Source organism: Equus caballus, chromosome 10 (genome assembly GCF_041296265.1).
Source record: "Equus caballus isolate H_3958 breed thoroughbred chromosome 10, TB-T2T, whole genome shotgun sequence".
Lineage (NCBI taxonomy): Eukaryota > Metazoa > Chordata > Mammalia > Perissodactyla > Equidae > Equus > Equus caballus.
The window spans coordinates 24956932-25011176 of record NC_091693.1 but is presented as its reverse complement, the minus strand read 5'-3'; the positions used below and the strand labels follow the sequence as shown (position 1 = coordinate 25011176).

Here is a 54245-nt window from a genome sequence, read left to right as displayed (position 1 = left end):
GAGAGAGAGAGATGGAGAGACACAGATGGAGAAAGGAGAGATGTTGATGAGGAGAGAGAGAGATGGAGAGACAAAGATGGAGACATGAGAGAAGGTGATGGGGAGAGACAGAGATGGAGAAAGGAGAGATGGTGATGAGGAGAGACAGAGATGGTGATGAGGAGAGACGGAGATGAAGAGACAGAGATAGAAAAAGGAGAGAAAGAGATGGAGGAAGGAGAGATGATGAGGAGGAGAGACAGAGATAGAGAGACAGATGGAGAAAAGAGAGAAGGTGATGAGGAGAGACAGAGAGAGCTAGAGAGACACAGATGGAGAAAGGAGAAAAAATTATGGGGAGACACAGAGATGGAGAACAGAGAGATGGTGATGATGAGAGACACAGATGGAGAAAATCAGAGATAGAAATGGAGAGAGACAGAGGTGCAGGAAAAGAGAGTGGGAGAGATAGGGAGCTGGGGGGAAAATAGAGGCAGAGAGATATGGAGAAACAGATGGAAGTGAGATGAACAGAGAAAACAGAATGAGAGATGGGGAGAAACCTAGAGGAATGGAGGGGATGACAGAGAGATACAAAACTTTGGAGAGATGGAGAGATGGGGGATAAAAGTGGATAGAAACAGACAGGGACAGAGAGAGGGAAAGGTGTGAAGGGAGGCCAATGGGGAGGTGGGTGGACAGAGGAGGGAGGGTCAGAGAGCAGGAGGAAAGTGGCAGAGACGGCAAGGGACAAGGGGAGAGGAAAAATAGAGAGACAGGTGGAGGGAGAGGGGGGAAAACAGCTGGGGATATAGATGTAGAAAGAGAGAGCTACAGAGAGAGGACAAAGAGAGGGAAAGAGGTGCAAACAGCAAAAGAATGGGGGGTACACACAGGTGGAGGGCTAGATGCTGGGGGAGATGGGGACAGATTGGAGGGTGGAGAAAGAGGGAGAGAGTCAGAGAGAGGGAATGAGTTTTGGGAGTTGCAGACCTAACACATCTCTGTTTCCCCAGGCCCCCTTTCCCCACTGGCATCAGGGCCCCCATATCCACCCACAACCCAGGGTGCGTGTTTTCAGATCACCTTGGTTCCATACTTCCATTTAGCGTCCTTGATGCTCCTACAGAGAAACTTCTAGAATCTTCTGAGGTCCCGGTGTATTCTTTTTAGACCTCTATGTATTCTCTGTGCCCACCATAGGGTCCTCTACATCTTCATCTGGGCCCCAATATAATCGTACATCCCCCTGTAGCACGTCCACGGATCTGTGCTCAGCCCATGGGCAATCCACAAGCCTCCATCAGATTTCCACGTAAGCCAGGAATCTCCTATATCAAGTACCCAAAGGTGTTAAGTACCCATGTCATCCCCAAGTCCTCTATAGAACCTACCCATGAGCCTTTAGTCTCCTAGTCAACCACCTTCATTGCATTAACCTTTATTGAGTGCCATCTGAGCCGGACACTCTCCCAGGTGGTGAGGGTCCAGCAGTGAACCAAATCAACGAAGATCCTGCCCTGGGGAGCTCCCGTTGCTGTGGATGAGGCAGGTGATACACAAAAACAAGCAAAGTAGGTGGTATATTAGACAGTCGTGATGAGGGCTGCAGAGGAGAATAAAGCGGGGAAGGGGGGCAGGAAGTGTTTGTCGAGCGGGGCATGATTTAGATATGGTGCCAAGAGAGACCTCCCTTGTGAGAGGACATTGAAGGAAAATGAGAGTTAGAGCCCTGTGATAAAGTACTGGGAGCCTTCCAGGCAAAGGAACAGCAGGTGCAAAGGCCCTATGGAAGGAGTGCACCAGGCATGTTGTGGGAACATGGAAGGGATCGATGTGGCTGGAGGAGAGCAAATGAGGGGAAGTGAGAGGAACCGAGGTGAGGATGCAGATCCCATAGGGCCTTAGAAGCAGGTGATCATATGTCCTGGTTTATGCCTGGTATTCTGTACTTATTAATAGAGTCTATTTTCACTCTCAAGTGTCCTGCAATGGATGGAAAATTATATGATCGTTCTACTGATAGGTCATTGTAAAGGCTACAGCTTTTATAGGGCACCTGGGAGTTTTCATCTAGGCCACCCTCATATGATACATATATTTATATATACAATGTTATGTATAATTACATGTTATATGTACTTATATGGTATTATGTAAACACCATATATGTAAATTATAGATAAATAGACTTGGACATAGGTGTACATAAGTGTGGTAGCCTGAATAACGGGTCAGAGAAGGAGCTGGGATGACGATGGAAGCAGAAGCCCAAGTGATGCAGCCACAATCCAAAGAATGCGGGTGGCCTCTAGAGCCTGGAAAAGGCAAGGAAATAGATTCTCCCCAGAGCTTCCCAAAGGAGTGCAGATGCCTTGATTTTAACCCACTGAGACCCATTTTGGATGTCTGACCTCCAGAACAGCAAGATAATAAATCTGTTTTGTTTTCAGCCACCAAGATTTTGGTAATTTGTTAACAGTAGTCACAGGAAACATACAGTAGGGTACCCAGGGGCCCAGACCCCTGTCTAATAGCGATGCTTGTCAGTGCTACAAACACCACACACTCACACCCATGGCTTATACCTTCGGTCTTCCCACCTCTGGCTGAAATATCACTCCACACACCCCAGGCCTAGCAGTGTGCTCAATATATTTGTGACTGTGAGCCTCACCTGAAGGTGAGTATGACCTTTTCTTGGAGGGGAGGGCACCTTATGGAAGACCAGAAATAGGGTTTCTTTAAGTCCAGCCCAAAGGAAACACCTCCACAGACCAGACACGTTCCCAGACCTGAGCCCCAACCTGATGCACAGAGGCTGCGAGCCTCCCAGAGCAGCTCCCCGAGCATTTTGCTTCTGAGCTTTGGGCTTCAAGAATCCCCTCCTCCGCACTTGGCAGGACCCAGGGAAGATTCCAGGAGGAACAGGCTGGGTGATAAGAGGGGTCCGCACAGGAGCTGCAGCGCGCAGGGTGGGCAACCCCCTTTGACGAATGCGGACCCTGAGGCCAAGAAGGGCGTGGGGTGGGCTAAAGGCTGCCTAGGTCAGATATTACGGGTGGGAGCCCAGGGCTCCAGGAACAGATGGAGTGCAGGCCCAGGTGGAGCGGAAAAGCCCTGAGGGTGAGGTACCCCCTCCAACCTGCATCATCGAGGTGGGGCGGGGCCGGCGGTCCAGGCACGGGGGCGGGGCTTAGGGAAGGGGCGGAGCTTAGCGGGAGAGGCCGAAAGGCCTAGACGGGGGCGGAGCCTGAGGCGGCGGGGAGGGGCAGCGTTTAGAACGGGGCGGGGCACATGGGTGTGGGTGGGGTCCAGCGGAGGCGGAGCCAGACCTGGGGGCGGGGCCTACGCCCAGGGCAGGGGTGGAGCTTGCAATGACGATGAGGAGGCGAGGCTTACCGAGGGGCGGGGACCCGGGCCGGGGGCGGGACTTCGACTGAGCGTGAGGCGGGGGGAGTGGCCTCCGTGAGGGGCGGGGCCAAGCGCAGCACAGGGCCAGGTGGGAAGGACTTAAGGGCCGGGCAAGCTGCCTCGGCCCAAAGTTGGGTGGGTGCACCGAGAACTTCCGGGCGAGAGTTGCGTACTTCCGGTCAAGATGGCGGCGCCCACCAGAGTCAGGTGCGGGCGACTCTGTCTTTAGTAGCGGCCGCGACTCGAGGCCCGGGAGGTGAGTTCCGCCCTGCTCTGGTTCCCCTCTTCGGACAGGAGGGAGGAGATTTGTTGCTAAGACGGCCAAAGGGAGGGCTTGTTCCTATAGAGGCAGGGCAGTACGGTTGCTAAGAGACGGGAACGCATGCAGTGGAGATGGGGCAGGGAGTTGCCAGGTTGCTAGGGAGAGTGGGTGGGGCCTGTTGCTAGGGAGGAAGGAAGGGTTTGTGATTTTGGGGAAGGGTCCACTTGGTATGCAGGAAGGAAAGGGGGCTGTAGTTCAGGGGGGTGTGGGCAGAGTGATTCAGGGTCATGGGGGGGCACCGAGCTCCCCTAAAATGCCACCTTCTCAGCAGACCCCCAGGAGTCAACCCATCACGACGCCAGAGCTGCCTCAGCGGTGACCACCCCTACCCCCAACACATTCTTCTCTCCTTCACAAACAGCCCATGGCGAACCAAGGCTCGGGGGGTAGCCGCCTCCCCCTGGCGCTGCCCCCAGCCTCCCAGGGTTGCTCGTCAGGGGGCGGCGGTTCCTCGGCGGGGAGCTCGGGCAACCCCCCGCCTCCGCGCAACCTCCAAGGCCTGCTGCAGATGGCCATCACGGCGGGCTCTGAGGAGCCAGACCCTCCTCCAGAACCCATGAGTGAGGAGGTAAAGGATGGGGAAGCTGGGGTGAGGGGTGTGGGGACAGATGTGTCTTGGGAAGCCTGGCTTGGAGAGCTAGAAGCTGGGGTTTTCCTGGGTGGGGGGCAGGAGTCCAGGTGTGAAAGCATAGTAGGCTATATTTGTGCCATATGAGGTTATTGTAGACTGAAGGTCAGATCTCAAAAGTGTCTGTGGGGCCCAGCCCTGGTGGCCTAGTGGTTAAGCTCGGTGAACTCCGCTTCAGCAGCTGGGTTTGGTTCCACAGTGCGGACCTACATTGCTCTGTTAGCAGCCATGCTGTGCTGGTGGCCCAAATACCAGAAAATAGACGAAGATTGGCATGATGTTAGCTCAGGGCGAATCTTCCTCAGGAAAAAAAAAAAAAGTGTGGAGGCAGATCCCTGGGTCCCAGCACTGTGCTGGGAGGCAGAGTGGCCTCATGGTAAAAAGAAAAAGCCAGGGCTCCCAGAGCCAGACCGACCTAGATTTAACATTATTCAGCTGTGTGACCTTGGGCATATCACTTAATCTCTCTGAGCCTCAAATTCTTCATTTGTAAGTTGATGATGATCATAAGAACAACAGTAGTACTTAGTGTAGTTCTGAGGTTCCGGTTTAAGTAAGGCTCCACACAGTGCCCAGCAGGTGGGCCGTGCTCCTGAAGGCAGCAGGGTGTTCTCATGAAGAACACAGGCTCTGTGGACAGACTGCTTAGGTTTGACTTCAGGCTTTGTGGATTGCTGACTGTGTGATCTTGGGCAAGTCACAACCTTTCTGTGCCTCAATTTTCTCATCTGTGAAGTGACAGAACAATAATACCCCATAGGGTTGTTTTGGAGATTAATATCAGTATTTGTTATGCAGTCACACATTGCTTAATGATAGGGATACGTTCTGAGAGATGCACGGTTAGGTGATTTCATTGGTGTGCGAACATCGTGGAGTGCACTTACACAAACCTAGATGGTACAGCCTACTACACGCCCAGGCTCTGCGGTACCAGTCTTACGGTACCACCGTTATACATGCGGTCTGTCGTTGACCGAAGTGTCGTTATGTGGCGCGTGACTGTTTATGATGGTTAGGTGGCCATGGCGATTACAGTAGACAAAACATTGTGCTAATCCAGTTACATCCATGATGTCACTGAACCTTTAGGACAAGGAGATAGGAGCCAGGCACAGAAAGGTTACGCATCCTGCCCCAATTTATCCAGGAGTGTGACTACATAGCCCTCATGTGAGCACTTAACACAGGGCCTGGCCGAAAAAAATTCCAGTGGCCGGTTCTCAGCGTTCATCTTATTTGACCTACTAGCGGCATTTGGTTGCTCCCCCCTCCTTGATCTCTTTCTTCATTTGGCTTCTAGAACAACACTGCCTCCTGGTTTTCATCCCACTCGCTCGCCCTTCCTCCCCTTGTCCTCTGTTGGTTCTTCCTGGTTCCCTGGCCTCTCAGCGATGGAGCACACCAGGACTCTGCCCTTGTCTGTGCTCACTGCCTGGGTGACCTCATGTCGTGTTGAGGCTTTACTGTGATGCCTCTCAGATTTATACCTCTAGGTGACTTGTTCTCTCCTGGGGGCGGTTTCGTCTCCCAGGGGACATTTGAATGTGTGGAGACATTCTTGGTTGTCACAAATGGGGGGGCTGCTATTGGTATCTAGTGGGTGAGGCCAGGGATGCTGCTCAACATCCCGCAGTGCACAGGGTGAGCCCCCCACTGAACTATCCAGCTCACAGTTTCAATAGAGCCGCGACTGAGAAATCCAGGTCTAGGCTGGACCACCTCCGAGTTTCGGGCAGCCTACTCAATATTTTTTCTTGGGTGTATAATGGACTTAACACGTTCAAAAATGAGCTCTACTCTCTGCTCCTCCCCCTCCACAGCTGCTGCTCCTGCCTTCTTCCCCATCTCCTCCTAGTTGCTCAGGACAAGAACCTAGGAGTCCCTGATGCCTCTTTCTCTCACACCCCGTAGCCAGTCTCTCTGTAGATCTAGTGTTTAGAAAAGAGTCTATCAGTAGAAAAGATGCTGAATAGATATGTTGATTGAAGGAACAGTCAGCTCTCAAATGTGGGCTGTTACTATGAACAGCTATTATTCATGAATTAATTATTGATAGAGGTTTGCTTATTCCCCCTGCCTCCCGCCCCACCTCATCCCCCAGAGGCGCCAGTGGCTGCAGGAGGCCATGTCAGCCGCCTTCCGGGGCCAGCGGGAGGAGGTGGAGCAGATGAAGAACTGCCTCCGAGTGCTGTCCCAGCCCACCCCCACCTCGGCCAGCGAGGCTGAACTGGCCGCCGACCAGCAGGAGCGCGAGGGGGCCCTGGAGCTGCTGGCTGACCTGTGTGAAAACATGGACAACGCAGCAGGTATCCCAGGCCCGCCCCAGCCTGCCCCGCAGCTGCCAGGGCCCTGCCGCTTCTGCTGCCTGTCTCCCTTCTGTCTCCTGCCTCCTCCTCTGCCCAGTGTCCTACTGCAGCTCAGCCCTTATCCTTTGTCTCGGGGACCACACCGCTGGCCTCCTCCCCAGGCTTCAGCCCCTACCTCTCCAGTCTGGCTCTGACTCGGGCCCCAAATGGGACTGCCCTCTCCCTCCCTGCTTGGTGCCCTTGCCATCAGGAGCAATGATGGCACCTGCTCTCACCCCACACAGCCAGCCTGGCAGCAGCTCCAGTCCACTACCTCCTTGATAACTGGCCACTTCACCCTCGTCCCCTGGGAGTCCACTGTCACTCTGTAGAATATGAGAGAGGAGGTGGTTCTGGGCGGGGTCGTCAGAGAAGGCAACATTTCATCAGAGATCTGAGGCATTCCAGGCAGAGGGAACGGCCAGTGCAAAGGCCCTGAGGCCGGAATGTGCCTGGCATGTGCAGGAACAGGAGTGAGGCCAGCACAGCAGAGCGGAGTGAGGGGTAAGGGGTAGGAAGTGATGCTAGGTGTGCAGGGCTTGCCGGCCGAGGTAGGCACTGTGAGTTTTATTCCAAATGCTGTGGAGCCGATAGAGGGATGAGAGGCCACTTCCATTTGGAGGGGCATGGTGTAGTCGTTGAGGGCTGGATTTGTCTATTCTGGACATTTCACATAAATGGAATCAAAATATGTGACTTTTTGTGACTGGCTTCCTTCGCTGAATGTGACCTTTGCAAGGTTCTCCCATATTGTAGCCTGTATGGGAACTTCATTCCTCTCTGTGGCTGACTAATACTCCACTGTGTGGCTAGACCATGTGCTGTGTGTCCATTCATTAGTTGCTGGGCATTTGGGTCCTTTCCCCCTGTGGTTATTGTGCATAATGCTGCTGTGAACCTTGGTGGACAAATATCTGTTCGAGTTCCTGCTTCCCACGCTTTGGGACATCTCTGTGGAGTGGTCGTGGGGTGACTCTGTGTTCAACTTTCCGAGGAACCACCGAGCTCTTCAGTGCTGCTTTGTTTACAAAACAGGCGATGGGCCGTAGTTTGATGAGCTCTGGACTTGTGTGTGGTTCTCCCCCAAGGGATGTTCTGATTGTCCCAAAGAATGGGAGTCATACTGGCATTTAGTGGGCTGGAGTCTGGGACACTAACCCCCCAAATGCTGACATTGTTGAGATGCACTGGCCTTGGAGGGACCCCCAGTTGGGTGCTTGGATAGAGCCAGCACTTGGAGGCAGGCCCCTTGGGAGCCGGTCTGCCCCCCGACCTCACCTGGTGTATTAGTCCATTTGGGCTGCCATGTCATTACCCCACAGACTGGGAGGCTGAAACAACAGAAGTCTATTCTCCCACAGTCCTAGAGGCTGGAAGTCTGAGGGCAAGGTGTCGGTAGAGGTGGTTTCTTCTGAGGCCTCCCTCCTTGGCTTGTAGGTAGGAGTCTTCTCCCTGTGTCTTCACGTGGTCGTCCCTCTGCGTGTCTGTGTCCTAATTTACACTTCTTGTGAGGACACCAGTCATACTGGATTAGGGCCCATCCCATGACATCATTTCACCCAATCACCTCTTTAAAGGCCCTCTTTCCAAGGCACTGGGGGTCAGGGCTTCAACATATGAATTTTGGCAGGGGACACAACTCAGCCAAAACATTCCACCTCTCTCCTCCCCTCTTTCTGGCACAGACTTCTGCCAGCTCTCAGGCATGCACCTGCTGGTGGGCCGATACCTGGAGGCGGGGCCCGCGGGGCTGCGGTGGCGGGCAGCGCAGCTCATCGGCACGTGCAGCCAGAACGTGGCGGCCATCCAGGAGCAGGTGCTGGGCCTCGGCGCCCTGCGCAAGCTGCTGCGGCTGCTCGACCGGGACTCCTGCGACTCAGTGCGCGTCAAAGCCCTCTTCGCCATCTCCTGTGAGTATCCCACAGGCTGCTGGGGAGGAACACAGGTCCCCAAGGGCCAGAGGCCAGCTGACGGAGGGAGGCTCTGCTGGGATCTGCTTGGGGGCAGAAGGAGAGGGGCTTCATTGGTTCATTTATTCCCAATACCTGTCGGGACTCTGTGCTGAGTGCTGAGAACAGAGCAGTGAGCTTGCCAACCCCCTGCTAGTCAGAGAGCCAGATCCTACCTAGGCAGGAATGCAGCTCAGCTTAAGTGCTTTATGCCCAGCAGGGTTCTCAGACTTGGCATGTTGACATTTTGGGCCAGATCGTTCCTTGTCATGGGGGGGCCTCTCTGTGGGGCTGCTTGAGTGTCCTCACAACATGGCGGCTGGCTTCCCCCAGAGCGAGCGATCCAGGATGCCAGGTTGGAGCTCCAGGAACTGCAATGCCTTTTTTTTTTTTTCAATGGAGGTAAAATTCACATGACCATTTGAAAGTGTACATTTCAGTGGCATCTGTCCATTTTGTCTGGGGGTGACTGCAGGGCATGCCATTGTGTGGAAGCTACCATTTGGCAAGGTCTTAGAACAGCCAGCCCTGGTGCTCTGAGCCATTTGCAGGGCACGGTGTCCTGATCCTGCTGCTGCCCGGCACAGTGACATGACTGCACTCCCTGCTCCACCCCTGAGGGCACAGAGACCTGCAGAGGTTCACCCTTCAGCCACCACTCCTGTGTGGCTCTGTCTCCACAGAGCAAGGATTTTGGAAAGATGCAGACCTAGAGAGGGTCAGACGGAGGAGTGTGTGTGAGAGCTGCAGAGGGGGACGGGGTCGAAGGAGGGAGTCCTGGGGAGATCCACGCCCCGCACCCCCATTTGCTTAGCCTTCTTCAGGGAGACGCCTGGGCCGTGGTGACGAGGCGTTTCCCCGCGATGGCAGGACCCGACGTACATTTAAAGGGAACAAAGCGATGGAAGGCGGGAGGCTGGTTAGGACATTATGGTGATAACCTTGTAAGAGATAAAGGTTGAGGGGGAGAAAAGCAGCGGTTCTGAAATGGGGACGATTGTCCCTGTAGGAGACATCGGGCAACGTCTGAAGACATGTTTGGTTGTCACAACTGGGGATGGGGGGACTACTGGCATCCAGGGGGCGCAGGCCAGGGCTGCTGCTCAACATCCTGTGTGCACAGGGCGGCCCCCACAGCACAGAATGATCCAGCGCCAAATGTCAGCTGTGCCTGGTGGAGAGAACTTAGGGTAAATGGAAGCGGTTGCTCCTGGATACATTGTGAAGGTGGAGTGAACGGATGTGGAGACTCATTGTGTCTTCTCTCTGTTGGCCTGTTCTTTTTTTTTGAATTAAATCACATTTTAGGGCTGGCCAGGTGGTGTAGTGGTTAAGTTCACTTCTTGTGCTTTAGTGGCCAAGGGTTTGCAGGTTCAGATCCCAGGCACAGACCTACACACCACTTATCAGGCCATGCCGCGGTGGTGTCCCATATATAAAACAGAGGAAGACTGGCACAGATGTTAGCTCAGGGCTAATCTTCCTCAAGAGGAAAAAAGAGGAAGATTACTACCAGATGTAGTTCACGGTGAATCTTCCTCACACACACACAAATTTTTTTAAAAAAATTAAATAACATTTTATTTAACCCCATATATCCAAATATTATCATTTCAACCTATCATTAATATGGAATATTAATGAGATATTTTTCACCTTTTTTTCATGCTACGTCTTCAAAACCTGGTGTGCATCCTATATTTAAAGCACATCTCAACTCAGCTGCTGCATTTGTAGCGGTCAGTGTAAAGGGTAGTTCTGATGAGGGGACAAAGTTACGTTTAGTGGGAAAATATTTTAACACTGCTTCAGTTTTTTACGTTAAGTTTAAATGAATTAAACTCAAGTGAGATTAATGACTCAGGTCCTCAGTTGCACTTGCCACGTATCAGGCACTTAGCAGATGCAGGTTTCTGGTGCCTCCCATCTGCCCTGGCCTAGAGCCTGCACAAGAGCTGGCACCTCCTTGAAGCTGTGCCCTGCAGGCCGGTTCTTACTCTGCTCGGAGGCTTTCCAGGATTCCTGTTGCCCTCAAGATGTAGCCTGGCTCTTTGGGCCTCAGTTTCCTCATCTGTAAAATGGGATTTCTAGAGCACCCACCTCATAGGGTGGTTGCGAGGACTAAACAGAGATAATGCTTCCATCAATGGATGAATGGATAAACAAAATGTGGCATATCCATACAATAGGAGAGTATTCAGCTATAAAAAGGAATGAGATACTGATTCATGCTGTAACACGGATGAACCTTGAAGACATTATGCTGAGTGAAAGAAACCAGTCACAAAAGACCACACAGTGTATGATTCCATGTATATGAGATGTCCAGAATAGGCAAATCCATGGATATAGAAAGCAGATTAGTGGTTGCCAGAGGGGAGGGACTGCTAATGGGTATGGAGCTTCTTTTGGGAGTGATGAAAATCTTCTAGTTAGGTAGTGGTGATGGCCAGACAACCTTGTGAATATACTAAAAACCACTGAGTTGTATACTTTAAAGGGGTGAATTGTAGGGGCAGTGAATTATAACTCAATGAAAAATACTTAAAAAAAGACAATGCTTGTGAAGTGTGGGCCCATGGAAATCAATGGTGATGATGATGATGATGGTAATGTTGGCAATGGTGGTGTTGATGGTGATGGTGGTAATGATAATGGTGGTGGTGATAGTGATCATGGTGGTCGTGATGGTGCTGGTGGTAGTGTGACTGTTACCGTGAGGCCCACCCTCTCCCTCTTCCCAGGCCTGGTTCGGGAGCAGGAGGCTGGGCTGTTGCAGTTCCTCCGCCTGGACGGCTTCTCTGTGTTGATGCGGGCCATGCAGCAGCAGGTGCAAAAGCTCAAGGTCAAATCGGCGTTCCTGCTGCAGAACCTGCTGGTGGGCCACCCTGAGCACAAAGGTGGGGCAGCCAGGGCAGAGGGCGCAGGTTGCGGGGAGGTTCCAAGGGAAGGCAGGAGGGAGAGGGGAGGGAGGGTGCACCGAGGAGGGGTGGGACTGCCCCTCTGACCCCCGAGGCCCTTCCCCCAGGAACCCTGTGCTCCATGGGGATGGTCCAGCAGCTGGTGGCCCTCGTCCGGACAGAACACAGCCCCTTCCACGAGCATGTGCTTGGAGCCCTGTGCAGGTGCGCTGGGGCCTGAGAGAATAGGCCTTCCCCGTGGGGAATGAAGGGTTTAGGGTCAGAGAGGAGGAGAAACCACGGTGCTGGCCCTCCCTGAGCCTCAGTTTCCTCACCTGTAGGGGGCTGACACAGCAGCCTGGGGTGGAGGGGGAGAGTCTTTCTTACACGTCGCCCCCCCACCAACACATACACAGTACAAGCAGATTAGCGTCTAAAAAAATGACAGAATGGAGCAGTGGAGCGAGTAGGTAGCAGCTCTCGTGTGGAGTTGGCTGCAGGCCAGGCACTGTGCTTAAGTGCCCTGTTTTGTACAAGTCTCATTTGAGTCCCTGGGGTGGAGTGAGGACAGTAGTGAGGTCTATGTTGCAGATGGGGAAACTGAGGCCCAGTGTGGGGGAGCAACTTGCCCAGACTCCCGCGGGAGCAGTGAGGGGTGGGCCTGTGCAGAGGGAGGTCCCAAGGACGGCTCTCCTGTCCCCGCAGCCTGGTGACAGACTTCCCCCAGGGCGTGCGGGAGTGCCGGGAGCCCGAGCTGGGCCTGGAGGAGCTCCTCCGCCACCGCTGCCAGCTGCTGCAGCAGCACGAGGAGTACCAGGTACAGGCGGGCAGGGGGCCTGGCTGAGGGGACCCGACCCTGGGGTCAGTGGGAGGGACTGGCACCATCCCTGCCATCGGGGCCTCTGTGGTCTATTCGTCCATGCTTTCGTTTACGTTATCTTTTCATTCTTGCATTTCTCTAGTCATCCTTTCAGCAAACAGTTACTGCCCCAACCTTGTGCCTCGTGCTGTGTTGGGCACAGCAGGGAGAAGGAGGAGCTCGGAGTTCTTAAAATGCTAACAAATTAATTACTGTCCACATTATTTAATATTATCATTTACATCATATCATTAAAATACTTAAATATTTATCAGATTGATAGATAATAAGTAAAATAGCAACCAATTAAATATTTAAATAGCTAAGTAACAAATACATGATAAATAACTTGTTAGATATTTAATTAGATAATAAGTAACAAGTGATAAATAACTCACTAGATAGTTAGATAAGTAACAAATAAATGATAACGACTCATTAGGTATTAGATAGATATTAATAAATAAGTGATAAATAACTCAGATATTTAATTAGATAAGTAACAAGTGATAAAGAACTAATTAAATATTCAAATAATTATTTAATTATTAAATGATCACGATTTACTTAACTGATAAGTAAGTGATTTACTCACTCGTTGAAGTACCGCCCAGTTGGAGCTTCAGCAAAACTGAGCACAAGGAACATGCTGTGCTCCCTGGATGTCCATCCTACGGCATCCATCCCTCTGTGCACACTGTCAAGCATTTACAGAGGGCTGCTGGGCACTGGGAGTGAGGAGCAGGGGTGACCGGGAGAGGCATGGTGGCCACCCCCAGGTGCTCACCCCCTGACCTTGTCACAGGACCCCATGGAGATATGTGCCTGCAGGCTGTGGGGCAGGGGAGCCCTGGACCTGGCCTGGGGTTTCAGCTGGGGAGCATGTCAGTGGTTGCTTGATGCATTTGTGCATTCGTCCCCTGAGCCTCTGGTGTGCCAGACCCTCGCACCAGACCCGTGAGGACTGACCTGGTAAGGGAGGCCTCATGTGAACTGACCAACACGCCTGTTTTTTTTTTTTTCAAATAAATTTTAACAGCTTTATTGAGGTATAGTTGACATATAATAAACTGCACATATTGGAAGTGTGCAGTATGAAAGTTTTGATATAGGTATACCCCTGTGGAAACCTTCATTCTTCCATCCCTCCATTTCTTAGGGGTGGGCGCCCGACCTGGACACTGGGGATTTGGTGAGAAGCAAAGGGATACAGCCTTGGTTCTCATGGGGCTCACATGGTGACAGATAGACAACGTAGACAAACACACACAAATATATATTTACAAATACATACATATCTAGTGTGCATATATATGCATGCATAATATATGTAATATGTGTGCATATATATATAAAGTTTAACATACACTGTCATATATGTAATATGACATCAGGGAGTCAGAACTCCTATGAAGAAAAAGTAAACCGGTGAGGGGATAGCGAATGCTGGGCAGTGATGTTTTAGGTAGGGTGCTGTATCGGTTTCCTGGGGCTGCTGTGACAGATTACTACAGACTGGGTGGCTTTACACAGAAATTTCTTCGCTCTGTTCCGGGGACTAGAAGTCTAAAGTTAAGGTGTCCGCGGGGCCATGCTCCCTCTGACGGCTCTAGGGGAGAATGCCGCCTTGCCTCTGCCAGTTTCTACTACTTGCTGGCAGTCCTTGGTGCTCCTTGGCTTGTAGATGCATCACTCCAGTCTCTGCCTCCATTGTCACATGGTTTTCTCTCCCGTGTGTGTGTGTGTGTCTTAGAAATCTTTCCAGATACGTAAATAGAGGTCTTTAATTCCAGTGTAATTCAGTAATACCATTGCATAGTATTCTGTAAGGTGACTATATCATGATGTAGCCAGTCCTCTTTTTAGGGATTTTTGTGGGCACTGGGTAAATTAAATTCCACCGATGCTTTTTGAATAGGTCCCATAGTCACGTGCTTCAAAATTCAAGATGCACATGAGGGTAAACAGTGAAGTCTCCTTCCTACCCGTCCCTAGCCACCCAATACCTCTCTCTGTTCCTCCTGTGGCCTTCCTGAGATAGTCTGTGCACATAGAAGCAAATGTGCATATAAATTCTTTTCCTCATCTTCTCTCCATTTTGTGCCAAATCAGCCTATCATGATCTCTGTTCTGCTCCTTGCCTCATTCACCACAGCTCTGGGAGGAGTGCGCTGCGTGTCGGAGCCCCTGGCTCTTTCCTCTTTCCTTTTGTAGCTGCACGGTAGGGATCGTCTCTTTCATGTAACTGCCCTTCTTGATCAGCATGTAGGTTGCTTCTACTCTCTCCCTACGACCAACTTTACTAAAAGAGTAACCTTTTACGTATGTTACTTATAGTGTACATCTATAGAACAATTTCTAGAAAGGGAAACGCTGGGTTACGGGAAGGTAAAGCAGAGGTTACAGGGTTAAGGGCCCTATCCTTAGCTATGGCCAAGTTGCTCTCCACAGAGGTTGAACCAGTTGACACTCCAGTCACGAGGGTGCCCACCTTCCCATATCCTGGCCAGGACAGGGTGCCTCAAGCCATTTGACCTGTTTTCAAGCTGACTGGTGAAAAGAATCCAGTCCAGTTTACATTTGCATTTCTTCCGTGAGCGAAGTTGGGGATCTCTTTCCTTTCTTGTGAACTACTCCTTCATGTCCTTTGCCTGCTTATCTATTGGGTGGTGGTTTTTGCTGTTGATTTATTAAAGCTCTGGAAGTATTAAATGTATCAGCCCTTTGTCATGAGTCGCAGATATTTTTCACCTCAAATTGTTGTTTTCCTCTCACTTTTGTTTCTGGCATCTTTTTGCCATACAGATAGCTTTTACGTTTGTGTGGTCCACCGATCAGTGCTTCTTTCTTGGCTTCTGGGCTTTGTATCTGTGGAAGGGCTTTTAAGTAGAGATTAGTAGGGGTCGGTCACATCTGGGAGTTAGAGCCCAGGGGGACGGATGTGAGGACAGAGCAGTGGAGTGAGATAGGAGGCTGGGAGCCCCTGGGTTCTAGTGCAGTAGTCCAGATGCAGTGAGAAGAGAAACGGTGAGTCATGGATCTGAGCAGAAGTCAGAGAACCTTGGGAGGCTTCTAGGGGGAGGAGGCAGCCAGGAGGGAAGAGCAGCCATCTCTGGGTGCAGAGCGTGCTGGAGGCAGAGGCCGGCCTCGGCACTCAGGGCTCCCGCTCTTGCCTCCCGATCCAGGAGGAGCTGGAGTTCTGCGAAAAGCTGCTACAGACCTGTTTCTCCAGCCCGTCGGACGACAGCATGGATCGGTGAAACCTGGTGGCTTCTCGCCCCCTTTCTGTGGGAACCCCAGGCCTCCTGCCTCCCGCCCACCCACGAGGCCTTCTCCCAAGGGAGAGCAGGACCGTGTTGGTGCCAAGCTGGGGCGTGCCAGCCCGTCTCTGCTCGGCTTCCTGGGGGGGCGCTGAGAAAGGCGCCGGCTCCTCGGACCCCACCTCTCACGCTCTCTCACTCCGCTTCCCCTTCTCATGTCCACACTGCTCTTCCAATAAAAGTGTCTCTCCTCCTCCACCTCCTTCACTGCCAACTTTGTCACCTCCCCTGGAGGGTGCCTTGGGAAGAGAAGAGGGGCCCGATCTTAGGGGACCTGGGGAGCCATGGAGGGGATGGCAGCTGGAGGAAGCTAGGAATAAAAGTGTTGCTCTCTGAAATCCAGGGCCATTGTCTCCTTTTGTCTTCCCGGCCTCTCGTGAGAGGGAATGCGGAGGACACTCGTCCTTCTTTTTGGCCATCCATCGTCTCTGGTTTCTCCTCCGTGTGAGGAATCCCCACGTGAGACGGCCAACAGTCCCGAGGCGGAAGCCATGTTCTGTCCCAGCATTCCTTGCACCGCTGCACCACGTGACTTCAGCTCCACCAATCAGAACGCCCTGCGTAGCCAGCCCGGGAGCTAGTGATGGAGAAGGCGAGGGGAGGAGGCAAGGGGTAGGGGGGAAGGGTCTGGTGGTCTGGTGGCACTGCCCGCCCCGGTGATGGAGGCTGCGCCGGGTGCCCAAGTCAGGCCTGTGGTGGTGTGGGCTTTGTTCCCGACTGCCAAGCACCAAGCTTTCTCTCTAGCCTTCTCACAGATGGGGGTGGGGGCAGGGGGGCGGGGACAGGGTGGACTGCCTCACCTCCTTTAATTCCTTTTCAGTTCAGCTAAAGGAGGTTTTGTCGTTTACAACCAAGATCCCTGACGGGTGCCATTTTTCAGACGAGGAAGCTGAGCCCCAGATGGTTAATCCGTGGGCAGTTTCACACAGCCAGGATTCAGACCTGGGCTAGTTACAAAGCTGTGTTCCTCCTCCTGGTACCCTGGGTTCCTAGCTCCATTTGAGGCCAGACTAATTACTCTCGTGCGGGATTTACTTGAACTCTTGGGATTTTGGAAGGACGGGTTATTTTCATCCCTCTTCCAAAATTCAGAATTAATCGAAAGGTAGTGACAGAATCCAAGAATTGGAGATCAAATATCACCTTTATTACCGTTGGAGCCAATCAGAGAAAGTGGCTTTAGCCTTGCTGCTACTTCACCCGGGCATTTGACGCACTTGCCCATCCGGTGGCAGATAGCACTGGGCAAGCACAGGCCTGCCCTTGGGTGCGGGAGCAGGCCAGACACTGGGCAGGCTGGCTCCAAGAGGAGGGAGAGCTGGAGGGCTGAGCCACGATGCCCATCCAATCCGGTAAATCATTCCTTGGCCCCTGGAAGGGGTAGAGAGGCCAGGAGAGAGACACTAAGCAATGGAAGTTCCTCCATATGGGAACGTGAACAGTGGGGAATGAGTGTTCCCACCATATACTTTAAGAGGCCATTCAATTCTAATACAAATAACAGCATTTTCTATCTGTGAGTTCTGAGGGTGGACACCCTTAAAACCCTCACTGCTTCCCAGGTTCTTGCAGACTGACTTTGTCAGCTTCTCAGATTCCATTTGGTGGTTGAATACGACCACTCCCCCATCCCTCAGTTCTTGAGTATAGGTGGTAAAACAGTATGGCAACTGCAATCATATTGGAAAAAAGGAAGCCAAATGCTGGGTTAAAGACAAAAAATGTATAAGAAAAGGTAATTCAAGGGACAGAAGGAAATACCTCACAATTGCTTCAAGCTGTATGGCAACAGGAGCCTGGGTCCATTTTAAAACAAGACCTCAGAGAGGAAAAGGTAAGGTTGACAAATCTAAGGAAACAAATTGAGGACTGTGGAAAATCAGATGGTTCAGCAAATATTCGTTCTCTCCCATTCTAGCTTCATGAAAGAAGTGCACTTTCCACCCCATGGTGGGTGGAGTGTAGGTGCCTGCCCAGTGATTTGGGGCTTGAGCATGTGACTTGCTTCTATCAGGGGTGGTGGCAGATGAGATGCAACCTGACGAAATGTGCTAACACAGTTGGGTTTGATCTCTTGTGTTTCTGCCTTCCCTATGAGGTGGTGCCCTGGGTAGCCCATTGGTGCCAGAGTATAAAAGACATCAAGAGTGGAACCAGCCTTGCCAACCTTCACACCTGCAGTTCCAAACTGTGAACACGATACATGCCACTGAGGTTGTGGTTATCACACAGCAGCAGCTAACTGAGACAAGGACCAAAAAACGTCACATGCAGCAAATGCACTGGAAATAGCGAGGACCAGAAGAGACACAGCTGAAAAATCAAATTACACCTGCGGTAATCGGTGAGTGCAGGTGGAAATGACAAAGATTAAAGCAATTAGAGAGAAGCTAACATATATGAAGGACAAATGCATAATTGGCATCCTTGACATAGAGGCAAAACCACTAGAACCAGAAAATGTTCTCAAACACATGACTCAATAAAATGTCCTTGAAATGAAAAAGGTAAACCTGTGGTTTAAAAAAGAAAAGAATGTAAAAGTTGAGTCCTTACACGCATTTACTCAACTTATCCTCACAGGGGGCCTGTAACATGGTGAAAGTTGGGGAAACTGAGGCTCAGAAAAAGATGAGACCTTTTCAATAGTGATACAAGGTTTAGGAGGACCCTTGCAGTCGATGTTGTTAGAGGATAGTATGTTAGCGGATACTGGCAACAGTAAAGACACGGCCTGGGCAAAAGCCTAGAGGTGGGACTGAAGTCAGCCAGAGGCACACACTAGCCGCCGAGAAAGAACGCGGCGGGAGAGAAGCCCCTGGCCTTGGTTGGAGAGAAGACCCGGAGTGGATTCCCCAGGAGCTCGACCCTGGAGCCAAAGCAGGAATATGACTGGAAGAGACAGAAGAGCGCATGGATTTCCAAAAGGAGCGAGTGGGAAGAGAAATCCTGGAACAGGATTTTCTCTGGACTTTGGAACGGACTCGCAGAGAAACGCTACCGGGTGTGCAGCGGCGCCTGCGCATTGGGTTGTCCGGGTTTATTCGGGGAGAGACAGTTGGCGCAAACCGGCGCAAGCGCATCTGCGGCGGAGGTGTTCTGGCTGGGCGGGGTCGGGAGAGGCAGAGCCCATCGCGCACGCGCACTGCAGGATCCAGGCGCGCCGCCTCCGCGGACTTGCGCACCGAGACAGCGGCGGGAGGGCGGGGCCTCCTGCGTGCCCCTGCGCTAGGGGGATTGTGGGATAGTGGCGGACGGAGCCGGGCGTCGGAGGCCCTAAAGAGGACTGCAAAGCCCGGAGACCGCGCCGGTTTGGGGAAGGGGAGGTGGAGGAAGTGGGCCTCAGCTTCCGTCGGCCGCTGCTCAGCCCTGCGGCCTGTTCGGACTGAGAAGGAGGACATCTTCCCTGACCGGCGTTTGCTTTCCCGCGGGGCGCTGGGCTGGGCTGCGGTACCGGGGCGACTTCCCCGCTGAGGGCCTGCGTGGGCCTCACCACCCCACTAGCCTCTCCGGCCCCTGGTCGCGGCTGGCGTCCACCTCGCCGGCGGGCCGCGGACCCACCCTTGTCCCGACCGGCACCGACCCCCGAATCCTGGAACTCGGCACGCGAGGCCCCCCCGGAGCCCCGAGGGCGCGTGCGCGAGCCCCGGCCCGGCCGCCTGCGCGAGCTTCCGCCGCAGCCCCCCGCCCCCACATACCGGGCCCCGGAGCAGGGGCCGGAGCCGCCGGCGGCGGGGCGGGGGGGGCGCCCCGATGAGCCCGGAGTGCGAGGAGCCGCCGCCCCGCCGTGCAGGTGAGCGGGCCGCCGGGACTCTCCCGCAGTCCAGGCACCCCGAGTTCTCCTGCCCGTCCTGCGCCCCGCCCAGGTGCCCTGAATCTTCTCCGCCTTTCTCCTTTGGACCCTTCCCTCCTTCCTGGGGCCTCCCCTCCCGTCTCTTCCTCCTCCGCCCACAAACGTCTGCCCCCGGCCCCCCAAGTCTCTTAGTGTCTCCCTTCAGCCCCCCAAGTCTCCTAGTCTCCGCCCCTCAGCCCCCCAAGTCTCTTAGTGTCTCCCTTCAGCTCCCCAAGTCTCCTGGTCTCTTCGCCTCAGCCCCCCAAGTCTCCTTGTCTCTGCCCCTTGGCCCTCCGAGTCTCTTAGTCTCTGCCCTCAGCCCGTCAAGTCTCCTAGTCTCTGCCCTCCGCCCTCCAAGTCGCCTTGTCTCTGCCCCTCGGCCCCTCAAATCTCTTAGTCTCTACCCCTCTTTGTCTCAAGTCTCTGCCTCTAGGCCTCCATCCCCCAAGGCCACCTTCCCCAGTCTTCTCCCTTTGACTCCCCCACCTCCTCTTTCCTCCCTGGGACTCAGCCTCACTCATTCTTCCTCTGGCCACTCCCTCTCAGACACCCTCTTTTCCTCCTCAGCCCGTTCCCCTTGGACACCCCTTTCCCCCTCCTTCCCTGTCGCCTGCTGTCTGGACCCGGTCTTCTTGGGGACTCTCACCCTTGGTCGGGGCCACTGGAGAGGGGGCCTTCCCCTTCCCCCGACCGTGGCTCCCCCTCCCCGAGTCTCTGTTGCCTTGTGAGGGGGGAGCCAGCCCTCTGGAACAGCCACCTCTCAGTCCCACTCCTGTGAGATGAGCCTGCTGAGGGGAGGGCAGGGAGCCTGCTGCTGGGTATGCGCGAGGGGGGACTCGCCCCAGCCCTGCCCTGGGGAGACAGAGGGACAGTCACAATTACTGGTGTTATGATAGAGGTAACTCAGGGCGCTGCAGGAGGCCATAGCGGAGGGACTGGTGAGACTGGCTCAGCGGGTGGCTTTTTCTGTCTAGGAATGATGAGTAGGAGTTGACAGATGGAGAGTGGGAAGAAGGGCCTTCCGGGTGGAAGGAACAGCATGTGCAAATACGTGAAGGTGGGAACCCAGAAGTCTGTGCGCTGGCGTGCAGATGTGTTGGAAGGGAGTGGGGTGCTGTGCCTTGGTGGAGCTGCTTGTCCAGGCCCTTGGATGTCACCTTCTTTTGCACACCTGTACGTGTGTGCTGAGGATGCAGATGTTACCGTTAACACCAGCCTGAAAGGCAGGATGTTTCTGGAAAGGAAGATGTGTTGTCAGGTGTGGGACGGGGTTCAGAATTGTAAAGAAACTTCAGTGGGGTGTAAAGTGGCGCTGACATCAGTGCTCTGTTCAGAGGGTGGTTCTGGGGGTCCCGAGTGCTGTTTCCAGAAGCCTGTCGCGGAATGCAGGGCACAGGAAGTGCTCCAGGATCGGTACTTTTAGGATGATTATTTGGTTTGGGATTCTCTCCTGTAGTGGGTTCTCAACTGGGGGCGATTGTGTTTCCCAGGGCTCATGTGGCAATGGCGGGAGACATCTTTAGTTGTCACAGCTGGGAGGTGCTAGTGGCACATGGGGGACAGGGGCCGGGGATCCTGCCTAACATCCTACAGTGCGCAGAGGATCCCCGATCCCCGCCCGCAAATGTCAGTAGTACCGCCTGGAGAAGCCCTGCTCTCTGGCTTGGGTGTTAGGTGTAGTTTGGCTTATCTGCTCTCTTGCTACCTGTGAGTGGCTGTGCCTTCTGAGTCATTGTGTGTTTTGATTTACTTTTGTGTTTTTGTTGGGTTGTCTACTGTGTCTTTCCATTAGAGGAGAACTTGCTCATCCACCCCAAAAACTTTTTTTCAGGATCTATGGCCAAGTGACCTTAGCAGGTCACCTTCTCTTTCTGGACTTCAGTTTTCATTAATTCAACAAGTATCTCTAGCTGCGGGCCTGGCGTTATGCCAAGTCCTGGGAAATTGGCATCTTCAGTGGGGAGACAGGTGACTGAACAGGCAAATCCTGTCACAGAGTCCTCAGGTGCTGTCATAGGGTGACCGCGGAAGCCGTGGAAGCGTGCAGCAGGGCCCTAACGCAGTCAGGGGAGGCTGCCTGGAGGAAGTGGTGTCTGCACTGAAGCCTGAAGGACCCAGGAGGAGCTAGTCAGGCCCAGAGAGCTGGAGGGAAGGCAGAGGGAGCAGCTGAGCCAGGGCAGAGGCGAGGGTGCAGATGAGCAGTCAGGTGTGGCAGGAGTGTGAGCGCCATGCGGGTTGCAGCCAGAGATGAGGTGAGAGAGGCCTGGGAGCCTCAGAGAGGAGGAGAGGCCTTCCTGGCTCACGGTGCTCTCAGGCAGGCTCAGCAGCGGGGGCGGGGACGCGCCCTCCTTTCTGGCCCAACCACGGTTTTCCCAGCGAACACCGGCTGTACAGTAGCTGTGAGGTGTCTCGCGGGTGAGGAGACCGAGGCTCATGGGGTTAGGTTCCTGGTCGAAGGCCACAGAGTTAAGTTTGGGGAGGCAAGACTGGAACCCAGGCCCTTCCGACTTTGGATCCCCCTGTAACACTTGATCTGCCCCTCTCTGTTTTCCAAGGGCTATTTCAAAATCTATCTGTTGTTCTTTTCCTTTTTTCCTTCGAACCGGTGATGGATCCAGGAGAGGGTCCTGTGAGCTTTCGGGCCCCTCCTCAGTCCTTGGCCAGATATCCCCAGTCTCTTCTGTTTCCTAATTACTCCATCCCCTGGGGTTGGACCAGAGCTGCTACCTCCCCTGGGACAGTGTGATCTGGGGTCAGAGGGGGCTGTGCCTGGGGTATCCCCTAACCGGGGGCCCCCTCAGGCTTTCCCGAGCCATGGGAAAGTCCCAGCTCGTTGTCCTGTGTGGCCTTGGCTGGGTCCCTCTCCCTCTTCAGCCTCAGTGGCCTCTTCTCCTGACTGAGTTTCCCACTGCCTACCTTGCTTGGTTCTGCTTCTGTCACATAAACTGGGTCCTGCTCAGGTTATGGGGTTGAGTCGCCGTTACTGTTATCTGGTCCTTGGAATTGGAAGTCCCCCACCCCCTTTCCAGATTTGGCCAAGAGCTGACACTGGGTTGGCGAAAGTTAGAGACAGGGGGCCTTGCCGTTCCTCTGACCCACCAGGTCCTGCAAAGGGCTGGGGGCTGGCCTGCTGGTAGTGGGTTTTCTCCCCTCCTAGGGCTCACCTAGCCCGTGTCCCATTAGAGCTGCCTGTGGGCCTGTGATGGCTGAGGGTAGCAAGGGTCAGCAGGCCTGAGATGGCCTCTCTCAATGTCAGAGCCTCTTTTGAGCCTCAGGGCAGCTCAGGTGGCCGCCTCGGAGGCCCTCCCAGAGGCCTCTGCGCCCTTGACCTCTGCTTCCGGGTGCTCTGGGGCCAGGGTAGGCGAGGAAGGGGTGGCAGATAAAGGATTGGCCCACAGGCTCCCTAGCAGGCAGAGCTGTCTTTGGACAGACGGTGGCAGCAGCAGTAGCAACAGTGACAGTGGTGGTGGCCTGTGGGAGCTGCAGGGAGCCCAGACAGGGGCAGGGGCTGCCACGCTCCTGAGAGGGGCAGCTGATGTTCGAGGCCTGAGAACAACACAGCAAAGCAAGAAACCCGAAGCGATGGTGCAGAGCCGGTGGAGGGAGAGGTAGTTTTCGTTTTTAATGGCTTCCTTTCTCATTTACAGTTTCCCCTTCTTCCGTTTGCAGCCAGAGTCATGGTTTTCAAACCGTTGCTAAAAACCAGTGGTAGTCACTTCCGTTTTCTTGAAGTTTGCTAAAAGTTGCAAAGGGTGGGGGCAGTGGGGTGCGTGGTGCCTGCCAGAGTATTTGAATGACTTGACTCACTCCGGCAAGCAAACGGGGAGTCTTCTGTTTTTAGTGCTGTCCCCCCTGGGGTAGGGGCTGTTCCGTCCCTCCTGCTACAAGTGTCGAGGCTTCTGCGTGGCCTCAGGGACAGACAGGAAGGGCCAACACTTGCCAAGCCCCTGATGTGTCAGGACGACCTGCCTTAACGCGCTCCTTCTCACAACATAGCCCTTCCCAACGGACTGCACCCCCATTTCACAGATGAGGACGCTGGGCTCTGGGACGCCAAGTGCCAGGCCCAGATCACCCTGTTAGAGAGCGAAAATGAAAGCCACCTCTCCTGTCCAATTCCCGGGGCTTCCAGCAAGTTCCGTTAAGTGGGAGGATGGGGTTGATCATCAGGACTCGAGGCTGGAGTGAATTGAGAGTTTGTGGTGGGGGAAAGATTTTTTTCTCTCTTTTTCTCTTTTTGTCTTTTCTTTTCTCCAGTTTTCCTGTATCTGCATCTTCTTCTGTGTGGAGCTTGAGCTCTGACATTTGTAGGGTACCGACCAGCACTGGATTGCATCTGATCATTGCAGCCTCCTCTGATTTTTGGAGGACTGACTTGAGGTTCTCAGTGTTTAAGGGGCTGCCTGGGTTCTGAGACCCCTGGAGTCCACACCACGTGCTTCCCAGCACCCTCCTGTCTTGTTGTGGTGGCCCCCTCTGCTCCCCAGTTCTTTGGAAAGCTAGCTTTGGGAGGGAAGTCCAATCTGCTGTCTGAAGCAGGTGGGGAGGTTGTAGCAGGGGTAGGGGGGTGGGGGCCTTAGCCTGCATCCTCTAACCAGGTGCTTTGGAAGTGGGTGAGTGACCTCAGCTTTGAGAATTTCCGCCTCTAGTTGGGAGAACAGGGCAGGCAGAGTCCTGGTTCTGCCTCCTGCTGCCCGAGGCTCTGCTCCTGCTGGCCCCCTCTCCACTTCTATCAAATGGGAGTAATAACAGTGCTCACCTCCTTGTCTTGATGCGGAAACACGGTGCAGATGACACGGGTACACGGGGATGCTGGCTGGGCCAGTCCCTGCTGTGTCCCTTGCTGTGGACGGTCTACTGAGTTCAGGACGATGATAATGGGGGTGGGAGGGGACCTGTGCGTGCTCCCCAGGGCAGAGCCTTCACGTGCTTTGGCTGTGGGCCAGCTGGCGTCTCGTGAGCTCCGGTGACTTGGATGTAAGGCAGGGCCTGGGCCTGGCCCCTTCATGGCAGCTGTGGCGGCTTTGGTTTTGTTTGTTTTTGTTGAGGTATATTCATATGCCTCACAATTCATCCATCTAAAGCGCACAACTCAGTGGTTTCTGATAGATTCACAGAATTGTGCAACCGTCACCACAGTGGATTTTTTTAGTTGAGGGATAATTACAAATAAAACTGCATACAATTGATTTCAGAACTTTTTTGGGTTTTTTCGGAACATCTTTTTCCTAGAAGGAAGCCCTGTACCCGTTAGCACTCATTCCTCCCCTCAGCTCCTGAAAACCACTGATGTGCTTTCTGTCTCTATGGAGTTGCCTCTTGTGGACATTTCATGTGAAGGGAGTCATACATGTGGTCCTTGGTGACTGGCTTTGTTCTTTTGATTTAGGCGGCCTTTTGACCTCTCTGGTCTCCTTATCCCCAAGCGAAAGTCCCCCACGTAGAAAGAGGTGGTGCTCTCACCCTGTGGGGCTCTTTGCTTGCTTCTCACGGCCTGGGTGGCGGCCGCCCCTGGAGATGATCTGGTCCCAGGTCCACCCAGCTCAGGAAACCTGCCCCACCCCACCCTGCCATCAGTGCCTCAGGACTGGTGAGTCACCTTTGCCAAGCCTTCGTTTTCTCACCTGTGGCCTGGGCCCTGTCACACACCCGTCATCAAGTCAGGGAGGACATGTGGAAAAGTCCCCCGGGGAGGTCTAGGCTCTGGGCAAGAGTAGGAGTTGCCCATGTGCAGTGGGGAGCACTGTTTGATTTCCTTTTGAAGCAGTCGTCCTCACTCAACGTGGGACACTCTCTCAGCCCCTGGTGCAGCCCGCTCTCTTTCGTCCCCTCCTCGGCCTGCTCTGGTAGGTCCCCCCATCTTGTGATTGTGGTTTAGAGAGCCCCTAAGTATGGCTGGGGGGAAAAGGGGGCAGGATTCCCTTCACTGATGCCCTGACAGGTGTGTCAGCCTCCTGCCCCTGGGGGGATCTCAGGGAGGATGCAGTAGTTTGCAGATGGGGGTGTTTTTCAGCAAATATTTCCGAGCACGTAAATTTCTGAGTGTGTATCACATGCCAGATTCTGTGCTAGGTGCTGTCTCTGGGTGCTCACGGCAGCCTAGTGAGGAAGGTTCTGTCTGGGTTGTCCATCATCCAGTCAGGGCACGTGTGTCATTGTGTGTGACAGTGTAAGTGCCAGGCACGTCGGAATGCATGTCACAGAACCACTGTACTGAGGTTTGGCCAGGGGACTGCTTTGGCCCCTCTGGGGGGTGAACACTTGACAGGAGACCCAAAGGATGAGAAGGAGCCAGTTATGGGGACATCCTAGCAAGTGCTGAGGAGAACCCAGGCTGGTGCGTTCTGGAAACAGAAAGGTCAATGTGGCTGGAGCAGGCGAGGAACCGTGGTGTAAGAGAGGCCAGAGGAGCCAGCTCATGGGGGCTTGTCGGCCAGGGCGGGGTTTAGAGGTTTCTGAGAGCGGTGAGAAGCCAGTGGGGTCCCGAGCACAGACACGGTGTGATTTTCATTTCAGCAAGCTCTGTCTGCTGCCTGCAGAATGGGATGTAGAGAGGCGCAGGGGAGGCTGGGAGAGATGAGGGGCCTGGTCAGGGTGGTGGCTGTGCAGGTTGAGAGAAGGGGGGTTGGGTTTTAGTTATGCTTTTGTGGGAGGGTCTGCGGTGCCTGGATCTGGACAGGGAGGACTCGAGGAAGCCCCTGGATTTCTGGTGGCTCTCCCAGCAGCTGAGTGTCATACAGCTGGTGAGTGATGGGCGGGGTGTGCTGGCTCACCAAGCTGTGGAGGGCCTCGGCCCAGCTTCCTCCCAGAGTTCAAAGGTGTCTCCTGAGTAAGCACTGGACTTGAAGCTTAGTGTCCTGCCAAGCCTCCCTGGGGACCAGGAAGGAGCCAGCCTTCAGCTCCCTGGAAGTGTCAGCCAGCGAGAGCTGGGTCAGGGACAGCCGTAGCCAGGGCAGAGCCATTGCTGGTACAGACTCCGCCTGAGCCCACCCATTCGTTCTGTAGGGCTTTATTGGCGGGCTGAGCTTCAGAGAACAGGACAAGGCTCCTGCGCCCTGGGAGTTGATCTCCTGCGGGCTTGGGCACCAGCTCACAGCTCACCAGCCCCCAGCCCTAGGGTTGGGAAGTTACCTTGGTGCACGTCAGGTTCCTCACTTGTAAATTGGGGCCAGCAATGCCTGCCTTGGGGGAGTTGTTAGAGTGGGTTGCGATGATGGCCGTGTAGTCCTGAGGATGATGCTGGCGCCGCAGCCCACATGGTTTATCGACATCGTGTGTCTAGTATGTTGTCCAGGGATTGCCCAGCATTCATGGGACCAGGGAGGCCTAGACGTCCAGCACGGTGCTGAGGGCATCAGCCTCATGCAGGGACCTTCTCAGGAGGGTCTGCGGGCTGTGAAGGAGCTGCACCCCGAAATGGAAGCCCTGGGAACACGTGGGTCGGAGCTCGCTCCAGGAGAGAGTTGTGCTGAGGAAGGCAGCCTGGGCTCTGCCAGCACATGGAGGTTGGCCCAGGGGACAGGCAGTCGTGAGAGCCTGGGGCAGGCTTGGCAGGACTGCAGCAGCGCCCAGGGAGTGGGAGGTCCTGGGGGGAGGGTGGGGTCAGCCAGAGTCTGGTGCAGGGGGCACAAGGCCCTTAGGGTGTTGAACGTGGAGACCAGGGGAGCCATGGCAGGGTTTTGGCTGGAAGGGAACACGAGGCACTCCTGTTTGTGTTTTAGAAAAGCTGCCAGGGTCGGGGTGGGGTGCGTAGGAGGGCTAAGGGGGCGAGTCCTTGCATGCCGTGGTTTAGGAGCCCATGAGGCCTGTGCGAGTGGGGGCTCTTGAGGGCCCTCTCAGGGCCTGGTGTCTGCTGCCTTCCTTCACAGTCCTCTTTCCTCCTGGCTGTCCCTGCGCCCAGGGCTCTTCCTGTGTTCCACCTCCAGGCGTGGTTGGCCAGGGCTTAGGAACATGAGTCCCATCAGGATTGTTGTAGATTTGGAGCCATTTGTTCCCGTCAGGGCTGGAAGGTCACCCTGGGGGCAGGGAGGATGAGTGAGGAGCCGAGGGAGGCTCCTGTGGACGCTAGAGGCTGGAGGCTGGACGAAGAGCTGAGGTGCCCAGGAGGGGGCGTCCTGGCCTCTCCGTCTGACCTCAGTGGCCTCTGCCCCAGGTGGTCTTCAGGAGGCAGGAAACAAATGTGAGCTCCGGGCAGCGCCTGCGCCGTGCTAAGGAGCCCCCATCTTACCTGGGCATGGGCTGCCTGTCATGTGGTGGGGTGACAGGCCTTCAGAAGGGGGCTGTGAGTTAAGGGGCCGTGGATACAGTGCCTGGTACACACAGTGCACACATGGAGCCGGGATGAGTGGCTTTGGGAGCCTAGCGGTGAGCAGAGTGGGTCTGCAACTGGGTGGTCTGGACTGGAGTGGCTGAGAGCGTCCGTGTCTGGGAGCTCAGACCCGCTTGGCACCTCAAGAGCGCTCCACATGAGATGCTCCTAACGCCAGTTAGCTGCCTGTGCCAGGGTGGGATGAGCTGCAGTGGGGCATGCCAGGTCTTGAGCGCCAGCCGGGGCGCCATCCTCCTGGTGGTGGGAGCCGTCCCTGTCCTCCTCCCCACTGAAACAGTTACCCTGGCCTGGTTCCTTTGGGCCCCAGGCAGTGACTGTTCTGGGAGCCCCCCCTTTCCTCTTCCCTGTCCTGGGCGCTGGGTGGGGAGAGGGGGGTTGGGATGTGTTTGTGTGTGTGTATGTAGCATCCAGGCAACGGCCACAGCCTGGAGACGGTGCACACTTCCCTCTCTGCCCTGCTGCTGCCCCACGCCCTGTGTGTGGCAGGGTGATTGGATGGGCTGGATGGCAGTCGCACACTGGTGGTCATGGGGCGTTTGAATTTCTTCAGCAAATACAGATTGAAGCCAGTCCGATGGCAGGGGTTCCGGGATGAGCATAGCTCTGGCCCCACCCCTGGACGTCCCTGCCCATATGTGGGGACAGGACCATGGTCGCTCTGTGTACAGCCTCAGGGCTCTCTCTCCCAGGCCCTGTGTGTGGTCCACACCTGGGGGCCTTCACTGGCCCGGGGCTGAGGGGTGGGCAGGACAGTTGGCCTCAGGTGTGAAGTGACCCCTGAACCACAGGGCAGCCCTTGCAAGCTGTCAAGGTTGTTTGGGCCAGAGGCAGCTGGGAGATGGAGGAAGGAGGGAGGGCTGGAGAAGTCAGGGGCTGGTACTGTCCTGGTGGGCCCATCAGAGCCCAGTGGGTGACAGCCTCTGCCCGCAGGGCGCCATGTTTTGGAAGTTTGACCTGCACACGAGCTCGCATCTCGACACGCTACTGGAGCGGGAGGACCTGAGCCTGCCCGAGCTGCTGGATGAGGAGGACGTGCTGCAGGAGTGCAAGGTCGTCAACCGCAAGCTGCTGGACTTCCTGCTGCAGCCGCCGCACCTGCAGGCCATGGTGGCCTGGGTCACCCAGGAGCCACCAGCCAGTGGCGAGGAGCGGCTGCGCTACAAGTGAGTTCCCGTCCTGTTCTGTCCCCAGCACCGCCCTCCGAGTTGCCCCTGTGGTCACAGACAGCCGCCCCGACTTGCTGTTGATGTCACTGACTCCCGTGTGGGGACGAGGAAATCAGGGAGGGACAGCCCTCCAGATGCAGCTTCTTAGAAGTGTCTTTGTTATGAGGTTTCCAGACACACCCACGGGGAGGGACGGGTGGGATGGACCCGTGGGCCCTCACCGGCCTTCACGGGGGCAGTGCTCGGGCCGGCCCGTTTCCTCGGCCGCAACCCCACACCCCATTTTTCCTGGTATTTTTCTTCAATTGCATTTTTGCCGATATGACCGTAGAGTCACATGCAGTTGTAAGAGAGAATACAGAGTTCTCTGTATACTCTGCCTGGTTTCCCCCAGTGGTGACATTTTGTAAAATATAGTATATATGGTGTCAGAACCAGGACAATGTTGGTTATCCTCTGGGATGCCCGCAGGCCCTGGTGTGGTTTAAAGCAAATCTCCTAATTCCAGACAGCGTCTCTTTACCGGTGATCCTCTTGTTAACTTTCCTTTCTGGAGCATGAGCGGCAGGAGCGCTTCACCCCCAGGTCCCCTGTGCCCAGCACGGGCCAGTGCAGAGGGTGTGGCAATGGGCAGAGTGGGCCTGGGCCGTAGGTGGCCACGTGCTCTCCTCTGCGCTCTCTCCCACCCGCCCTCCTTTGCCCTCTGCCCCTAGTCACTCTGCGGGTGCTCAGGGCCCTCGGGTGTTGGGGAGGGTGGGTGCACTCCAGGTGCTGGTGGTGGCGTGAGGCAGGATGAGGCTGGCAGGGCCCTTTTGGGGGGGCTTGATTGGAATCGTCTCCATAACTGGGGGCTTTTGTCTGCCCTGGTGTCCAGTGCCCTTCTCAGCACAATCCGTCACAGACATGGACTCCCTTCCTGACCCCATTCTCCAGTGCTGCCCTCTGCCCAGCCTGCTGTGCTGTGCATGGTGTGCACACAGTCCTTACCACACTCTGCGTCTCTGTCCCCAGAGGCCTCGAGCCAGACGGAGCATGGGTTTGTCCTTTGTAAAGGTGTGTGCCAGCTGTTCAGTGCAGGCCTGGCACACAGTGGGCACCTCTGGCAGGGCCAGCAGAGTGTCCCTGGTGTCCCTCTGATGTCGGTCTGTCCATCAGATACCCGCCCCCATGTGTCCTCTGCCTATTTTGCTCTGACCTCTGTCCCCCATCCACCTTCACTCGAGCATGTCCAGTGGCCCCGTGCACTGGGCTCACAGGAGCAGGGAGACGCTGAGGGAGCCTCCATTTTGACATCTGCCTCCTGCAGCCCATGGGGTCCCTGCCCTGCCCCAAGGAACCCACTTACAAGGGAAGGAGGCACACTTGGGGGCCCCTGCAGTGTACAGGGCAGGCCTGCAGTGAGTTGTGGTCCCCCGGGGCCCTGGGTGGCACACTGGGCAGAGTGGCCCTCATGCTGTGGGTTGTCGGGCACCATGTGAGTGTGTGGAGGAGGGAGAGGGTGAGGTTGGATTTTAGAAAGGTCACGGGGCGGGAGGGCACGGGGAGCACACCAGGATGGGCTAGAGGGTCGGAGGTGGAGCTGGGGAGTTGGAGGGAAGGGTGTTGTTGAAGGAGGTCGGGTTCGGGTTCAGGAGGTTGCCTTAGTGACAGTGGGGAGCCATGGATGGGTTCTGACAGGGAGGAGCGGTGAGGAAGGCCCCTCTGGCCTCCGTCCAGGCAGGCCCTTCCCAGCCTCTGCCCTTCTTCTCTGGATGTGACGGCCCTCCCCTGACAGGTACCCCAGCGTGGCCTGTGAGATCCTGACCTCTGACGTGCCCCAGATCAACGACGCATTGGGCGCGGACGAGTCCCTCCTGAACCGGCTCTACGGCTTTCTGCAGAGCAGCGGCAGCCTCAACCCGCTGCTGGCCAGCTTCTTCAGCAAGGTCATGGGCATCCTCATCAACCGCAAGACGGACCAGGTGCCTGCAGTCCCATGCACCCCAGGTGGGAGGATGCGGGCCAGGTCCTGCGGCCTGACGTGCCCCGTTCCCCGTGTCCCCCAGCTTGTGTCCTTCCTGCGGAAGAAGGACGACTTCGTGGACCTGCTGCTGCAGCACATCGGCACCTCGGCCATCATGGACCTCCTGCTGCGTCTCCTCACCTGTGTGGAGCGGCCACAGCTGAGGCAGGAAGTTGTCACTGTAAGCTGGGGCGAGGTGGGGAGGGGAGGGGCTGAGGAGACGGGGTCAGTGAGTGGAGCCCTGCCTTCTCACCCCCAGTGGCTCAATGAGGAGAAGATTGTCCAGCGGCTCATCGAGCAGATCCACCCCTCGAAAGATGACAATGTGAGTGTGGCCCTGCCTGCCGCTGTGTGCGTGCCCTGCCAGTCACCCACGGACAGCACGCCTGCTAAGAATAGAAAAGGGGTTTTACACACATGGAACGTTTCTCATGAACCAAGAAGCTGGCCCTTCATCCCTCTGGTGTCACGGCTCTGATGAGGGTCCTCTGACTCCAGGCTCTGTCCCTGGCCCGCTCCCTGCCACCTTTCCGTCCACTTCTGACTCTGTGGCCTGGCGACTCTTCCTGTGTCTTGTGCATAGACAAGCCCGCTTGTCCTTCAGAGAACCCACCCAGAGGCCCGGATCCTCACTGACCTCTCGGGGGGTCACGCCTTGTCTGTTTTTCTGGCCCACTGGCTTGCAGAGCGCTGGGAGGTCCATAGGCGCAGGTAGTCAGCACCTGGCACCCAAGCAGTGCCGTCCCAGGAGAGTGATGACTGTCTAGGCCTCTGGCAGAGGGACGAGGGGTGGGTGCTGTGAGCCAGGTGGCAGGGCTCCCGTGATGGGCTCTGAAGTGCAGCCCATGGCCTGGCTGGCTCTGAGGTCTGCGCAGGTCCAGGGTCTGCGTGGGTCCGGGGTCTGTGTGGGTGGGCCCTGGCAGCTGTGTGTTGGGTTAGACTTCTCTCTTTATTTTGGTAACAGCTTTAATTGAGAGATAAATTACTACCGTTCAGCTCATCCATTTAAAATACAGGATTTGGTGGCTTTTAGTATATTTACAGAGTTGTGCAGCCATCACCATGTCCATTTTAGGTTGTTTCTCACCACTCCGGAAAGGAAACTCTGTGCCCATTCGCCGTCCCTCCCCGTTCCCCTCGTGGTCCCCCAGCCCCGGCAGCCACCTCTCTGCTTTCCGTCTCCGGGTTTGCCTCTTCTGGACAGCTTGTATAAACGGAGTCACAATACATGGTTTCCCATGCCTGGCTTTTGTCTTAGCGCCAGGTTTTCTGTGTTCAGCCATGTTGTAGCACGTTATTAGTGCTTTTCCCCTTTGTAAGGCTGGAGGACGTTCACCAGTTCGTGGATGTCTGGGTTGTTCCCCCCTTCGGCTGCTGTGAGCGATGCAGGGTTTGCCTGGCATGTCTCCTTTTCCGAGAAGCCTTCCATGGTTTCCCTTTCTGCCCACTGTCTCTCCCCTCTCAGTGTTCGGTGCCTGGTGCTCCCTCCCTTGGCACTTGTGTCCCTGTCTCTGTTCCATCCTCTGTCCCTAAGGGCTGGGACCGGGTGGTCATCTCATGAGGTTCCCAACAGCAGAACCAGGCCGGGCCAGGGTCCTCAGCTCTCTCTACTTCTCCAGCAACATTCCAATGCGTCCCAGTCCCTGTGCGACATCATCCGCCTGAGCCGGGAGCAGATGATCCAGGTCCAGGACAGCCCGGAGCCCGACCAGCTATTGGCCACCCTGGAGAAGTGGGTTTGCAGGGTGGTGCCCAGGCCCAGGGAGGGGAGCCATCCTTTGGGGGGCCCTGGGTCCTGAGCCCCCCACTCTGACCCCCTGCTGGACCTTCTCCAGGCAGGAGACGATTGAGCAGCTCTTGAGCAACATGTTGGAGGGGGAGCAGAGCCAGTCTGTCATTGTCAGCGGGATCCAGGTGCTGCTGACCCTGCTGGAGCCCAGAAGGCCGAGGTGAGGGGGTGTGGCCTATCTGGGCAGCTCTGTGACCCCTCAGATCCCTGCCCTTCCATTCAGGGAGTGAAAGCTGTTGAGACAGAGCCACCATGAGTGGTGTCTCCTTCATGATGGTCTTACGGTCCTTGGAGAGGAGTCCTCCCATTCCTGTCTGATAGCCGAGGAAGCAGGCTGTGTGGACAGCCTGTAGCTTCGAGCCAGCTGTCAGAATCCGAGACCCTTTGGGCAGGCCTCCCTACAAGGCAGTGGGGACTTCTACCCCAGGGTCCCAGGTGCCCACCCACACCTGGGCGCCTCTTCCGTCACTGCCCTGTGTGTCCCAACTGGAAGGGCTCCCGAGGGTGCAGCTTCTTACTCCCTTCCACATGTCCTCCACATGCACACGTGCATGCACAGGCACACACACGCATGCGCACAGGCTGTCTGGGCAGCTCACTCTGCCCTTCATGCTCTTCTCTGTGGCAGGTCTGAGTCTGTGACCGTGAACAACTTCTTTAGCAGCGTGGATGGACAGCTGGAGCTCCTGGCCCAGGTGACCCTGGACAGCTCCGTGTCCAGTGTGGGTACCCTGCACGCCCTACGCCCACGGCTCAGCTGCTTCCACCAGCTCCTGCTCGAGCCACCCGAGGTGGGCTGCGTGGGCTGGGGAGCCAGGGGGTGGGGAGCAGCCCTGCAGTCCTGGGCAACGCCGGGCTGGGAACTGAGCCTCCCCTACTCCCGCAGTTGGAGCCGCTGCGTACGACGTGGGGCAGCCTGGCCCCGCCGCTGGGAAACATGCGCCTGCATGTGGTCAAGCTGCTGGCCAGCGCCCTGAGCGCCAACGATGCAGCCCTGACCCAGGAGCTCCTGGCACTGGATGTGCCCAACACCATGCTGGTGCGGGGGACGGGGAGGGTGTATGGGTGGATGGGGGGGATGGCTGAAGGGCGAGGTTGGGGATGGGCTGGGGACCGGGGAGGGATGGAGGCGGCTGTGGCCCGGGGCGGGGAACCGGGCCTCTCATTGCAGCTGTGCCCTCCAGGACCTCTTCTTCCACTACGTGTTCAACAATTTCCTGCATGCCCAAGTGGAGGTGTGTGTGAGCGCCATGCTGAGCTCCAGGCCCCCTTCCGACAGCAGCCCCGAGACGCCTGCCTCCAACCCTGTCGTGAAACACGTGAGCTGGGGCTCCCCCTCGGTCCTTCTGGGTGAGCTCTGCCGCAGGCCTGACCCTCACCTGTCACACAGTCATTCCTTCTGGACAATTCATAGGCTGGGGGCTTGTCCTTGTTCTTGGGGTGTGTCTGGGAGAAACAGAGGGTGTCTTGTGGGGAATTAGGTGGACACAGTGACCTGAGAAAGCAGTGAGTGTCCTGGGGGACGGAGGGGAGGCCTCTCCCGGGGTGACGGCTGCCGTGGTGGGTGGGGTGCCTCCCTGGACGTAGCCTGGCACTCGGAGGAGCTGTCCAGTGGAGGTGTTGGATTTGGATGAGCGGGAGTGGGAAGCAGTGGAGTGACTTAGGGGTTTGTTGACTGGACTGAGCGGGAATATGGGCAGAGGACGTTTCTGGGTGAGCAGAGGGGGCTGTGCAGGGAAGGAGGGGCAGTGCATGTGCGTGGGAGTGTGTGCAAGGGCGCGACACACGCTCCTCACAGAAAGACCAGAGGCTTGGGTGCCTGGCCAGGGTGGTGGGGCCCAGCCTCTGTCCCTGCCTTCTCTGCGGAGGCGGCTGAGGCTGCAGGCGCTGCCCCCGCCCACGTCGGCCCTCCCTGCTCTCGCAGCTGCTGCAGCAGTGCCGCCTGGTGGAGCGCATCCTGACCTCCTGGGAGGAGAACGAGCGTGTGCAGTGAGCATCCGCTGGCCTTCCTGCCCCAGGGGAGGGCAGGCGGGGGAGGACCTGGCAGTGGGGAGGACGGGCAGGGTCATGGGGCACATGCAGCCTTGTCCAGCTGTGGCCTCCATGTTTACCCAGGTCCGGAGGGGGCCCACGGAAAGGCTACATGGGCCACCTGACAAGGGTGGCCAACGCCCTGGTACAGAACGTGGAGAAGGGACCCAACGCCGAGCAGTTGGGGCAGCTGCTGAAGGGTGAGGGCCAGGGCTCGCCCCCAGGGTGGAGTGGGTAGGGGCCGAGGGGGCGCCTCATGTGCTCGTCTCCTCCCCTGTGAGCAGAGCTGCCAGGCGAGCAGCAGGAGCAGTGGGAGGCGTTCGTGTCGGGACCCCTGGCGGAGACCAACAAGAAGAACATGGTGGACCTGGTGAGGGCCTGCTGTGCCCGGCGCACTCCCAGCCCATCTCTGCTGCTGGGCCTGCCTCTAGCACGTTCCCACTTCGTCCCTCTTCTGGTTCTCTCCCTCCTCATCCAGTCTCAGCCTCCCTCTCCCCACAGCCCCATCCTTGCCCTAGTCCTCCTCTGGGGGGCTCCACAGGCCCTGACACCCCGCCTGCCTGCACACCCCAGGTGAACACCCACCACCTGCACTCCTCCAGCGATGACGAGGATGACCGGCTCAAGGAGTTCAATTTCCCTGAGGAGGCTGTGCTGCAGCAGGTGCGGGGCTGGTGGGCTGGTGGGGGGGTCTGGCCCTGCCCAGCCCCTGACTGCTGCCCCCTCTGCAGGCCTTCATGGATTTCCAGATGCAACGTATGACCTCAGCCTTCATTGACCACTTCGGCTTCAACGACGAGGAGTTTGGGGAGCAGGAGGAAAGTGTGAAGTGAGTGTGCCCCTCTGTGTGGGATCAGCTGCAGGCAGGGGCGCTGGGAGGGGACCTGAGACAGCAGATCAGAAAGCAGGTGCTCACCTGCTGTGTGACTTCTTCCACCATCCTTTCCTGTCCCCACTGTCCACCTGCTGCCCATGCAGCCCAATGCCTAGGGTTTGTCCTACCCCAGCCTCCATCAGGCTCAGCCTGGAGGGTGGCCAGCCTCAGACCCCTCTTGGGGTTCCTCCTTGGGGGCCTAGTGGGAAGTGTGTGGGGGCTCTGGGACTCAGGCACCGGCTGTGTGCAGAGCTGGGCCATGTGGGGTGCGACCACTCCTCCACCCCCTCCAAAGGCCTTGGGGTGACAGGAGAGATTTTTTTTCGCTGACCAGTTTTGCTTATTCGTATTTGTTGCACAACAACATTTTAACATCGATCATCTCTGATGTCGTGGTCATGAACTTCTCTGTCTTCTGAATTTTCTGCCGCAGCTGCCTCTTATTTTTACAGTCAGAGTAAAAAATTAAAACTTTCTAGCATTTTGTAAATTGCCTGAGCAATCTTACGACAGCAGCAGGTAGGGAGTGAAGGCCAGGGCAGGTGCCCGGGTGAGTCTGGAGGAGAGACTGGGTCAGGCCGGGAGCTGAGCAGCCGGCTGTGGCCCCTTCACCACCCACCTGACCAGGGGCCTTGGACTGGAGCCTGGTTCTGCCGCTGCCCACCACTGGCCCAGGGCAGGTCGCTTGTGCAGGCCTGGGTCTCCTTGTGTACACTGCGGGGCTGAGGGGCCCTGTGAGGCCCTGAGTGAAGCGTTTGGTGAATACTGCCTTGTGCCGTCTGGGCAGAAGAGGTGACTTTTGAAGAACAAATCCGCGTTGCCCTAGGAGAAGTGGAACAGCTACCAGAGAGCATGACATGGAGGTGTCCCTGGGCCAGAAGTTGGGGCAAGCAGATGAGAAAGGCCCAATTAGCCCCTAGGGGCTGGCAGGGGGTAGCCAGTGGGTGGGGGCAGGGAAAGGAAGGAGGGACCTCGGCCACGCGCGTGTTGTTGAGGGACGGCTGAGCTGGGGTGCCTGCCCGCGTCCAAGTCCTCCCCGCAGTGCACCGGATGCCCCTTGGGTGTTACCCTGTTACGTGCTCTGCCCACCCCTCTGCGCAGGGCTTGGGAGCCCCTTTACCGCCAGGGAGCCTGAAGCGCAGAGCTCTCACTTTTCCTAGGACAGTGGCTCGTCATCCTCGTGTGCTGTAGTGTGAGGGTTGGCTGTGGCCTGTCCTGCCCACAGCCCAACAGAGGTCACCTTAGATGCAGACGTGAGATCTGTGTTTGCTGCCACTCTGCCCAGCACGGCGCGCAGCACTAGGAGGCCTCGGCAGCGCTGTCACTGATTCGAAGGCCTGAGAACCCCAGAGGAGACGCTGACCTAAGCCGGGACCCAGCCCTGTCCTGGCCGGGAGAAGGACCGACTGCTCCGTAAATGACGTTGGGACGATGGGCTGCCCTTTGACAGTGACTTCGGCTGTCAAGATCAATTGCAGTGGGATTAAAAACTTTAAATGTAAAACACACCTAAAGCCGCAAAGCATTCTAGAATGGAAAATGGATGAACGTTTCTGTAACCTCAGGGACGAAGATGCTGCGCTGCAGGGCTCCGGTTGCTGGAGTTGCCTGCCCCACCTGCTCCAGCTGTGCAGCGCATGGGCCTCCCGCCCTGTTCTCGGTTTCTGTCTGTTTCGAGGAAATGAGGATGCCCGGGCTGGTTGTGAGAACGACGTGTGTGAGGACGTCTGTCACGTGCTTGGTGCTGTGTCTGGCGCTGAGGCGGCACTCAGGACTCGTTAACGTGCAGTTGTCTGCTGGTCTTCGGGGCCAAGTATTTCCTGAGTTGGAGAGACAGATGACAACCTGGGTGGGGAGTATACCGAACGTGTGGGACGGAGCCGGGACCTGCGTGGAGACGGGAAGGGCTCTTTCCTCGGAACAGGAGAAAGGGCGTGAGGGACGCAAACGAAACAAGTAGGAGGCCGTCGAAAAGTTGCAGGTTCTGTCGGCAGGAGTATAAATTGTCAAATCCTGTTCAGCAGTTGGTGTCGGTGTTTAAAACGCGTGGATTTAATTTATTAGTTCAGAACTTGCCTTTCTCTGAGGCTTTCTGAAAGAGAGAGAATTGAGCAGAGCTGGCTGTAGGCCGATGTTTAGGTCGTTTTGTTGTTGATGGGAAGGTTGGAGGTAGGGCTGTGTTCCCGGTGTGTTGGTTCCTGCCGCTGTTCTCCTGGGATAATCAGGCCCCGGCTGGTTTCTGCCCTCGGGGGTCAGGGTGCCCAGGCAGGAGCATTTTGTTTCAGCTCCAAAGGTGATTCTTTGGCCATGGTTTAAGAATCCCAGCCCCAGACTGAGCGTCTTGGGGCCGGGGGCGTGCTTCGTGTGGCGAGGCTCGGCGCTGGGCCGCGTAGGTTTCTGCTGAATCGGTGAGCAGTGTCTGGGCGCTTTGCTCCTGCCGGTCAGTCCACTCACCTGCTCTGCATGTCCTCGTTAGAAAAGACGACAGCTGCCCTGATTCGGGTCGGTGGAAAGGTCTCCTTTACACTCTGCTTTCTTTGGGGTTTACTTCAATTGCCTGTGGCTCTTGGTGTAGCGAGAGGCCTAGCTGGTGCGGGACAGGATAAGTGCTTGGTAAGCGGGCGTTCCCTTCTCCTCCTGCGCTGCGGCTGTGTGCGAGACAGTCGCCGTGAACACTGAACCATCGCTCCTGGGAAAGTGTGGGCCTGTATATAAACACCTCAACCACATCACAATCTTAGATCCTGAAAACAACTTGTCCAGGTAGGTTCTATTTCCTTTGTTTTACGACATAGGAAACAAGGTTCACAAGTGTTCAGTGACCTGCTTGGGCCACCCCACTAGCACGTGCCTGAGTTCGGATTCAAACCCTGTCCAGCCAGAGCCGTGGGTCCCCTTGGGCGTCCCTGTGCAGGAGGCGGGTGTGTCCGTGTTGGACCTCAGCTGGGAATGTGCACGTCCAGCGACTAATTTTTCACTGCTCTGCAGACATCCATAAATGACCAGAATGCACTGCGAGTCTTGATTTGGGGTTCCAGATCAATTTCAGCAAGTGGGTGATTTTGCAGATACGGAACCTGCGAACAGGGTGGAAGTTGAGTGAATGAAGGAGCAGCAGGAGGCAGCCTCCTCTCATGCCGTACCCACCCGTGTGCCTCCCCTCTGATTGCTCCCGTGCTTCCCTCCTAGTGCGCCTTTTGACAAGACGGCCAATATCACCTTCTCCCTCAATGCTGACGACGAGAACGTGAGTGCTGCCCTGTCCTCTGGTGGTGGCGTGGGGCTGCGGGCAGCGCAGCCCACCCACCCTCCTGCCCCTGCGCCCCACAGCCCAACGCCAACCTGCTCGAGATATGCTACAAGGACCGGATCCAGCAGTTTGATGACGATGAGGAGGAGGAGGATGAGGAAGAGGGTCAGGGCTCCGGGGACTCCGATGGGGAGGACGGCGCCTGGCAGGGCAGCCAGCTGACCCGGGGGTCCCGCCTGGGCCAGTCCCCAGGCGTGCGGTGAGTCCCCCTCACGTCTGCCCAGCACGGTCGGGCTGCAGGGCCCACATGAGAAGGTTTTCACACTGGGACTCAATGAGAAGAGTAAGGAGAGTGTAGTGTGTGTAATACTGGGGCCTTCAGTTTTGAGTGATAAAAACCTGGTTCAGATGAGTTCAACTACAAAAAGAATGGGACAATAGCTTTTGTGTGACTGGAAAAACAGGCATGTCCTTCAGGTACAGCTTGGTTCAGGAGCATCTAGAACCAGTATCTCCCCTCTACCCCTCGACTCTGCTCTCCCTTCTGGCAGCTTTCTTGCAGGTGTTCCTGAAAAAGCTGTGAGATGGTCCCATCAGCTTTCTCCCCTGATGCCAGAAAGATGAGCAGTGATGGTTGGCCCTCCCTCACAGGCCAAATGGGAGGGTCAGCAAGCTGTGACCAGCTCTTTGTACAAACGTTAACATTATTTTTCTCTAGTACTGGCTGGTCGCAGAATCACTGACTAAGTGGATTTGTCCTCGTAGATTTGCCAGCATGAACACCAACTCCGGGCTTGTAATTCTGAGCCGTGCTGTGGGGGCTTGTGATTTGAGGATTGGAGTGTTTTAACTTTCCTTTTTAAAAAATTATTGTATTGAGGTCGTATTGGTTTATAACATTGTGTTCTTTCGGGTGTACATTATTATATGTCAGTTTCTGTATAGACTGCATCATGCTCACCACCAGTAGTCACCACACATATGTGCCCCTCTACCCCTTTCACATACCCCGCAACCCCCTTCCCCTCTGGTTCTGTTCTGTTTATCCATGTGTTTGTTTATCTTCCACATATGAGTGAAATCTTGTGCTTTTTTTTTTTTTTTTGCTTTTTCTCCCCAAATCCCCCCTGGTACATAGTTGTATATTTTAGTTGTGGGTCCTTCTAGTTGTGGCATGTGGGACGCTGCCTCAGCATGGCCTGATGAGCGATGCCGTGTTCAGGATCCAAACCTGCAAAACCCTGGGCCAGCGAAGCGGAGCGCGTGAACTTAACCACTCGGCTAAGGGGCCGGTCCCCACATATGGCACTTGTCTTTCTCTGCCTGGCTTATTTCACTTAACATAATACCCTGGATGTCCATCCATGCTGTTGCAAATGGGACGATTTTGTCTTTTTTATGACTGAGTAGTATTCCGTTGTATATATATATACCACATCTCTATCCATTCATCAGTTGATGGGCACTTAGGTTGCTTTCACATCTTGGCTATTGTGACCAATGCTGCAGTGAACACAGGGGTGCATAAATCTTTTTGTGTTGTTGATTTCAAGTTCTTTGGATAGATACCCAGTAGTGGGATAGCTGGATCGTATGGTATTTCTACTTTTAATTTTTTGAGAAATCTCCATATTGTTTTCCATAGTGGCTGCACCAGTTTGCATTCCCATAAGTAATGTAAGAAGGTTCCCTTTTGTCCACATCCTCTCCAACGTTTGTTGTTTTTCTCTTGGTAATTATAGCCATTCTGACTGGTGTAAGGTGATGGCTCATTGTAGTTTTGATTTGCATTTCCCTAATGATTAGTGATGTTGAGCATCTTTTCATGTGCCTGTTGGTCATCGTATATCTTCTTTGGAAAAATGTCTCTTCAAATCCTCTGCCCATTTTTTGATTGGGTTGTTTTTTTGTTACTGAGTTGTATGAGGTCTTCATATATTTTAGAAATTAACCCCTTGTCAGATATGTGATTTGCAATATTTTCTCCCAGTTGGTGGGTTGTCTTTCCATTTTGTTCAGTTTCCTTTGCCTTGCAGAGGTTTTTAGTCTGATATACTCCCATTTGTTTATTTTTTTCTTTTGTTTCCTTTGCATGAGTAGACATGGTATTCAAAAAGACGCTGCTAAGACTTTAGCACCATCGGACTATATTGCCTGTATTTTCTAATAGGAGTTTTATGTTTTCAGGTCTTACATTCAGGTCTTTAATCCATTTTGAGTTGATTTTTGTGCGTGGTGTAAGACAGTGGTCTACTTTCATTCTTTTGCATGTGCCTGTCCAGTTTTCCCAACACCATTTATTGAAGAGACTTTCCTTTCTCCATTGTATGTTCTTGGCTCCTTTGTCAAAGATTAACTGTCCATAGATCTGTGGTTTTATAGTTCTTTTTTGTTTTGTTTTGTTTAAGAGTATGCTTTTTTTGGTGAGGAAGATTGGCAGATTGTCCCTGAGCTAATATCTATTGCCAATCTTCCTCTTCCTTTTTTTTCTCCCCAAAGCCCTAGTACATAGTTGTATATCCTAGTTGTAAGTCATTCTAGTTCTTCTGTGTGGGATGTCACCACAGCACAGCTTGATGAGCAATGTGTAGGTCTGTACCCAGGATCTGAACTGGCGAACCCCAGGCGGCAGACGCACAGCATGCAAACTTAACCACTCGGCCATGGGGCTGGCCCCGGATGTGTGGATTTATTTTTGGGCTTTCAGTTCTGTTCCATTGATCTGTATGTCTCTTTATGTGCTAGCACCATGCTGTTTTGGTTACTATAGCTTTGTAGCACATTTTGAATTCAGGGATTGTGATGCCTCCAGCTTTGTTCTTTTTTCTCAGGATTGCTTTGGCTATTTGGGGTCTTTTGTTGTTCCATATAAATTTTAGGATTCTCTGTTCTACTTCCATGAAGCATGTCATTGGGATTGGGATTGCTTTGAATCTGTAGACTGCTTTAGGTAATATGGACTTTTAACTTTGTTTATTCTTCCAATCCATGTGCATGGAATATCTTTCCATTTCTTTATGTTGTCTTCAGTTTCTTTCAGTAATGTCTTACAGTTTTCAGTGTATGCGTCTTTTACCTCCTTGGTTAAGTTTATTCCTAGATATTTTATTCTTTCTGTTGCGATTGTAAATGGGATTGTATTCTTGACTTCTTTTTCTGCTAGTTGGTTATTAGTGTATAGAAATGCAACTGATTTTTGTAGGTTGATTTTATACCCTGCAACTTTGCTGTAGTTGTTGATTAATTCCAGTAGTTTTTTTGGTGGATTCTTTAGAGTTTTCTGTGTATGGAATCGTGTCCGCAAATGGTGAGAACAGAATGTTTTAACTTTTTAATTGAAGTCTAACAAGCATACAGGCAAGTACATGAGTCCTAAGTGAATGGCCACATGCACACCCCTTTACCAGCACCCAGGTGAGGGAGTGGACCCCTGTGCCCCTTGCCGGCTGCTGTCCGCCCTCCCGAGGGTGATGCTGTCCTGACACCTTACCATAGGTCAATTTTGCTGCGTCCACTCGTGAGGTCCGTCCCTCTGGTAGGTACCATCCACTGGGTGTGCCGTTATGTGACCAGCCAAGTTGATTTTCACTACTGTGCCTCATTACCAAATCCAAATCCAGGGTGAATCCCAGATGTACCCCTGCATTTCCTTCTAAGAGTTTCTGAGCTGATTTTTTGTCTATGGCATGAGGGGGTCCAGCCTCATCGTTTTGCATGTGGGATGCTGTTGTTGTGGCATGACTTGTTGGAGAGACTGCCCTTTCCCCACTGAATGGTCTCGGCACCTTCATGAAAAATCATTTCGCTGTGTGTGAGCGTTTTTCTCTGGTTTCTCCCTCCTGGTCCAATGGTCTGTATGTCTGTCTTGATGCCAGGACCAACCTCTCTTGATTACTGTTGTGTTGTAGTAAGGTTTGAAATCGGGAAGTGTGAGTCCTCTAACTTTGTTTTTTGTTTCGAGATTGTGTTGACTCTTCGGGGTTCCTTGAGATTCCGTGTGAATTTTAGGATCAGCTTGTCAGTTTCAACAGAGAAGCCTGCTGGGATTCTGAGAGGGATTGCCTTGGATCCGTCGGTCGGTTTCAGGAGTGTTGCCATTTTAACAGTCTTGGGTCTCTCAGTCCATGAACGTGGGATGTCTTTCCACTTATTTAGGTCTTTTTTACTTTGAACAGTGTTTTGTAATTTTCAGAGTATATGTTTTACGCTTTTTTTGTTAAATTTATTTCTAAGTATTTTATTCTTTTTGATGCAATTGTAAGTGGAATTGTTTTCTCAAAATCATTTTGAGATTGTCACAAATGTATAAAAACACAGTAGATTTTGTGCATTGATCTTGTATCCGGTACCCTTGCAGAACTCACTGGTTCCAACAGTTTTAGTGTATTCCTTAGAATTTTCCAGATAGAAAATCATGCCGTCTACAATTAGAGTTTTACTCCTTTCTCCACTTCACTTCCCCTTCTGTTGCCTCATTGTCCTCCAGTACAGCCTGGACCAGGGGTGGCGAGGGTGGCCCTCTTGCCATGTTCTTGGTCTCAGGGAGCATTTGGTCTCCACCTTCAAGGGTGGTGTCGGTTGTGGGTTTGGGAGGTGCCCTTTGCAGGTTCAGGAAGCTCCCTTCTCTTCCCTGTTTGCTGGTGTCTTAGTTTCTTTTTAACTGTACGCAGGTGTATTCCTTTCTGGTTGGAGTAGTCAGTGACTGTCATGGAGTGGTCAGTGGCATGCTTTGCGCATTGTAGAAACCGCATGGTTTGCTTAGCTGTTTCCCACTTGGCGGACGCGTGGCCAGTCGGACTTTCTCCCTGGTCCCAAGGTGCCTCTTAGTCGCGTTCAGCCAGCATTTTTTGCAGCAGCTCTGCATGTCAGGCTGTGCTCTCAGCCGAGGATGTGGTGGTGACACACGTCCACTCGTTTGTAGTTGGAGGGAGAATATCAGGTCAGCGCCCCGTGAGAGGTCGGACCAGGTGGTGGGAGGGTCCGTTCCCAGCATGGATCCTGCCGTGGGGCCTTTCCCGCCCTTAATGTGGGAGTTGTGCTGCTCTCCACATGGGCACTCGTGCTTCTTGCCCACCTTCCCATTGTGGGATGCAGGGCTCTCTCAAGGCTTCTTGGCACACCCCAGGCCAGGGTGGCCCCTGACCTGCCCTCCCTCGGCTTCCCCGTTGCCCCATCTCCTCCATCCCTTTTGTCACTGTCTGTTCCTTCCTTCACGGAATGAACTGGGTCAGTCTCGGGGGTTGGAGGGTGGAGATGGGCCTCTCTGTTCTAGCACCGCAGCTGATGGGTGGTCTCTGGGGCAGGAGTGGAGGCAGCACAGACAGCGAGGAGGAGGAGGACGAGGACGAGGAGGAGGACGAGGAGGATGGCGACGGCCGGGCAGCCCGCAGAGGGGCTGGGCCCCCCTCTTACCCCAGTCCTGGCCCTCAGCCTCCGGGTGGGTGAATGTGTGGGCTGGGGTGGGGTGTGGTCGGGCATTCGAGGGTCTGCCTGTTGTGCTCACCCTGCCCCCACCCCATCCCAGGTCCCAGCTGGACAGCTGGCTTTGACCCAGTGCTTACGGATGCCCTAACTGGCCCCCGAGACTCCGGGGAGGAGGAACCTCGCTCTGGGTCCCCAGTCCCACAGGGGCCCCTCAGCGTGCCCTGGGACCTCCCCACCCAGAGCCCAGCTGGCCCTGTGGCCTGTGATGCCTTGCAGCTCAGGTGAGGCCGGGAGGCAGTTGCTGGGTCCTGGTGCCCTTAGGCTCGAGTGCTGACCCAGTCACCCCCATGGGCTGCTTCTTTCCCCTCCCAGGTCTCAGGACCCTGCACCCCCCTCAGCACCTCAGGAAGCCACAGTTGGCGGCAAAGTAGCGGAGCCCTCGGGTGAGCCCTTGCCCTCCGTGCCCTGCCTACCTCCCACCTCCCCTGTGATCCCCACCCACCTTGCCCCACTCGCTATACCCTGTGGCCCTTCCCCTGCTCCCCTCCCCTTGCCTCCCCGGTCTTGCCCATACCCCATCAGAGGAGCAAGGCAGTGCAGAACCCCCTGAGTCTCTAGCCTCCGGGCCTCTCTCCTCCTGCACAGCCCCCTGCCAGGCCTTGGTCAGCGTTGGGGACCTCCAGACCACCCTCAGAGGGACATGCTCCACCCCCAGCTCCTTGGACAGGTGACCCACTGGGGCCAGCTGCTGGCTGAGAGGGGAGGCGGGTAGAGCCTGACCCTGGGCCATCCCTGCCCTGGAGCTGCTCTGAAGGGCCCTTGCCAGACACCCCCAGGTCTGTGCCACTGCCTTGAGGCCTCGTGGCAGCTGAGGGTGGTACCTGTGCCCACATGTGGCCGCAAGAGAGGGATCCTGGAGCCTGGAGGCCCTCAGCTCAGCCCTAGGGGCTGGAAGGCTTGCAGAAGGGGACAGGGGAGTGTGCACAGCCCGTGTGGAGCGGCTCCTGCACCGCAGCTCCCAGGGCTCTTTGGGCAGGAGGGACTCGCCGGGCCGCCCACTGCTTCCCGCTGACCAGTGCATGGGCTGAGGGTGGGAGCACCCAGCAGGGCGTCCGTGACACAACCCCACTGACCCCTACAGTGCAACCAGAGACCCTGCTACCTCTGTCCCAGCCCCTGGGGCCCACCAGACCACGGAGGGGAAGAAGAGCCCAGAGCCCTCGGGGCTTCCCCGAAACCAGAGGTGAGCAATGGGTGGCCTTGCGGGCAGCAGGCGTTTCGTGGGGGAGGTCCTGACCTCTCCGTGTCCCTCTCCCTGACAGTGCCCAGGCCCTCGAGCCGCCTCTGATGCCCAACGGCTCTGCCCCGGGAGGGCCAGTGTGCCCGGGCTCCCAGTGAGTGGCTGGGGCAGGGTGGACTGGGGGCTGTGGGCAGGGGTGGGGGTGGGGGCGTGGCTCCTCACGTGGGTCTCTCTCGGTTCCCAGGTAACTGCCTGGTCCCAGTGGTGGCGGCCAAATCCTTCATACTCCAAGTGGACCTGCCCAGGCGGGGGCAGGGCAGGTCCCCTGACGGCCCTGTTGCCCCATCACCCCACCCCGTCCCCGCTCTCTCTGGACTCCCAGGAGGCTGGTGCAGGGAGATAGGCCCTACCCCCCATCTGCACTGAGAAAAGAAATTATGGAGTCTTGTCTCCCAGAATAAAGATATAGAGTTGAATACAGAGAAAGGAGAGAGAGCGAACGAGCGAGAGAGACCTATATTATATATTATATATATATATGTATTGAGGGAGGAGAGAGTGGGCGGGAGGAGAGCCGGAAGGAAGCCAGGCCGAGGGGTGAGGGGGGACCTTCTCCCTGTCCCAGTGGGCCCGCGCCTCCCCTCACCTCCCGCCACGCCCCCCTCTCCGGTGCAGACGGCCTTTCAGCTCAGGTCACCTCCGGAGGGCCCTAGTGCAGGCTGTGCCTTTGCCCACCCCCTGGCCCTGGACCCTGCACTTTCGCCGGGCTGGGAGCTAAAGGACCCTCCGCCTGGCCCGGCTGGCTCTGTGGGGCCTGGGGTCCCGGTCCCAGGGGGCCGCCTTGGTGACATTCCCACGGGGCCCTGATGCACTCGCCGAGACCCCCGCACCTCCCATGGACCCCAGGGCGGGGGTCCGGCTGGGGTCCCCCTCCCACGCCCAAGGGCCTGGGGTCCAGCCCAGCTGCCAAGTGACCTTGTCCCAGCTCCCTCTCCCCAAGCCGGCGTGAGTGTGCGTGTGTTCGTGCTGAGCTTCTATTTCATATTGCAAATATAAATAAATAAAGGAAGACAGTTTAAGACTCCTGCCACTCAGACCTTGGGTTCCGGGCCCTAGGGAGGGAGAGCCTGACCCGTCCCGGCACCGTGGCCTCGGGACCCCAGCCCCCACAGCCTTGGGCTGTGACCCTCAAAGAGTGTGGAAAGAGGCTCCAAACCTCTGTCCTCTGCCAGGGGTGGTGACACTTCTGTTCAGACCAGGAGGGGGTTTACCAGGAGGAGGACCCAAGCCTGGCCTGCCTTGTCTGCCACCTGGACCCGGTGACCATCTCTGGGGACCCAGTAGGTCCAGGCCTTCCACACGAAAAATCACAGCATAGACCAAGTTCGCTTGTGCAACATGTATGTGACATCCAGAGCTGTGGGCCAGCATGGTGACGATGACCTTGGATAACTCATTCTTGGCGTGCACTCGTTCCGTTTGTGGTGGAGGCACCTGAGGCCCATCCGTTCTGCGGGGAAGGAGCCCTGCTGAGGCCAGAGCCTGGGACTTCGGGGCTGCGGCGGGAGCCCAGGGACCCTAGGGCGGCGAGGGGAGGAGGGAGTTTCCATCCTGTCAGCCGAGATGTAGGGTGTCGGTGCTGCCCTGCCCCAACTCCGCATTCCCTTCGACTGGGCACTGGACAACGGGAGGGGCATTTGTAGCCGCAGCCCCTGGGGGATGGGGGCTGTGGGGAGAGCAGGGACCCCTGGGTCCCAGGGCCCCTTATCAGCGGGTGCCAGGCAGCTCCCTGGGCCCTGTTATCAGTCCCAGAGTCCACAGGACGCTCCTAGGGTTAACGTGTAACCACACGCTGTCCCTTCCACCCCCAAAGCCACTGGTGTCCACATATGAGCCACTCGGGGGGCTCACAGGCCAACATGGACGCTGGGAAAGAGGGGCTGCCCCGGAAGCCTCGCTCCGCCCAAGTGAGGGCCGTCCAGGGTAGGGGGGCTGGTCTTGGGTTTCTGGGAACCCAAGCAGCCTGGAGGTATTGGGGGCCCTGCCTCCCGGGAGGCTGGGTTCTGTGGGGTTGAGCCACCCTGCCAACACCACAGCATGGGTGGGGTCCCCAGGTTGGGGTGGGGTGGAAACCCCCAGACCTGAGTCCTGGCCTGGTGGGCCCTGACCCCAAGGGCTGGGGACTGGCTGCGACCCCCGAGGCCAGGAGGGTTTTGGAGCCTTGTCACGGGGCTGGGGGCTGGGCTTAGCTGCAGAGGCTCAGCAACCCCCTGTCCCCCGAAGCCACCACACGTGGGCAGGTGGCTGAGCCTCTTCTTCCTCGCCTGTGCTGCCTACTTCATCCTGTGGATCCCCGGGGACCCACCGTCCTGCATCGGTGCCCTGGTCAAGTGCCTGCCCATCCTCTGCCTGGTGGCGCTCCTGCGGGCCGTGCGTGCCAGAGTAGTCCTGCAGGGGGCCCTGCTGTCCTCAGCCGTGGGGGACGCCTGCCTCGTCTGGCCTGCCGCCTTCCTCTACGGTGAGTGGGGCTGTACTGCTCCTTTCTGACCCCCATGCAGAGGGATCTGGGGCAGGGGGACCCTCCCCAGTAGGGTGCCTGCCGGGAGCCAGGCAGCATTCAAAGGCACAGGGGAGCAGCAGTGACCGAGACACATCCAAACCCCTGTCCTCGCGGAGCTCTTGTCCCGCTGTGGGCTGGGCCGTGCTGCTTTAGAAGGTGTGAGTGGCACCTGGGCCAGGGGTTGACATCTTGAGTAGACTGGTCGAGGACGGCCTCACTGAGAAGGTAATATCTTGAAGGGGGTGCGGGAGCCAGTGCCAGCCCATCTGGGGAAGGCTTGTCCAGGCAGAGAGTCTGGCGAGTGCAAAGGCCATGGGGTAGGGGCGTGCGGTGTGTCCTCCCAACGGCTCGGTGGGTGGAGCCGAGCAGGGAGCCAAGCGGGATGGAGAGTCAGTGGACAGTTGTGAGCAGAGTAAGAACAGATGCAGCCTGCTTCTTAGGATCACTGTGGTGCCAAAGGCAGGGAGAAGGGAGGCACCAAGGAGGCCGGTGTAGTAGTCCCGGCAGATGAGGGTGGCATGGCCGAGATAGGAGCTGGTGCTCTGGGACAGTCCTTTCCGTGAGGCTCTGGGCAGTGAGCCAATGGGGGGATGCAGGACTAGGGGTTCACCGGGCACCCCCACCCGTCTCCTCCAGGAGTGGCCGCCTTCACCGTGGCCCACCTGTTCTACCTCTGGGCCTTCGGCCTGACTCCGCTGCAGCCAGGCCTCCTGCTGCCTGTCGTCCTGGTCTTTGTCCCCTACTACGGCCTCCTGCTGCCGCATTTGTTGCCCGACATGCTCCTGCCCCTGACAGCGTATGTGCTGGTCCTGGCTGCCATGCTGTGGCGTGGCCTGGCCAGAGGCGGGAGCGCCGGCTGGGGCTCACTGCTCTTCACGCTCTCGGATGCCCTGCTGGCCTGGGATACCTTTGCCCAGCCCCTGCCCTACGCCCGCCTGGCAGTCATGGCCACCTACTACTCCGCCCAGGTCCTTATCGCCCTGTCGGGCTTCCGGGGCCCTGGGCTCAAGACCAACTAAGCAGGGGCCATGGTGGGCTGGTCTCCGCCCCCTCCCCTCCCACAAGGGCCTGGACGTCCCAGACCGGCTCACCTGAGAAACTCCCTCGGGGCTAGGAACCAGGCTCCCCAGACTGCTGTCCACAGGCGCTGGCTGTCTGGAGACGTGTGGGAACTGTTCGCAGAACCCCGAATCCGCCACCATGTTCCCACCGCCTTCCTCCTGGTCCGTTTCCAGGCCCTTCAGCCAGGCCCACGCTGGGCCCTCCCCAGCCTCCCACTGCCTGCCCGCTTCCCTCTGGCTCTCAGCTGTTTTTCTGTGGCCTGAGTAAAGTGGACTTTGAAATGGCGACATCTCTTGTTATTTTGAGAGGGGTATGGGGGGAGGGTGATCACAATAATAACAGCAAACGGTTCTTTTTATTTTTGCACAAGATTTACCATTTTACCATTTTAAGGGACGATTCAGTGACATTAAGTGCGTTCACAGTGTCACGCACTGAATCTTTTTTTATTCTTCTGGTCAGAACACTTACTGTGAGGTGTACCCTTGTAACACGTTTTTGTGTCCAGTGCAGTGTTGTAACTATACGCCCAGCAAGCTCCCTGTGGCGAGGCCTGGCGCCTGGGGCTGGTGGGACGTGGACTCCACCCCTGTGCTGGGCCCTGTGGTGGCCACGGGGCTTCGTTATGTTGCACAGATGAGGATTTTACAGATCGAGGCTGGGAGGAGACCAGTCCATGGGTTAGTTCCTATGGCTCCTGTCCCAAATTACAGCCGCCTGGGTCGCTTAAAACAACAGAAATTTAGTCTCTCTGTTCTGGAGGCCAGACACCCGAAATCAGGGTGTGGGCAGGGCCGCGCTGCCTCCAAGACTCGAGGGGAGGATGCTTGCTGCCTCTCCCAGCTCCTGGTGGCCGCAGCCATCCCTGGTGTTCCTCGAACTCTGCCTCCATCTTCACACAGCGTTCTCCCTCTGGCTCTGTCCTCGCCAAGGACACCAGTCATTGGATTTAGGCCCACCCTAAATCCAGGGTGATGGCAACTTGAGATCATCCATTACGTCTGCAAAGACCCTATTTCTAAATAACGTCACATCCATGAGTACGGGGCCTTATGGCTTGGGCACACCTCTTTGGGGGACACAGTTCAACCCGTTAGAGTCACATATAATATCAGGAGAGGAGCAGCTTGAGGAGGTGGGTAGACTCGAAGATGGCGGGACCTTGGAGGAAGGGGTCGGTAGCAGTGGGGTGGGAGTAGAGTCCTAAGGAAGAACGAGCCCAGGTGCGGCCCTCGTCCTGGCTGTGACCTTGGTGGCCCACTGGCCCGCTCAGCCTCAGGTTCTGCCTCTGAGGACACGAAGTGGCCAGAGCCACTCTCCAAACCCTCCTCGACTTCTGCATCCATGCCGTGCTTTTAGGGACTCATGGCAGAGGAGACTTGTACCTCCCTGACGTGCATTTAGGGACCCCTAGAACCTCCCCTACTTTTTAGTCCCTGCCTCACCAGACAGGAATGCCTCAGGCCAGATGAGGCATGCATGCTGTGGCGCAGCCTGTCAGGGGTGGGTTTTCTGCGTGGGGCACCCTGCTCTTCACGGTCTCAGATGGCTGGCAGCTGTTGGCCTCCCATGCCTTCTTTCAGCCCCTGCCCCACGCCTCTTTTGTGGTCCTGACCACCTGCTACCCTGCCCGGGTCCTCATCGCTGTGTCAGCCATCAAGAGCGGGAGGCTTGTGACAGACTAACTTGGGGAGTAAATAAAGTGAGCACCTTCTCTTCCCCTCCTGAAGGGGCCCCCAGAATAGCCTCCTGTCACAGTGGAAAGTGCTAAGGAGCCACGTTTCCAGCCTCCATCTGTCTGAAGATCATGTTCTATTTTTTTATTGACATATAATTGACATGTAACATTGTGTAAGTTTAAGGTGTGCAACACATTGATGCATTTATATGTCGCAGTATGATTACCACTGTTGCAGCAAACCACCCTCTCACATTTCTTTTTTGTGGTGAGAAGATTGGAAGTCTAGTCTCTTAGCAACTTTGAAGTTTAGAATACAGTATTTTCTGTAATCACCATGCGGGACCATGCATGTTCTGTTTGAAGGCATTTATATCCAATTCCTAAAAAGTGTGGTTGCAGCTTTATTGAGATATTCTTCACATGTCATCCAACTGCCCATTTGAAGTGTGCATGTCAGTAGATTTTAGGGTATTCCCAGAGTTGTGCAACCATCACCACAATCAATTGTAGAGCATTTTCATCACCCCCACAAGAGACCTCAGGCCTTTTACCTATCACCTCCCCAATCACCCCATCCCCTCCAACCAAAAGCAACCACTAGCAGAAGTCATCATTAAATGTTGGTGTTATCAATCATTGGGGTTGTTTTCAGTGGTTCACAATGATAAAGAATTAGGATTTCTGCACCCAATTCCAGTGTTTGTGTTTTCCAACACCACCATGCAAATCTCTGACACCGGGTGGGCACCCTACAACTCAATTCTGACGCTATCTACCTGGAGGTGGCATCAGATCCCACAGGTTAAGGGCTCAATCCCGCAAGACTCCCCCGACTCCCCACGTCAGATGCCAATCGCAGGTCCAGGTTATCACCTGTGCTTCTGACCAACCAGTGATAGAGGGGAGGTTCCCACGTCCCCTCCTCGGGTTCGGTTAATTTGCTAGAGTGGCTCAGAGAACTCAGAGAAACCTTTTACTCGCTAGGTCACCAGTTTATTATAAAAGGATGTAACTCGGGAGCAGCCAGATGAAGAGATGTAGAGGGCAAGGTATGAGGAAAGGGTGTGGAGCTTCCATGCCCCCTACACCCACCACTCTCCCCGAATCCACGTGGTCACCAACCTGGCAGGCTGAGTATAAGTTGAAACGAGGCTGCGGCCAGGTAACCTAGCCCCTGGCTCAAGGTCACCCTGTCCAGTCCCATTTCTACATGGAGCTCTGGCCACGCTGAAATCCTTGCAGATCCCCCTGCCTCGTGCCAGCTCTCTCCCCTCAGCCCTCCTCCCTCAGCCCTCCCTCTCTGACGGCTTCCAGTGCAAGTCTTCGCTTGACCAAATCTTCCCTGGTATCAAGACTCAGCCGGGCCGAGGACAGAGGTGTCCTCGGGGCTCGCACAGTTCCCAGCACTACCTCCACTGTAGCACATTTCATTTCACACAGAGGTTTCCTTCCCAGTCTGTTTCCCCACCACAGCGTGAGCTTGGCCAGGACCAGAGAGGCCATTGGCCTTTGGCTCCCTGGTGGTGGTTCAGCCTATGATCGGGCCTGCAGGAAGGTGTTGGTGTCACGTAAATAGCTGAGGAAATTGATTCAAAATCACAAATGAATACGGATTTAGTTCTTGAAGGAGCCATATAGGGAGAGGAAAGCATGGAGCAGGGGGACTAACAGCCCCAGAACAACAAAAACGGTGAGAAACGCTTGGGGAGATTGAAGGGGGTCATGAACTGGTGGTGGAGGGGGGACAGGGTTGGTGGCTGGAGTGGGCTAAAGAGAGGATAGCCACAGGAGGCTTAGAGAGTTTGGCCACTCCTAGATATATCCCTAATGGAACTGAAGACATATGTCCACACAAAAACTGCAATGTGAATATTCAAGCAGCGTTATTCATAATAGCCAAAAGGGAGAGACCCAAATGTCCATGAGCTGGTGAGTGGATAAACCAACTGTGGTATATCCATAAAGGTATACTATTCAGCCCTGAAAAGGAATGAAGTATGGATTTGGGGTGATTTGATGTGTCAGTGCAGGTTCATCAATTGGAACAAATGTCCCACTCTGGTGGGGGATGTGGTTAATGGGGCAGTCTATGCATGTGCGGGGGCAGCAGGTATATGGGAAATCTCTACCTTCCTCTCAATTTTGCTGTGAAACTAAAAGTGCAAGTAAAAATAACTAGATCTTGGGCCCACAAACTTTTCCTTTAAAGAGTCAGATAATAACTGTTTTATGGGTCCAGAGACAAAATCAACGATGTTATGTAGGTACTCAGTAAAAGAGAAAAATTTCCAGGGGCTGGCCTGTGTCTTTTGCTTCAGTGGCCCATGGTTTGCAGGTTCCAATCCCAGGCACAGACCTAGCACTGCTTGTCAAGCCACACTGTGGTGGCATCCCACATAAAATAGAGGAAGATTGGCACAGATGTTAGCTTAGGGCCAATCTTCCTCACAAAGAGAGAGAGATTTCCACAAGTTTTTTATTGATGCAGTTAAAAATATAACATTGGTAAGTGAGTGTAATTTTCTGTAATACTGATGAGCAGAATGGTATATCAGTTGCTAGGGCTGCCATAACCAAGTACCCAAACTGAATGGCTTGAACAACAGAAATGTATTGTCTCAGTTCTGGAAGCCAGAAGTCCAAGATCATGGTGTCAGCAGATCTGGCTCCTTCACAGGTCTGAGGGAGAATCTGCTCCATGCCTCTCTCCCGGCTTCTGGTGGTTTGCTGGCAATCTTTGCCATTCCTTGCCTTCATGAGGATCCATTCCTGTGGAGAACCAGTCACTTCTTGTCAGTCACAGCCCCTTAAAAAAATGGGTCTGTGGAATATTATTTGGCCATAAAAAGGAGTAAAGTTTGTAATATGCTACAAAATGCATGAACCTTGAAAACATTAAACTAAGTGAAAGATGCGAGTTCCAAAAGACCATTATTATAGGATTCCATTTATAAGAAATATCCAGAATAGGTAAATCAAAGAGACTGAAGTAGATTCATGGTTGCCAAGGGCTGAGGGTGTGGATGGCAGGATGGGGTGACGAGAGCCAAATGCAGAGATGGAGAGACTTTGGATTCTGGTTGCCCCTCCCCTAGTGAAGAGGTAGTTAAAAGAACCCTTAAGCATCATGATAGGACTCAGAGAAACTCCAGATTGTGATGCAGGGCAGACTAGGGCTGGCTGGTGGGGCAGGCAGGTTCTGCCGTTGCGGGAAAGAAGAAATCACCATTTCTTTCCTCCTGCCCAGGAGGAAATCTGTCCATCTGCTCCAGGGCTTCAAAGGGCA

The 54245-nt window shown here is 55.3% G+C and overlaps 3 protein-coding genes across 19 annotated transcripts; all 3 read left to right on the top strand.

The window, feature by feature from the left end:
- Nucleotides 1-3274: 3274 nt before the first annotated feature.
- Nucleotides 3275-16057, top strand: HSPBP1 (HSPA (Hsp70) binding protein 1). Of its 3 annotated transcripts, none has more exons than XM_070223425.1 (8): nt 3275-3649; nt 3987-4283; nt 6448-6652; nt 8377-8601; nt 11385-11540; nt 11669-11765; nt 12246-12357; nt 15585-16057. In XM_070223425.1, exons 2-8 carry the CDS (start codon nt 4080-4082, stop codon nt 15657-15659), a joined length of 1074 nt encoding a protein of 357 aa, XP_070079526.1. In that variant the 5' UTR covers nt 3275-3649; nt 3987-4079; the 3' UTR covers nt 15660-16057. The 3 variants fall into 3 exon arrangements, with proteins under 3 accessions (XP_070079526.1, XP_023506292.2, XP_070079527.1); XM_023650524.2 differs by having other exon boundaries at nt 3311-3649; nt 3984-4283; XM_070223426.1 differs by having other exon boundaries at nt 3502-3649; nt 4077-4283.
- Nucleotides 16058-18958: 2901 nt separating this feature from the next.
- On the top strand, nt 18959-46737 carry PPP6R1 (protein phosphatase 6 regulatory subunit 1). 15 transcript variants are annotated; one of them, XM_023650516.2, is made up of 24 exons: nt 18959-19512; nt 28811-29043; nt 30821-31007; nt 31092-31229; nt 31308-31373; nt 32668-32780; nt 32884-32997; nt 33466-33628; nt 33724-33876; nt 34022-34156; nt 34762-34826; nt 34953-35068; nt 35153-35238; nt 35442-35531; nt 35600-35697; nt 38932-38989; nt 39073-39251; nt 44296-44429; nt 44517-44697; nt 44789-44859; nt 45062-45143; nt 45558-45659; nt 45739-45810; nt 45901-46737. In XM_023650516.2, exons 2-24 carry the CDS (start codon nt 28817-28819, stop codon nt 45902-45904), a joined length of 2634 nt encoding a protein of 877 aa, XP_023506284.1. In that variant the 5' UTR covers nt 18959-19512; nt 28811-28816; the 3' UTR covers nt 45905-46737. The 15 variants fall into 15 exon arrangements, with proteins under 15 accessions (XP_023506284.1, XP_070079471.1, XP_070079473.1 ...); XM_070223368.1 differs by having other exon boundaries at nt 19406-19585; XM_023650518.2 differs by lacking the exon at nt 18959-19512 and adding an exon at nt 20462-23159.
- A 662-nt stretch (nt 46738-47399) lies between these two features.
- TMEM86B (transmembrane protein 86B) lies at nt 47400-49563 on the top strand. Its single transcript, XM_014730823.3, has 3 exons — nt 47400-47623; nt 47940-48174; nt 48853-49563. Exons 1-3 carry the CDS (start codon nt 47546-47548, stop codon nt 49233-49235), a joined length of 696 nt encoding a protein of 231 aa, XP_014586309.1. The 5' UTR covers nt 47400-47545; the 3' UTR covers nt 49236-49563.
- Nucleotides 49564-54245: the final 4682 nt, after the last annotated feature.

What these genes read in the sequence shown, in the direction of transcription:
- HSPBP1 (XM_070223425.1), top strand. Translation starts at nt 4,080, where the DNA reads ATGGCGAACCAAGGCTCGGGGGGTAGCCGCCTCCCCCTGGCGCTGCCC. An exon ending in GGGCCACCCTGAGCACAAAG is followed by an intron (nt 11,541 to 11,668) that starts GTGGGGCAGCCA and finishes CCCTTCCCCCAG; the next exon opens with GAACCCTGTGCTCCATGGGG. An exon ending in GTGCTTGGAGCCCTGTGCAG is followed by an intron (nt 11,766 to 12,245) that starts GTGCGCTGGGGC and finishes CTGTCCCCGCAG; the next exon opens with CCTGGTGACAGACTTCCCCC.
- PPP6R1 (XM_023650514.2), top strand. Translation starts at nt 28,530, where the DNA reads ATGGTCGCTCTGTGTACAGCCTCAGGGCTCTCTCTCCCAGGCCCTGTG. An exon ending in ACCCCTCGAAAGATGACAAT is followed by an intron (nt 31,374 to 32,667) that starts GTGAGTGTGGCC and finishes CTACTTCTCCAG; the next exon opens with CAACATTCCAATGCGTCCCA. An exon ending in GAGGAGAACGAGCGTGTGCA is followed by an intron (nt 34,827 to 34,952) that starts GTGAGCATCCGC and finishes ATGTTTACCCAG; the next exon opens with GTCCGGAGGGGGCCCACGGA.
- TMEM86B (XM_014730823.3), top strand. Translation starts at nt 47,546, where the DNA reads ATGAGCCACTCGGGGGGCTCACAGGCCAACATGGACGCTGGGAAAGAG. An exon ending in GGAAGCCTCGCTCCGCCCAA is followed by an intron (nt 47,624 to 47,939) that starts GTGAGGGCCGTC and finishes TGTCCCCCGAAG; the next exon opens with CCACCACACGTGGGCAGGTG. An exon ending in GCCTGCCGCCTTCCTCTACG is followed by an intron (nt 48,175 to 48,852) that starts GTGAGTGGGGCT and finishes CGTCTCCTCCAG; the next exon opens with GAGTGGCCGCCTTCACCGTG.